The sequence below is a fragment of the Sminthopsis crassicaudata genome, chromosome 2, assembly GCF_048593235.1.
Source record: "Sminthopsis crassicaudata isolate SCR6 chromosome 2, ASM4859323v1, whole genome shotgun sequence".
Classification (NCBI taxonomy): Eukaryota; Metazoa; Chordata; class Mammalia; order Dasyuromorphia; family Dasyuridae; genus Sminthopsis; species Sminthopsis crassicaudata.
The window spans coordinates 28,950,252-29,011,164 of record NC_133618.1 but is presented as its reverse complement, the minus strand read 5'-3'; the positions used below and the strand labels follow the sequence as shown (position 1 = coordinate 29,011,164).

The 60,913-nt window shown below is 39.8% G+C and overlaps 2 protein-coding genes across 3 annotated transcripts; one reads left to right on the top strand and one right to left on the bottom strand.

The window, feature by feature from the left end:
* Positions 1–223: 223 nt before the first annotated feature.
* Positions 224–22,574, top strand: LOC141553150 (C-type lectin domain family 4 member K-like). Of its 2 annotated transcripts, XM_074284988.1 has the most exons (6): positions 224–349; positions 16,962–17,048; positions 19,384–19,452; positions 19,840–19,991; positions 21,333–21,448; positions 21,853–22,574. In XM_074284988.1, exons 1-6 carry the CDS (start codon positions 328–330, stop codon positions 22,013–22,015), a joined length of 609 nt encoding a protein of 202 aa, XP_074141089.1. In that variant the 5' UTR covers positions 224–327; the 3' UTR covers positions 22,016–22,574. The 2 variants fall into 2 exon arrangements, with proteins under 2 accessions (XP_074141089.1, XP_074141090.1); XM_074284989.1 differs by lacking the exon at positions 16,962–17,048.
* A 5,608-nt stretch (positions 22,575–28,182) lies between these two features.
* On the bottom strand, positions 28,183–43,236 carry LOC141554043 (C-type lectin domain family 4 member K-like). The gene is made up of 6 exons (XM_074285569.1): positions 43,032–43,236; positions 39,264–39,350; positions 36,312–36,386; positions 35,811–35,962; positions 30,705–30,820; positions 28,183–29,685 (listed from the first exon to the last, which is right to left on the bottom strand). The coding sequence occupies exons 1-6, from the start codon at positions 43,084–43,086 to the stop codon at positions 29,529–29,531; spliced, it is 642 nt and encodes a 213-aa protein (XP_074141670.1). The 5' UTR covers positions 43,087–43,236; the 3' UTR covers positions 28,183–29,528.
* Positions 43,237–60,913: the final 17,677 nt, after the last annotated feature.

The window sequence follows — 60,913 nt, the reverse complement described above, 5'->3', positions numbered from 1 at the left end:
CTGCCTACCAAGCTGCATCCACTGGCTCCAGACTCTTGTGGTTTCTCAGTTGTGATATATCAGAAAACCTTCTGACTCAGGGAAAGAGGATGGAGAAATATGCTGTCTCTGGGCCTACCCACCCCAGATTTATAAAGTTTCTACAGGAACAATGGGGAGGAAATAAGGGAGGCAGATGTCCAAATCTATCACTTCCTCTTCTATTCCTCTGATGAGGGCAAGGGTTCTGCTCTTCCAACCAAGACCCAGAGTCAGGAAGGTCTCCCACAGACCGGGCTGCTCTTAAGAAGACAAGAGAGACAGAAGGAGAATCTCAGAAAACAAGACATGGCACCTCAGACTGAAAGAGGTGAGGCGTGGGGCATCCCTGGGATGGGTGGAGAAAAGGACAATTCTCTGGAGAACCAGAAGATCTATCTGAGAAGTCACTAAACCCAGTCCTCTCATAGAATGGGTGAGGAAGTTAGGGCCCAGGGTCACACAACGTGTCAATGAGTGAAATTCAAACCCAGATTTTTCTGACTATCAACCCAATCCATTATCCACTGGACCAAGCAGCCTCATTCCCATGAGCCTCATCCTTAGGACTGTACTTTTGAGGCTATTAAGTTTGCTTCTCGAGGAAAAAGAAAGGAAAGCTGAAGTTTGGCCTGTGCCCTCAAATTCCAATAAAGGAGACGAGACAGCCCCCAGTAGCCAGAGAAACTCGGGGCATAAGATGAGCCTAGAGTAATCTATTTGATGTTGGGTCCAGCTCTACTAGGTCCAAGCTGAGTCATCTTTGGGTCTCAGTTTCTTCATTTGTAAAATAGGGAAGTAATGAGTGAGTAATGAACCCCAGGGTCTCTAAGGTATTTTCTCACTCTGATATCCTGTTTCTGGGATGAGAAGATTTCTGGAATTCCTTCTATCTATAACATGGATAGTCCTTCTTGGCCCTTGCCAGAACTATATAAAGTTCTGGACTCCAAAGTTTAAGAAGAAAATTGAACAGTGGGAGATTATTCCAAGGAAGGCAGCCAAGATACTGAAGGACGTTGAGTCTATTTCATATGAGGATTAGGGATTTTTAGCTGATAAAAGACTGGAGGGATGAATGACAGCTGGGTTCAAGTCTTTAAAACCTTAATCTGCTGATGGAATGATACTTATACTATTTGATCCTAAGCTACAGAACCAGGACCAATAGATGTGAATTTCAAAAAATCCAATTCAAGTCTGTTATCAGGAAAAAACCTCCTCCTAATGATGACTGTTGTTCCAGAATGGGCAACTGGGAGACCCATTGACGGTCCTCCCTCCATCACATTTTTCATGCTAAGGATGAATAGCCAATTGTTATATGTGTTTTAGTGGCAATACCTTTTGGATACCTTTCAACTCTTAAATTCTCTGATTCTATGACTCTGACTAGATTGATCCCTCAATGTGTGATACTTATCTTGTTTCAGGCTCTGTGTTAAATCAGAGGAGTCAAGAGAAAAATGAAACAGTTCCTGAAATCAAGAACCTTATATATTGCATGATTGGAAATAATATCCAAATAAGCAGAACTAATGTGGATTCAGGGAGCCCAGATTTTTGAACTGGCTCTATCAATCAAAGTTGTTAAGAATCAGTTCTTCATCAATCTGGGAGAAGTAAAGTGCTCCGAGTCACCACATGTAATTAGATGGTTCTAAAAGGGAATTGTATTCAGATTACTGGAAAAAATTAAACCCACATCTAGACCTATGTGTAAGAGATAAAGGAGTTCTACAAGGAAAAAGTCCAGCTTCCCCCTTTCTTGCAGGGAAAGAATTCCTGTGCCTGATTGTGAACCAGAGAGCATCAAGGGAGTGGGGTGGAGGAAGTGATCTCAAAGGGAATGTCACATTCTCCACCACAACCTTTACATTGACCATGTCACCATAGAGACCATCCCAGATCTGAGAAAGGACAAAATAGCCATATCAAGAAAAGGCATTTTCAGGAATAAGAAGAAAGACGTTTAGCTAAGGATTGTACAAAGGCACAGTGGTTCACAACCTAACATAGAGCATCATCCCAGGAGGATTCATGAGGGTACAATGAGGACCAAAAAGCCCCTAATAAGGAAGAACCATGAGTTACTTTTTAGCCATTTATGTTTGAGCCAACTCCCCCCAGGAAAGTTGTATTGGGGTGGAGAGTGTTTTTGTGCCAATTGTTCTTACTAGGATTCTTATAAAAGCTAATTAAATGTGATTGGCTGGCAACCAAAAGGAAGCATACTGGATGGGGGCTTGTGAACAAAAGTATTAAGAAAAAAACCAACTTCTCAGAATTATTCTTACTACCCGGAGGTAGGAAGTAGCCACCTTCTGACTTTCCAATCTGGGTAATATTGAAGAGAAGTATAAATAAACAAAGAATCACCTAATTATATATAAATAAAGTACAAAATACTTTCAAGTGAAGGTCCCAGCACCTGTGGGCAGCTGGGTAGGAGGTGACACTTGAGCTGAGCTCTGAAATAAACTAGTACAATTGAAAATCAGACATTCTTAGTTGACGGAAGAAGCTCCGAGAAAGGAAATTCCTTGCTTCAAGATACACCAAAGCTAGAGATTTGAGACATTACTCCAGGAACATTTTAAGGAACTGAGGCCCAGAAAAGGAAAGTGTCTTTCTCAGAGCTGATTCACTAAAGAGTTGTCTCTAAGAGGCAGAAGTTTCTCTCTGAGGCAAAGAAAAAGGGAAAGATCCTAGAGCAGTGGTCCCCAAACTTTTTAAATAGGGGGCCAGTTCACTGTCCCTCAGAGTGTTGGAGGGCCGGACTAGAGTAAAAACAAAAGCTTACACTCTTGTCTCCACCTCTCAGCCCATTTGCCATAACCCAGCAGGCTGCATCAACGTCCTCAGCAGGCCGCATCCCACGGCCTGTAGTTTGAGAACCCCTATCCTAGAGTGAGTAAGAGTAAGAGGGTTTGTGAGGGTCAGCCTGAGAGTTTGAGTGACTGCAGGGGAGTTAGTCCCAGTGGCCAGCCAGGAATCTACTGTGTAGAGAGGAAAGGATAGTGATGGACATTAGACCTGACATTCAATGGTATAGGCAACTCCTGGATACAGAAGGTCTAGAAATGAAAATTGGTCCTTTCTCTGTAGCTCAATCTTGGAGAGTTGCCTAGGGAAGTGATATCAAACTCCAGGATCATCAGACCAGATCATGAGGATCCCCAAAGGCTGTATTTTTACATAGAAAACACACATATGAACATTATCTATATTCTCTCTTTTTTTATAATTTTGTTGAATATTCCCCAATTATGTTTTAATCCATTTTAGCTCCTTTTGGGAGAGTATTGTGGACCCCTTGGGCATGCATTTGATCCCCCTGGCCTTGATTATTGGGAGACTAAATGAGTTGTCCAATATTTGCCAGAGGTAGGGCCTGAATCCAAATGTTTGTAATTTCAAGGCTAGTTTCTAATGATTGTACCATGCTGCCCCCTTAAAGGGTAAGGGAGAAAAGAGGGCTGGGTTTAGTGACTTCTTAGATATACTGGGACCCTTGTTTTTGTTCTGTGTCAGAAGTTTTTTGTGTTGGAAAGGAAGCCTTCTGAGCTGGCAAGATCCCTAGCAGTGGAGGCAAAAAGCCTGGGATGGGGTGAGAGGGGCAGGGTGGGGGAGGAGTCCTGGTTCTAATTCTTGCCCTCTATGTCACTGAAGAAAAGTCTCGACTTCTGTTCTTTCCCTGAACATTGAGGGCTGCCCCCTCCAAATTGGCTGACCTCTCCTCTCCTGTTCTGTCTCTGTGATGTTACAATCCCTTGCCCTCAAGGTTCCTGTATTTCTATTTCAGTAATGTTCCATCATTTCATTAGGATCAGGCCCATAATAGCAGTTCCCTATGTCACTTCCTCCAACTTTTGAGCATGAAATTATCATTTAGGGAAGTCATATATCTACCAACTACTTTACTTTGGGTAGAGTCAGAGCACCAGCAAACATTAGGATGCTAGAAGTCCCCAGTCACTAGAATATCATGTATCTGTGCTAGATATGTCATATTTCCCCAGTTCTTCATTTCATTTCTCCTTCAATCCATCTCTTTCTCCCTTCCTCGCTTTTTACTCAAATGTTCTTCCTTTATTGTACTTCTTGCCCTGAGTAACTGTATTTCCTCAAAGGGTCTATTTTCTCAAAGTGTATAATGTATAACAATTATACATTATTATCAGACCATATATCTATTTTGTTTCTTCAGAGACATAATTCAAGTTACAAAAATCATTCCACCAAGCCTCATAGATATTTAGGAAATCAAATTTTCCTTCTTCTCCTAGGATGTTTTGTACTTCTTTTGGAATAGCTAGGTGGCATAAGGGATAGAACATCAGTTTGGGGAGCAAGAAAATCTGGAATCAAATACTTTCTTAGGCATGTATTTGTTGTGCAGCCCTGGAAAAAAATCACTTCATCTCTCTGAACCTCAATTTTCTCATCTGTAAAATTGGGATAATGGTAGTAGCTGTGTTACAGGGTGATTGTACAGAACAAATGAGAGATAAGATGCTTTGCACCTTCAAATACTCAATGAACTATCTCTTCTTATTTCCCCAGATTTATTTTTAGACATCTGAAAACAGAGCGTGTTATTGATGGCCCTCTTCTTGGAGTTTGCTTTCTAATTAATTCATCTACCTTTCTTCTTCCTGTGTTATAATTCCTCCTCTCTAACGTGTCTGAATTATGGGGAAGTGATCTCCCTCCCATTATCTCTGCCTCATCTAAGCTTTAGTCAAAAGCTTTTCATTTTCTCTTTCATGTTAACATTTTATTTAAAGTAAAATCTGCACCATGCTTAGCTAATTTCAAATGACTATACAGTATGAGAGTACATTCTAAAATACCACCTAAAGATTGAATCATTTGGCACCATAGAACAATTGTATGAGACTAATTAAGATACACAAGACTGGAGGTGGAGCCAAGATGGCAGAGAAAAGGCAACTACTCACCTTAGCTCTCCCCCAAACATCTTTTAAAATTCCAGAAAACAATTCCTGGAAAGGTAGAACCCACAAAAAGATGGGGTAAAATAATTTTCCAGCCAAAGACAACTTAGAAAGTTAGCAGGAAAGGTTTGTCACACAGGTGTGAGAGCGGAGTCCAATTCAAGCCAGGTCATGTCAAACAGCTTGACCCCAGCAAACCAGGAGCAGATTCTGGGAGCCACTAAATCAAGAGCAGTAGCAGCTGCTTCCAGACAGAGAAGAAGGCAGTTGAATAACTGGTCAGAAAGAGATTGTAGAGATCTTTTTGTTAGTAGGGAGGCAGGACTCTATTGATTTGCTCTTACTAGATCTGGGTTGCAGATCTGAGCGTCAGTCTTAGGGCTAAAAGGAGCACTATCACACAAGAGCTTGAAGTTATAGTGAAATAGGAATTCTTGTAACAGTTCCAAGAAAAAATTTCTTGTGATCACTCCCAGACCAGCACACAGATCAGGAAAGGCATAAACATACATCTCCTTAGATTATACCACTTTGGGAACTTAAAACTCACAGTTCCCTAGAAATATTTTTGAGAAAACCACTGAAGCTTAGGACAATACATCTTCCACCTTGGAAGCAGGGCCCACTTTTAACAAAGAATTAAAAGAAGCAAACTGGAAAAATAAGCAAACAACAGAAAAATATTCTGACTATGAAAAGTTACTGTGGTGAAAAGGAATATTAAAACACACACACAATACAGAAGATAACAAAGTCAAAGCTTCAAAATCCAAAACTTCCAAGGAAAAATATGAAGACCTCAGGTCTTCCAAGAGTTTCATAAAGATTTTAAAAATCAAATAAGAGAGATAGAAGAAAAATTCAGAAGAAAAATGAGACTGACAAAAAAGAATCAACAAATTGGTAAAGAAAACACAAAAATACTACTACTAATAAATAAATACTTAAAAAGTGAAATTGATTAAAGAAATTCAAATTAACATAACTCTGAGATACCATTTCACATTGCTAAGATTGACTAGGATGACAGGAAAAGATAATGATAAATGTTGAAGGGAAAACTGGGATATTAATACATTATTGATGGAGTTGTGAACTGATCCATCCATTCTGGAGAACAATTTGGAACTATGCCTAAAGGGTTATCAAACTTTGATCCAGAAGTGTCTCTATTGGGCCTGTATCCCAAAGAAATTATACAAAAGGAAAAGGACCCACATATGCAAAAATGTTTGTAGCAGCCCTTTTTGTATTGGCAAAGAACTGGAAATTGAGTAGATGCCCATCAGTTGGGAAGTGGCTGAATAAGTTGTGGCACATGAATGCAATGAGATATTATTGTTCTATAAGAAATGATCAATGGGGTATTTCAGAAAAGCCTGGAGAGACCTACAGGAACTGATGCTGAATGAAGTGAGTAGAACCAAGAGAACATTGTATATACAGCATCAACAAGATTATTTGATTGATGATCAACTCTAATAGATGTAGTTCTTTTCAACATGAGGTGGTTCAGACCCATTCCAATAGATTTGTGATGAAGAGAGCCATTTGCATCTTGAGAGAAAACTATGGGGACTGAATGTGAATCACAACATAGTATTTTCACCTTTTTTCTTGTTGTTGTTTGCTTACTTGATTTTTTTCTTTCTCATTTTTCCCCTTTTGATCTGATTTTTCTTGTGCAGAATGATAAATGTGGAAATATGAAAAGAAAAACTGCACATGTTTAACCTATATTGGATTACTTACTATCTAGGGGAGGGGAGAAGGGGGAAGAAAAAATTGGAGTACAGAGTTTTGCAAAGGTGGATGTTAAAAATTATCTTTGCATGTATTCTGAAAAATAAAAGGCTATTATTTATTTTTTTAATCTTAAAAATCCAAATGGTAAAAGAATAAAAAGCCAATTGGGAGAAGAATTTCTTAAAAAGCAGAATTGACTAAATGAAAAAAGGCATAAGAATTCACTAAAGAAAAAAACACTCCTTGAAAAGTAAAATTAGCCAAAAGGAAAAGCTCACTTAAGAAAATCATTCCTTAAAATTAGAATTGAGCAAATGGAAGCTAATAACTTTATGAGAAATAAAGAAACACTATAAAAAACTAAAAGAATGAAAAAATAGAAGACAATGAGAAATATCTCATTGGAAAAACAACCGAGCTGAAAAATAAATGTAGGAGAAGTAAGCTAAAAACTATTAGACTCTCTGGAAGACATGATAAAAAAAAAGAACATAGACATCATCTTTCAAGAAATTATGAAGAAACTTCCCTGATATTCTAGAACCAGAGGGTAAAATGGCAAATGAAAGACTCTTCTGATAACTTCCTGAAAGTGATCCCCAAATGAAAACTCCCTGGAGTTTTCTAGAGCCTCCAGATGAAGGAGAGAATATGTGGAGCCACAATCCTGATAATATATTAAAGAATCAAAGGGCTTGGAATACAATATTCTTGAGGACAAAAAACCAGGATAACAACCAAGAAATCACCTACCCAGCAAACTGAGTATAGTTCTTTGGAGGAAAAATTAATATTCAACAAAAAAAAGAGGACTTTCAAGCATTTTTCCCATTTTAAATTTAAAACTAAATATAAAATAATAAAAAATATAAAAAGAAAAAAGGCAAAAAAAAGAAAAAGCAAGACAACACATTGTCATGTGTCCAGCAGAACAATAGGGGGGATTTAAAATAAAATACAATACATTTACATTTCAAGAGACCATACATAATAACAGAAGACATTATATTCATGACCTTCCATTTTCTTTTTATTTCCTTAAAGGATATTCTTTTATTCTCTGCTGTGTGCTTTTTAGTTTATTCTTTTTTTCCACTTTCATTCTTCCCATCTCCCTGAAGCAAGCTACAATCAAGCATACACACAAACACACACATATACACCTTGAATACATATAAAAATGCATATATCTATATGCGCACAAACATATATCTACATGCACACACATACATATACATATGTATTTATGTATACATAACACAGACACACATACACAGACATATATAGTTAATATGACTGATGTGTCAATTTCTCTTTTGATTGAATATTTAAATTTCACTTTATTTGAGATAATGATAACTAGCCCTATTTTCCCCCTAATAAAATCTATGACTAATTCTTGTTACTACTTTAGTTCTATTCTGTAACTTCTCAAGGCAAGTATTACTTAACCTCCCCCCTCCCTTATATCTCCCTTTACCCCTCCCTCTTTATCCTATTCCCATTAAGCTATAGATGTTGTCCCACTACCATAGATCTACACACTCCACTATAATCCACCTTTAGCTCATTTCTTATGTGAGTAGGTTTTCAGAATTACCAAGCCTTTTGTCCCATCCACAACCTCTATGTTGTTTCTTCCTCTGCATCTCATTCATGTTGCGTAATTACTATTTTTGCCTTTTTCTAGTCAGTTTTGCTTTTTAGAATCAGATTATACTCAGCTCTGTTTCAATCTTTCTTTAGAGCTATCCAATTACTGATGTCAATTTTAGACATATGGTTTACATTTCCACATATAAAACATAAACAGTTTGTTCTTGTTGAGTCCCTTGAAATTAATCTCTGATGTTGGCTCTTATATGCTAAATTTTCTACTGAATTCAGATTTGTTGAGACAAAATCCTGAAAATCCTTGAGTTCATTGGATTTCCTTTTTTTTTCATTCAATATTATGTTTAATTTTGCTGGATAGATTTTTGGTAGCAGGGACTAGTTCTTTAACGATAATAATATTCCAAAACATGCAGTCTTTTATTGTAACTGATGATAAATTCTGTACAATTCTAATTGTATCTCCAGAACATTTGAGATTTTTTTTTCTTGTAAACTTTTCTCTTTAATCTGGGAGTTTTGAAATTTAGCAATAGCATTTCTATGTGTTTTCCTTGTAAGATCTCTTTGAGGTGATGATCAGTGGATTATTTTCTATTTCTTCTTTCCCCTCTTATTCTATCATTTCAAAATAATTTTCTCTGATTATTTCTTGTTTTATTGTGTCAAGATTCTTTTTTTGGTCACAGCTTTCAGGTAGCCCAGTTATTCTTGTTTTCTTTTCTTAATCTGTTCTTCAGATCTGTTGTTTTTCTTATGTTTCACATTCTCTTCTAGTTTTTCATTCTTTAAATTTTGTTTTATTATTTCTTAGTCCCTCATAATTTCGTTGGCTTCCCCTTGCCCAATTCTAATTTTCAAAGAATTATTTTCCTCTTTAAGTCTCTGTATCTTCTTTTTCTAGTTGGCTGACTTTCTTTTCATTTTTTTTTTTTTTTTGGATTTTTTTTTTAGTTTTTCCTCAAGCTTTCTCACTTGATTTTTAAAGTCTTCTATAAATTCTTTTATGGGCAGGTATCCATTTAAGCTTTTTTTTTACTTTAATGTCCTCTTCTGAATGTGAATAGCAGCTTTCACCTCTCAAACAGCATGAGGAGTCCAGAGTCTCAAGTCTGGGAGGACTAAGGGAAACTCAGTTGATTCAGAATCAGGTCTAGCTATGCTGCTGAGACTCAACCCTGGGCAAGAAGGAACTAGCATACATTATGGGAGTGAAGACACATTGGGGTAGGGGTGTTGCTGACTGCAGGCACTTGCAGGAGTGTGGAGTTCTTGGTTTGGGGTTCCAGGTCAGAGAAGAGAGAAGAATTAAACCCAGAGACACAATCTCCCACCACCCCAGGATCAGAGATGCTTACATTATTAAGCTTTTATTTTAAAAATGAGCATGAAAAGGAGAAAGAATCCAATCATAGAAACCTGATATGGAAATAGAGAAGACAGGTTTTTCACCTTCACATTTAATGCATTGTTGATGGAGTTATGAACTAATTCAACCATTCTTTAAAGCATTTTGGAACTATGCCTAAAGATGTATAAAACCATACATATCCTTTGACCTAGCAATACCACTATTGTCTGTATCCAAAAAAGATTTTTTTAAAGGAAAAGAATTTTATATCAAAAAATCATTACAGCAGCTCCTTTCTGGTGACCAAGAATTGGAAATTGAGGCATGCCCATCAGTTGGGGAATGGCTGAACAAATTGTGCTATGTTGTTGTGATGAAATATTATTGTGTTATATAAAATAACGAGCAAGATGCTCTCAGAAAAGCCTGGAAAGACATGAACTGATGCAAAGTGAAACACACTGTGCATAAAGTAACAGCAATATTGTAAGATGATCAACTATGAATGACTTAGCTAGTCTTAGCAATACAATGATCCAAGATAACTCTGAAGGATTTATGTTGAAAAATATTATCCATCTCTAGACAAAGAATTGATAGTGTCTAAATACAAATTGAAGCATTTTTTTACTTTATTTTTTGACATTTTTTTGTTTTGGTCTATGTTTTCTTTCATAACATGACAATATGTAAATATGGTTTGCATGAGTATATATGTGTAATCTATATATTAAATTGTTTGCCTTCTCTGTTTCTAGAATATTGGGGAAGTTTTCTTTAATGAGCTCTTGTGGAATGCTATCCAGGCTCTTTTTTTTCTTGGCCTTCGGGTAGGCTAATAATTTTTAAATTGTCTCTTTGGAATCTATTTTCCAGGTCAGCTATTTTCCCAAGGTGGTATTTCATATTTTCTTCCATTTTTTTTATTTCTTTTTAGTTTGATTGATTGTTGCTGTCTCACAGAGTTATTTGTTTCCATTTGTCCTATTCTAGCTTTTAATATGTGATTTCCTTCAGTTAGCTTTTGCATCTCTTTTTCCTTTTGGTTAATTCTACTTTTTTAAGGATTTATTTTCTTCAGATAATTGTATTCCTTCCTTTTCCAAGCTGCTGACTCTCTCTTGCATACTTCTCATTTCCTTTCTCATTTTTTCTTCTGTCTCTCTTATTTGCATTTTAAAGGTTTTATGAGCATTTCCAAGAAGCCTCTTTGGGTATGAGACAAATTCATATCACTCTTTGAGATTTTTCTCTATGGAATTTTGTCCTTGTCTAAATTGGTCTTCCCAATCACCATTGTAACTTTCTATGGTAGAGTTTCTTTTCTGTCTCTTACTCATTTTCTTTCCTTTTCTTTTGGTATTTCCTTGTTTTTTACTTTCGTGATTGAGCTCTGCTCTTGGAATATAGGGAGAGTTGTCCCAAGATTCCTTGCAGCTTTGAGCCTTGGCTCAGGGGCTAGCTTTGACTGCTCTTTTCAGGAAGCAGCCTGGTTTCCCAGAATTTGCTTTCTGAGCTGGGACTGAGGCTACCCTATTGATTTGCTCCTTATCAAACCATGACTGAGGGTCTTAGCTGCTGATTTTCTGTGATCAAGACCCTCTCACCAGCTTTCCCAGAGTCTGTCTGAGCTAGGCTCAGCACCGTTTTTCACCCCCATGAGACTGACCTTTCTTGAAGTTTTTCCAGGCTATCTTGAGCTGGAGAGAGGTTTCATTCTGCCAGACTGTTCAAAGGCTCGGTTTCATGTGGTTTTTGAGGAAAACTGGGAGCACTCGAGCAGCTTCCTGGCATCACTCTGCCATCTTGGCTTCACACCCAGAAGTGGCAATTGTTTGCCTTCTCAGTGGAGAAAGAAGTGTGAGGAGGGAGAAAGGGAGAAAAATTGGAACTCAAAATTTTTAAAAACAAATTCTAAAAACTGTTTTTACAAGTAACTTAAGAAAAATAAAATACTAAATGCAATTTTAAAAAAGACACACAGAGCTGAAAATGAATGTTTCATTCTCATCATAGAAACTCACATTTTCCAATGTACTTAATTCATTCCTTTAAAGCCTAGTATAGCATTATCTAGTCACTTTGATGGATAGAAAGGTATTCCTAGAATTAATCAACATTTCTGCTTTTTAAGTAGATTCAACTTGGGATTCATTCCTTATGACAAGTGAGGAGAAAAAACTATTTAAATTTCTTCTGAAATGCAAAATAAGATTTTTCCAGAGATACTTGAGATATACTTTCCAAAAATGTTTGCCCTTTGTAATCTGGCTCCTTCCTATATTTCTCAGTGTTCTCACAACTTAATCTTCTCTAATTAGATCACAATGATATGAGCCTTGTTGTTGCTCACACAAGAGCCTCCTAACATATTTTCAGTTTTCTAGAATCTTTGTGACCCCATTTGCATTTTCTTAGCAAAGATACTAGAGTGGTTAGCCATTTCCTTCTATAGCTCATTTTACATATAGGGAAACTGAGGCAAGCAGAGTGAAGTCCCTTGTCTAGAGACTAGACCTTGTAGAGGCTCACATAGCTAGTGAGTGTCTGAGACCACATTTGAACTCAGGAAAATGAGTCTTCCTAACTCCAGGCCCAGTTCTCTATTAATACACTAGGCCATCTAGCTGTCCATATGTCCTATTATATAACTTTTTTATAATCCATGACTGAAATGTTCTCTCTCTCATTATCTCCACTCCTGGCTACCTTCAAACCTTAGCTGGTATCCCCTGTTTTACAGGAAGTCTTTCCTGATCTTCCTTATATTAGTGTTTTCCATCTGTGATTATATATTTGCATATATCCTGCTATATGTAGTTTTTTGGATTGTGTTCACTGTGAGACTGTGAGCTCCTTGAGGACAGACCTTGATTGCCACCTTTTTTGTAACCTCAGAACTTAGCACTTTGCCTGACAAGCACTTGATAAATGTTTAATTTGACTTGATTCTTACATTGTCATCAAAATCTAAGGCAGTGCTGATCCTGGAACTAGGAAGACCTGAATTCAAATCTGGCCTCTGGGAAAATCCTTAGATCTCTGTTTGCCTCAGTTTTATTATCTGTAAAATAAGAATAAAAAATCCCCTGCCTCTCAGAGTTAGTGTGAGAATCAAATGTGATATTTGTAAAGTGCTTTGCCCATCTTCAACTACTCCCTAAATGCTAGCAATCAGGGTTATCTAGAGAACCCAAAGTAAAAAACTACAGGACTGAAGGGGTACTGACAATACAAGGCACTTTCTCTTTCTGCCAAATCACAGCATTGAAACTCTCATGAAAATAAACAAAATCTCACAGCCATTTTTATGGCTTGATGGTTTATAGCATCATGCTCCTAATCTAATTGTATTTATAGGAACAACTTTAAAAACAAACACCACCAGAATCCAACCTTCTTCATGAATTTTTAAATAGCCTGACTTGATCAGAAATCCCCTAAACCAAAGATTTTACTTAAAAGTTCAGACCCGAGTCAGACTTTTAGGGCAATGTTTGGCTCCTGAAAATAGGCATTTAAATTGATGGAAGAGAAATGTCTTGAGATCTTCTGCTGCAAAGGCTACTAATATTCAGCATGGCAATATCTTACTTAAACATAAGAGGAAGCTTCAGTATTTTTCCCTAGAATTTAATATTCTTTTTTGTTTGTTTCTTTTCTTTTCTTTTCTTTTCTTTTTAGAATTTCATATTCTTAACAATATCTTCCAAGTTTTTTTTTTTTCTGGTGGTATCATGAATTTATTTGTCCCTACACAGAACACTGGAAGTATGTAGTAATTATGACATTTGACAGGTCTCCAAAAGTTCTCCTTCATGACCCAGATATTTGTCATGAAAAGAAAAGAATCTCTTTTGTTTATATGAGGAAAAAATATATCTGTTAGAATGGAAATATTAACCACCTGCTTCATGTCTTCTCCTGTTGACCCTTACTACTCACTTGAAATCATCATCACTTTAAACCAGGGGTTCTCAAACTATGGCCCGCCAGCCAAATGCGGCCCACTGAGGACGTTTATGGGGCCCTCCGGGTTATGGCAAATGGGCTGAGGGGCCGAGACAGAGTGTGAGTTTTTGTTTTTACTATAGTCTGGCCCTCCAACAATCTGAGAGACAGTGAACTGGCCCCCTATTTAGAAAGTTTGAGGATCACGCTCTAAATCATCACGAAGCTTCTTTCTCCAGAAACAGCTCAATTCCCCTCTCCAGAAAAAGCCTTAAATCTATCAGATCCAGAAGGTGAGAATTATTTCTTCTTCCCTTCCTTCCCAGTGTGTCATTCCTTTACCCTCCCATCCCGTGGCATAGGTGAGAATTTCTTTGTGCCTTCTCACCTCCTTTTTTTCCTAGGGTTTTTCCTCAAAGCATTTTTAATATCCTTTCAAGGAACACTTCATTTTTCCTGACAACCTGGAAAGCAAACATCTGTTTCTCCAGCCCTTTCACTTCTACCATCACACATCCTTTTTAGGTCACAGCAAAATCCTCTTTGCCCCTTATATATGTTTGAAGTAAGGTCCATGTTTTGGGGTCTTTCCCTTTACTTGTCCTGATGGCTGACTGGTGTAGCAGTTTGCCACATATATCTTCTGCATGATTGCTCCATCCTGGAAGGCTCATGACCAAAATGTTTCATAGCTGACCCTTTCCTTTTCCAAAAATAGACTGCTGCGATCTGTTGAGCCTTTATTTGGATATTAAGATATTGTCATGACAACACAAATAAAAGCAAAACTCAATCAATAAGCAAACACATTTATTTAATTAGATCTGTCCATGTTTTCCTCCTGCAAGGTACCTGTATTTGCCTAGCCCTTATATGGTCTATCATTGTAATGCAGTTAGGGGAAGGCAGGAGAGAGTTTGGCTAAATTTATTTAGCAGTAAATACAAGATGGAAGCACACAATACAGATGGAATCATTTAGCTATTTGGGGACTCAGTTTCTTTAGCTGTACACAAAGAGAAAGATGACATCCAAGCCCCTCCCATGCCCTAACTTTGGAACTCTGGATGTTCATCATTTCCCCATTTCTGAAATTCTGGAGTTGGACCAGAATCGGGACAAACTAGAACAACCAGAAACAAATAGCAAATCAGATTACTTAATTAGAGCAATCTGCTTGCTTTATCTTGCTCTCCTTGGGGAAGAGTGGACACAAGGAGACCCCAGATCATTTTAACACCTCACACTTCCTTTCTCTACAGATTCTGGCTACTTTCTTCCTATAAAATAGAACTGAAACTTCCTATGCAAGCTTTATGGGCCCTATAATTCATGGCTCCAACTTAGCTGCCACTGGCCCTCATCAGGAACCTTCCCTGGCCAAAGAAGGCTCTTTCTCATCATCCTTAGAACATACCACGGTCCTTTTCTTGTTCTAGCCATTGCAACCACTCCACCAGTCAGATCCGGATCCAGCATGCTCACTCTCTCACTGATGAATGAGTGACTTGTCCAGTAGAGGGCAATTCTTCCCCAGCTCTTAGTTCCCACTATGCTTCAAGTTGGGATTAGCAACCTCTAGAGTCTTATATGATGATACATGAGTATTTCTTCTCTCCTATACCCTTGAGATGAGGTGCTCCTTGAGAGCAACAACACTGCCTTCTATTTAGGATCAAGATCTGAAACTGGAAAGGATCTCAGAAGCCAAAAGGTTCCATATTTTTCTAAGGGAGGTTCAGAACTTTTACGGATAAAGTTCCGTACTTTTACAGATGAGGAAAATGAGACACAAAGGTGAAGTGACTTAAATAAGATCGCACAACTAGTAAGGCACCCAAGGTGGGTTTTGAACCCAAGACTCCCAACTCCAGAATCAAAATTCTTTCCACTATGTCATTATATGATTTCCCTTCTTCTCTGTCTCTACAGTACCCAGTACTCTGTCTTTCTGTCTGTCTCTGTCACATCATGGGATACTTGTGTATTCCTGGGCAGGTTGATTAGCTTTCTCAAAAAAATTGACATGAAGACCTAAGTGGGTAATATCAGGGAAAGAGATGGGACAGTAATTATAGTAGTCTCAATTCTATTCAACAAATATTTGGAGGGTGAGACACTTTTCAATGACCCTAATGATATACAGTTGTCTGTGTTTGTGTATTATCCCACTTTTTAAAGATGAGAATTAGGTCTTCTCCAAACTTCCTTCTTCCCCCGGGGCCCTGGCATGGAGCCCTGCACACTGAAGGTGCTTACTAATTGCTCTGACTACAAGAAATACTTCATTAAAAGATTTGCTGCATGAATGAAGGCACTTCTTGTGTGCAGAACAATGGACTAGGCAGTTTGGAGATCCAAAAGTCATGGTAAGACATGACCCTTGTAGAGTTCTGAGTCTAGTGAGGGATCAAACACCAATTATGAGAAGCTCTACTGTACTATAATCCAGAACCAAAGCATCCTAGAGGTGCACAATGAAGGATCATGGGATTGCAGAGGCAAAAATGGCTGTCAGCAACAGGGGAGATCGGAGGAGGCTTCTAGGAGAAGGAAGTTTGAGTTGACTTCTCAAGGATGGCTAGGACTTCAATGAGAAATGAAAAGGGCGGTGGTCTCAAGGATAAGGAGAACACAACAAAAGGCACTGAGCCAGGAGGTTGCTGTATTTACTCAGGCAGGGAGTTGGGCCGGTAGCAAAGAGTGGTCCAGGTTAGTTGGAGCATAAACTCTACTGAGGGGGCGGGGGATAATTTGGGCTAAGATTTGAGAATGAGAATGATGTACAAGGTAACAGACAGAGAGCCATTGACATTTTTGAGAAGAGGAAAAATAGAGAAAGACTGAAGGATAGCAGGTAACTGTGTCATCCCATACATGAATCAGATACAAATATAAAGAGGAAACAAAATATAACGATAGTAGTTACATTTATTTTGCATTTAAGTTTTGCCCAGTGCTGTTAAGTATGTTATCTGGATAGATACATAATTTCTGACAAAAACCTGGGCCTTGGTCTATCTTAGAGATATTGTGAATTAGTGGAAAGAACTTTATATTTGGATTCAAGGGACCTGGATCCAAATTCCATTTACTATTCAAACCTCACCTATGTTACTTATTATTTCTGTGACTTTGGGCAAGATTCTTCACATCAGTCAAATGAAGGTGGAATCAGCTTAGTTTACCCCTTCCAGGCCTAAAATTCTGACCTTATAGTCCAGATATGGAATTAGTGGAAATGCTGGGTGGATTCTGTCCTTGGAGGTCATGGCCCCCAGACCCTGCTAATGATCCTTTTCTTTCTTTCTCTTGTCCAGACTTCAAGAAGCTAAGGATCATCCAAACTGTCCTGTCACTCTTGGTTCTTGCCTTGGCTACTGCTCTTAAAGTTATGGTTATTCTCTGTAAGTTCTCATCTTACCAGCATGTCCCATACTTCTTTCTCTCATCATTATGGGGCAAAACACCAGAGAAAATGGTGGGAGGGAACAAAGTCTAGGCTGACATAGGAGTAGAGAATGATCCGGGCTCCATAGACACACCCCTTCTGCTCATTCTTATAGATTAAAAAAAGTCAAAGGCACATGGAATTCTAATAGATCAATCACTTATTAAACCCCTATTGTATGTCAGGCATTCTGCATGCAAAATTAAAAACTGAGAATCCTTGCCCTCAAGGAGCTGATATTTTATCAGTATAAACAACAAATACCTCTTAATGTAAACCAAACACACAAAGTAATTTGGGGTTGTGTGTGTGGAGGGAAGTCCCGAGTATGTGGAGGAGGGATCAGGAAAGATCTGTAGGATATGGCATTGAGTTGAGCCTTGAAAGAAGTGAAGACTATGGGCAGCTGGATGGTACCATAGTGCACAGAGCACCAGCCTGGAGTCAAGAAGACTTGAGTTCAAATACAGCCTCAGAAGCTATCTAGCTGTGTGACCCTGGGAAAGTCACTTCACCCTGTTTGCCTCAGTTACCTCATCTGTAAAATGAGCCAGAGGGGAAAAAATGGCAAACCTCTCTGGTATTTTTGCTAAAAACAACAACATGAAAAACCAAATGGAGTCATGAAGAGGCAGATATGGCTGGAAAATGACTGAACAACAATGAAAGGATTCTAAGAGGAGAGGGTGTGTACCAGGCATGGGAGATGAGCCCTAGGAAGGCTCTGAAACCGGAGTCATGTGAGAGAAATGACAAGGAGGTTGGTTTGGCCAAATAGGACCCGGAAACTGACCAACGATCCAGGATCTTATAGGACGGCAGCAATCCTAGTCTGGAGAGGCAGATCTTTCCGTCTTTCTTCACCACCATGTTGTCTCTCTTATCTGTTTAACATGGTGTTTCTCCCAATAGAATGTTAAGCTGAGGGTTATAGGTCGTAATTTGATAGGCATAATTTATCAGGCTGATAATCATTATTGCCCTCTCCTTTTTATTACTTTGTCTCTACATTTTTAATAATCAGCCAACTGTTTCAATAATTCTCTGTCTCTGCCTCTGTGTCTCTGTCTTTCTCTTTCTCTATCATTCTGTCTCTCTGTCTGTCTCTATCTCTGTATTTCCCTCCTCCCTCTCTCTCTTTCTGTCTCTTTGTATCTCTATCTCTGTGTATCTCTCTCTGTCTCTATCTTTCTCTGTTTCTTTGTGTCTCTCATTCTCTGTCTCTCTTTCTCTATTTCTCTCCCTCCCTCCCTCCTCTCCTCCCTCTGTGTCTCTCTCTCCCTCCCTCTCTGCCTCTTCCTCTTCTTTTTCTTCTTCTACTTCTTCTATCTCTCTGTCACTCTCATGCTTTCTCTCTCTCTCTCCTTCTTTCCATCTGTTTCTCTGTGTCTCTGTCTATCTCTCTCTGTGTTTCTGTTTCCATCTCTCTGTTTCTGTCTCTCTCTCATTCTCTATCTCTCTGTTTTTCTCTGTTTCTGTATCTACTTTTTTCTCTTTCCTCCCTCTCTCCCTGTCTCTGTCCCTATCTCCTTTCTTTTCTTTGTCTCTCTGTCTCTGTCTCCCTCTTCCTCCTCCTCTCCCCCCTCCTAAAAATCTAGAGATAATGTAATGAGATCCCTCTTCTGATGCTTTATGGAGTTTAAATTGAATAAAGAGTTAGGAATATAATCACAATAAATAGGAGCTTCCAGTTTGAAAATAGCTAATAGTGTCTCAGCCTTAATTTAAATGAATGCTTAAGTCTAGTTAATGACCCGCCTCTATTACTAAAATCCTAGATGTAAAAAACGAGTGGAGCATATTCCAGGCACCCAGAAGGGAAGTTGGTAGAAGAATAGAGCTTTTCTAGATGCTTCCTTAGTCCTTGCAATAGTCAGTACAGTAAGCAGCTTCATCCCCAGTTTCTGATCCAAGACGCCTCAATGGCCCTCCTTGATGTCTCCCTGCTAGGCCCCAGCTAAACCCTATTTTTTCCTTGCTTTCATACCTTATCCCTCTGACACCATTTCTTGGTGGTTCCATACCTGAGCTCCTTCTTCCCCTCAATTAGATTGTGTGTGCCTCTTTAAGAACTAAGGAACCGGATTCAATCCACCATTCCAGTCAAAAATCTAGATGGCTTCAGATCATTCTTAAGACCCAAGTGGAAAGTTCATCCTTTTCAGCTGCAAAGTCTAGGATGGCAGTTGGTTCCCAATTCTCTGCTCCAGGGCCTTCTCTGCTACTGAGCTATTGACTAACCCCCTCTTGTAAGCTTCCATCGCTCTAAAGCCATGTCCCTGTGATTCTAGATCTTCAAGGGAAAAATGACCAAATTGAGAGGGCCAAGGTCTCCAACGCAGCTCTACAACTGCAAAACCGTGAGTGTCCTCCCCTTCCCCACACCCTCTGCACTGACTTCCAAGCCCCTGCCCGGTCCCTTCATCACTCAAGCTGAGTCTCACTTGGAAATGTATCTGAGATGCAGACCACCTGTTCTTCCTCTGCTAGCTTCCTCACTTTACTGGCTACTTCAGAAAAATGGAAGGAGTGAAAAGTACTTCATCCCTAACCCAACAAAAGCCCCCCAACATACTTGGACCCCAAAAGACCTCTACTCAAACAGTGATAGTCTAATTCTGACTTGTACTGACCAAGCTTGGATCAGTGGTTTGTACCCTGCCTTCTTCAGGGCTAAGAGGTAGGGCCAGACCCTGCTCAGATCTGCTCTTTCTCTCTCCTCATTCTTGCTTCTCTTTCTCCCCAAGAGATCCTTATTCAGAGAATCTCAGAGCGTGACATTATTCATGGTGGAAATCTCTACTACTTTTCCTGTGGCAAACTGTCTTGGAATGATGCTGAGCAGTACTGTATGTCAAGGGGCTCCCACCTGACCTCAGTGACCTCAGTGGAAGAGCAGGTCAGTGCCGTCCTTGCTGGTCCTGGAAGTGGGAGGCAGAGAGGTCAGTGAATTGGGCATCGGTGGGCAGCTCACTCTACCTTTCTGCCAGGCTATGAGGGACCCAGACATAGTCTCACATTTACTTATGGCTTATTGAAAACACATGGAGACGTGTAGGCCAGGGGTTCTCAAACTACAGCCCACGGACCAGATGTGGCCTACTGAGGATGTTTATGCACCCGCCGGGTTATGGCAAATGGGCTGAGGGGCGGAGACAGAGTGTGAGTTTTTGTTTTCACTATAGTCCGACCCTCCCACAGTGTGAGGGACAGTGAACTGGCTCCCTATTTAAAAAGTTTGAGGACCACTGGCATAGGCTATATGTATGAACCTGGGCAAGTCATTTACCTTTTTTCTCAGTTTCCTCATCTATAAAATAGGAATAATAATAGTATCTACCTCCCACACTCTTGTGAAGATCAAATGAAATAATAATTGTAAAGTACTTAGCATAGTGGCTGGCACACATTAGGTGCTATGTATCTTTATATCATTCTTATTGCCCAAAGTCCCATAGTCAGTATTTGGAAAAGGCAGGAGTAACTGGGTAACTTGCTACATGTGCAAGATAAATATAAATATTTACAAAATAAGTATAGGCTGGCTTTCAGGGTGGGGTGGGAGAACCCAAACACCCAAGAAGGGAGGACAAATCCAATCGAGGAGATGGTATCTGAGCTGAAGTGAGAAGGAAACTAGGGATTCTAAGGGATGGAGAGAACGAGGAAGTTCATTCCATTTATGAGGAACAGTCAATACAAAGACAGGAGATGGGAAATGTGTCACCTGCAAAGAACGATAGAAAGGCTGATTTGATTGGACCTTAAGATTGGTGAATAACACAATTATTGTTTGTATAGTTCCTATGCTGTGTTAAGTGCTTTAAAAATCCTCACAACTTTTAATGCTATTATAATCCCCATTTTGCAGTTGAGGAAACCAAGGCAGATAAGGATGAATTGACTTACCCAAGATCACAGAGCTAGTAATTGAGTCTGGATTTGAACTCAAGTTTTCCTGGCTTCAGGTCTAGTGTGCTAGTCTCTGCCCTATTGAATAAATGGTCATTCTGGAAAGATAGATCAGAAACAGGGGAGGTAGAGATGCAGAAACAGGGTGTGCTTGAGGAACACACATGCCTACACACACATCCACATATATGTACATATACAAACACATATACACATGTACACACAGACACTGGAACACACATAATAGTGCACAATCCATACATGAGTGCAGACTTCCACATAAAAAAACACACAAATTGACCCTTAAAATACTCTTTTCACTCCATAGAATTTTCTGTATAAAAAAGCCAATGGTACCTACTACTGGATTGGACTGAGCAACCAAAATGATTCAGGCTGGCAGTGGACTGATGGGACCCCATATGATAAAGCTAAAAGCAAAGAGTGAGTCCAGTCCCCCTGATTTCTCCCTTGCCCCTTTCTGCTCCAGAGAGACTGTTGGAGATGTGTGTGTGTGTGTGTGTGTGTGTGTGTGTGTGTGTGTGTGTGACCCCAGGAACAGCAAAGGTTAGGATGGTAGATGGAACAATCCTCTGGGTAATCCTCAGAAGAGATTAGAAACTGTGTCCCTAGAAGCTCATCTCCTGTGCCCCAGTCTTTCTAAGTTCTGGCTGTGGGCAGGATAGGGGGGCACTATTGAGACCCCAAGCTGCAACAACATTGGAGTCCGGGCCTCCCTAAGACTGCTTCACTCCAAGGAGAGGGAATTTTTTTTATTATTCCCTGGTGACCCACTGGGAACTTGAAGGATTAAGCCTTCTCATTTCAATGATCTCCTCTCTTTGCAGGTTCTGGGCCATTGGGAAACCAAGCAGTGACAATGACGATCACAATTGTGCCCATTTCTGGGCAAACACACAAAAATCGTGGAATAATTTCTTTTGCATATTTTCCTTCCAGTTTATCTGTAAGTGGAGCTGTGAGTCATCTGGGATGTGCCAAAACATATAAAATGCCACTGACCCCTAACTTGGAGCAGTGGGGCAAACGGCAAACACTGGTCCACCAGCTGGGCATACAATGGAGTTTATGAGCGCCATTTTCCTTTCCAATTTCAAGCTCTCCCAAAGGAACCTAGAAGACTCTGTAATGGTCTGATCATTTGTGCCAGATGATGTCCTCACAACTTCAGGCTTCTCTCCTCATCCTTCAGGAATTGAAGAATAAGATTGAGGAGAGGGGCTTACTACTTACTACTTACTTACCACTGGTTCTGTTACCCTAAGAAGAACAAATCCCAAGATTCCTAGACATTGATGGACATCATAGGCTGCCAGGTCTCCTTAGCTCTGAAATACCCCCAACAAGGCCAGTTTGTCCCCTTTTTTGTGAGGGCAAAGCTTGGCTAATTTTGTTTCCTATTGGAGATCTAGGAAGAGGAAGACACTCCGTTAGACTGAAATGTTCATAACAATCAGAACTCTACTGAACAAGGAGAAGTTAGAAAGTATAGGAAGGGTGGTGTTATATAATAGAGATAGGTAAATGTATGTGTGTATGTATATATATATATATATATATATATATATATATATATATATATGTACACAAAGTACAAAAAAAGATTTTATACACATACATACACATATAGATAGATTAGATAAAGATAAAGGCTTTGCAAACATTAAATGCTATATAAATAAAGATCTTTGCTAAGATCTCATTTACATTTTTAATACATTTGGATAGAAAAGATCCTGAGCAGGAGAGTGAAGAACTGATTGTTAAATTTTCAGTGTAAGCATTTATACCTTGGAAATCAATAATAGCTCCAAATCAGGATTTGATTTATTGTCTTGTTGATTATCTAGGATTTATAAAATATTAATAACACAGATTAAACTTAAATGTGTGTCATGAGGACTTTTTTTTTCAAGAGTCAGGTTATTAATCATTTATAAACATATTCCTGGTTCTGGAATAAGTCACCAAAGACAGCGCTAAGTTACTAAAAACAAGTCAATATTCTGCTTTGTCTTAAAAAAAATAAAAATAAAAATTTAATGTTCTATGTACTATTATCCAGGTGGCTAAAATAACTGTTTTCTGTAAATAAAATAATAAAGAATTAATAAAAGAATACAGATATAAAATGTATCTCTATTTTTGTCTGTGTATCCCTAGTGCCTAGGAGTATTCTGAGCACATAGTAGGTAGTTTTTTTTTTCAATGATTGTGAATGATTAGTTTGTAACTTCCTGACCTTTTCATGGACCACCTTTAACTGATCCAGATCCTCAAAGTACAATGAAATTCCATGAGTCTGCATAACTTCTTCCAGGGTCCCAAACCTGACCTCCAACAAGAGCTTGAGATCTGGACCCCATGAGACACTAGTAAAAATAGTACATGTTGTCTTGGTGATGGAGGACACTCTGTTCCCTTCCCTTGAACCAACCTAGGTATATTGAAGATATGTTGTTATTGTTTTTGTGACTACTACTTCTCAAGGTTGTTGTCAGAATCAAACGAGACAACATTTTTAAAGAGTTTAGCACAATGTCTCCTACACTGTAGGCACTATGAAATGCTTCTTTCCTTTGTTTTTTATAATAAAACATACTTGCAATTTCCTACTATGGTTATAGATTGTTGTTTTTGTTGTTGTTGCTGTTTTTGTTCTTAACAAAGAAAAAGACAGAAGAAATGCTGGAAAACAGCCAATTTCTATCTCTTTCCCTCCACCACAAGACTCACTTTCTCCTTCATAGCCATCTGAGTTCAGTGGCAAGATAGGTCAGGATGACTGAAGATGATCCCAAATGGGAGACCTTTGCATTTTTAAGCTAAGGTCTTTCCCAGGTCTCACTTTGTCAGAGACAACATCTATTCAGTGATTTGAGACTAGGTAAAAAAAAAAATGAAGTAAAAAATGGTCTAGTTTGTCTACTCCAAAAAAAAAAAAAAATCAAACTTCCAAGTTTCTGCCTAACATAGAAACAATGGGGCTAGGAAGAGAAAGTCAAGATGAATCATCCTAACCCAGCCAGGAATGAAAGCTATGTATTTCTGCTTGAGATGGAGAAAACTGTGTAAAGAAGAATAAAATTCTCTAGCAAAGAGAAATAAAACATCTTGTAACATTAATTCACTAGCTATCTTATTTTAACCTATGTGATATAGGTGTGTATGTGTAGGTGTGTGTGAGCATCTATGTATAGCTATAGATAAACATACATTCGATGGCCCATAAAGTTAAAGTGATTCTCTTTTCTTTATATTTAGGAAATTTATTTTATACACAAATGATAAGTTCAATTGCAAGGTTTCTGAGCCATCAATTAGGAAAAATTCCTAATATTTAGACAGAGGTTGAATTTTCTATTTAACTTGACATTTTTATCTCTAATAAAGTTCTGAATTTTAATGCAAAACTCAATTTACTGGAAATATTTGTTTATTATACTATGCTACATTTGCAGATAAACAGAAACTGAAAAGGGAAATTGGTATAAGAGCCCATTTTTTCTTGGGACTTCCTCTAAGATGCCTAGAGAGCTAATGACCCTCATGAATAACTCCCTCTTTTCTCTCACAGCTTCAATCTACCTTTGCAACTCTGAAATATACTGGAATGCCATAATTTTGCCAATTTCTCTACTTCAGGAGCCTCAGGATCTCTCTCTGGTGGAGAGAAAGCACCTTCCTTTTTTATGAATTCCTGGACTAATGACCAAATCTTTTACAAAAGGGTTTATTGACTCAAAGAAATATTCAGACTGATTCACACTCAGTTATGACTTATTGACTCAATCAAAAATTGTTCTTACATAACTTTTGAGTGTGGTAGAGTCCTTCTTTTATATAAAAACAAGGACAAAAAACTGTGAGGATTATGAAAAAAAAATAGAAGAGATGAAAAGATAAAAAAATGGAAAGGAAGAGAAAGATTCAATTAATATTATCTCATTGAAACTTTCTTTGATACTTGTCAAACAAACAAAGAATGTAAAAAAATCTAGTCAAACAACAGAGAATATTTTTTTAAAATCTGATAACAACTCTTTGGCACTTGGCCAAGACTAGCCTTAAAAAGAGGCAGAAGACTGTTTCCTCTCAGTGGAAGTCTTCAAGAAGAGGCTAAAATGAATATGTTGTACTAGCGATTATTTCCCCCAAGTATGACTTCCTATCCAACTTTCTATTAATTTCCAGGCCCACAATGATACAGATGGAACTGAACGTTGATTTTTAAAATGTGGTTTGGAGTGAAATTTTTGCACAAAATTAATAGTCATTCTTCTCTAATACTCTTTTGTTTCTCCTTCTGGGATGTTTTCCTGACTTTATTCTGTGGAAAATCTATCTTTTCTCTCTCACTCTTGACCCCAATTTTTCACTCTGATCTAGTATTTTGAACTCCCTTAATAACTTGGATCAGTCAAAAGGCAACATGGAATCATAGAAATATGGCTCTATATGGTGTCAAAAGACCTGGGTTCGCAAGCAGACTCTAGCATTAAGTAATTGTGTAATCTTGGGCAAGTGCTATATCAGGGGGATTGGGAGGAGAATAACCTGGCAACCTCCAGACCCTTTGGTCTGATTTCTTAATTATGGATCCAACTAGAATTAAGAAAAGAAATTTCTTATTTTTTTCAAAAAAAAAAAAAACTTTCACTTTCTCCATTTTCTGAAATTGAGTTTGGTTTATGAGGTAAGAGAAGAAAAAAGAGGAACTTTACTCCCACATGTAACATTCAACAAGTCATAAACTTCCCATTTCCAAGTCAGCAGTTGGGCTGGCATGTATATATCATGAAGTATGAAGGTAAATTCTCATTATTATGCTGGAGATACCACCAGGGCTGCTCATTTTTACTTCTAGAATACTCTTCTTCTGTAACAGCAAAAACAATAATTACCATGATAATATTTCTTCTACTAGTAATAATCAACTCATAAATTTAGAGTTGAGAGGGATTTTACAGGTCATCTAGTTCAATTCCTTCATTTTACAGCTCAAAAAATTGAGGTATTTTACAGTTTGGTGGGGGCAGAGCCAAGATGGTATAGAGGTAGCAACCCAGATGAACTCTCTTAACATCCCCCTCCAAACAACTTGAAAATAATGAATGCCTCAAATTCAATTGTGAAGTGGTACAGCCAACAGAAGATCCGGTGGAGACTTTTTTTTTTCAGTCCAATAGCTCTCAGTAGACATTGACATTGGAATAGGAGATGGCCATGAATCCAAAGATAGCTGTCACCGTGGTGGCAGAAAAAATGAAACTCATTCTCTCTCTCTCTCTCTCTCTCTCTCTCTCTCTCTCTCTCTCTCTCTCATATATAACAATATATGTATGTATATAACACACATGTATGATACATATATGATGCATTTATCTATCTATCACATATGTATATATACATGTATATGTATGTATACATATATGTATGTATGTATATGTATATGTATATATATATGTATATATATATACACAAAAGAATTCTATCTCCTTGAAGGTCTTCTGGCAGAGGTTGGGTAACCACCTTTCCAGGGTCTTATATTGGAGTTCCTTTGGTGAATGGACTGAACTGGTTGGAGGCCAAGGTTTCTTTCAAATTTCAAATTCTTTATTCTGTGTGAATCTCGGTGCTTACTAAGGATTCTTTGGCCCAGACATTGTAAAGCATGCATTGTGTAATAGAGGGATGGGTTTACAGTATTTGGAATACACGTGAACTTGAGGTGACCTAGTTTGACTCTCTAATTTTAAAAACTAGAGTGCACTTAGCTCTTTCTAAGCAAAGTTTTAACACTGTGATTAGTAACAGTAAAGAAAAGAAAACTGAATTAAAAAAAAAAAAACAAAGAAAAGAAGGAACTAATGCCCACAGAGAGGAAATCACTTGGCCAAAACTTCATGGAATGATGTTAGCACAGCTGAGACCAGCCTTCAGTCTCCTGATTCTCAAGTCTGATCTCTCAAAGCCTGAGCTTGAAAAGAATAGACATGGACTTTAGGACATTCTAGCCGACCTTGGGCACCAGCTAGGAAAAAATCAATGGGTTGGATGGGAAGGCTATTTTAGGTCCCTTCCCACTCTCAAATTCTGATGTTGTGATATCACTTCCCATCTCTAGACCTCAGTTTACCCATCTGTAAAAAAAAAAAAAAAGCAGATGTCAATAATAATACATGACATATCCACTTTATAAGGGATGAGCTGAGTATGACACCCATCTTGGCAACCCCTTGACCAGCACATCAGGAAAAGGCACTTGAATAAACCCTAGCTCTCAACAGAGTCTATTTTGGTTTCTCCTCTCTTGTGTCCCCTCACTTGTCTTTACTGATTGAAAGTTTCACTTTGATTCCAGGGTTTACTTAAAAATCAAGTTGTGGAAATTTTCACTGTATCAGTTGTCTTCAGAGGTTACCCCCAATTATGTCATCCCTGTTTGAGTTTATTTGACTCATTTCATTTCATTGATTCTCCATTCCTTAAATGAGGGTTTCAGATGGGTTAGCCCCCAAGGTCTCTTCCAGCACCAGCTGTATGATAATCTAATCTCTGTTATTTCATATCAGTGGCTATTCTTAACCCTTTCCTGTTCCTACCTTCCCTCATCTCACCTGCTACCTTATTGTTTTCATTTCAATTTTCTTTTGAATTTTAAAAATGAGCCCTTTGCTATTGACAGTGAGAGTGCTGAAGTTTTGCCAAGAAAGGATTGGATGCTCTCCAGCTTGTAAATGCTACACAGATCGGTGCTTACAAATGCAGTTCTGGCCTTAGTGTTACCTTAGTGTAGTATGTTAAAGAACAAATTATGTCAGGCCGTGTTTTGGGTGGACTTTGTGATGAGAACATAAAGACTCAGAATGATGGGATCTTAATGTTCAGTGAACACGGGTCATCACAAATGGTTCTCTGGGATGCCCCATTGTAAGGTCACCATATCTGCACATGTGCCATTTCCAAGAACCCAGCCCCCAGAGTACACAGGGATGGCCTGGAAGCTCTCTTCTGGATAACGAGGGACTAGACTTCTCCGAAGTCCGGATTCTGGGACCTCCCTGTCTCCTCTGTGTTCATTCCCTTTCTATCAGAAGAGGAAGCTGCTAATGGGCTTCATACTGTGAGCAGTCAAAAGAATAGAAACAAAGAGCTTGAAACCAACCTTTAGATGATCTTTAATTCCCCTGGAGAGAGCTGAGAATTGTCCATTGGAATCAAAACAGATATTTGCACCATGCTGCGGGTGGCAGATATTACTACAGGTGTGATTATTCCCATTTGACAGATGGGCAAACAGGCTAAGATAGGATTTGCTCAGGGTCCCCCATTACCAAATTTCAAATGTCAAAGACTCAGGTCCTTTAGCATATTATCCACCATATGACACTGCCTCCAATAAAACCAGAGACTATCAAATCAGCCTCCAGCCAGATTCCCAAATCATGGACAGCTGCTCTGATGAAGTCTGGTATCTAAGGTTGTCACTGGGTAGGTTCCTGGAAATGTTCTTAAAATGTGGCAGAGAAGCCAAATGATTCCAAAAATGACATCACTGAGTCAATTGATGAAGCTGACTCAAAGCCCAGTTTTCTCCAGCCAAGACTGGGATTGTGCCTGACTTACCATACTCCCTCTTCTGGGACCAGTGACTGCTCTCTCCTGATTCCCAATGTTATCTCCACTAGCTTCTTAAATCCTCAGAGATCTCATCAGCTCCCAGGGATTATTATCTTTACATAGAAGCATTCTGATCCCTCAACCCACCTTGCTTTTATCTACATGGTAGAAAATTATATTTCATTTCATAATTATGCACTGTGTATTTGGACATGTTTTGCTGCATCTCCTCTTAAGATGTAACAGGTCTGAATCCTTCCGTCTTTGCATCCCCACTGATAAGCACAGATCCTGGAGTTGGATAGAAACTTAATCAATATATGATTAACAGGAAGAAGGTTGACCTTGAGAGCTAAATATTTCAGGGGTGGCTGGAGCTAGGACCTTGTAATTTCCAGAAGTAATCATCTACCCAGAGAACAAAGACATTTTATGAGTTCCACATCAGATCATGTCTCTGAATTTCCTTCCCAGCTCAAGAAGTAGAGATGGGAAGCCTGGAATGAACAAGAAGCTATAAGTTTGTGTGTCTGTCTTTCTGTCTGAAAGTTTCCATCTGTACTTATATGTATATGTGTATATCTATATTTAGACATACAGAGAGACAGCCACACACTGTGTATGAAGGTCCCATGGAGGTATGAATGGGGGGGGGGGGTATGGCTGCAGCAATGATGATGTGAAAAGAAGGGTCTGTGGTTGCCTGGTGGATTGGGAGCATCCCTTGGTCCAGCTGATCAGGCTGAGAATCCTCAGCCTTAAGTGAGAAATAACAATGGAACCCACAGAATAGGTGTGGAATGATGGATGGAAGAATGCTCGTATCTGGACCCATTCTTCAAGGCTGGTAGTCAGCAGAGCTCAGAGACTGCCTCCACATTCAAGGACACAGCCCAGATGACTTGCAGTCCCATTTACAGATAAACAGCATGGGTAAGAGACAGTCGTTATCATTCCATGATTGAAGTTTGTTTTTTGAAAAATGAACACAGCGTTCATTATCCATTTTGTTGTTTGGCTCATTTTGTGCCCAAAACCTAGAGAAGGAAAAAGGAGAGAGAGAGAGAGAGAGAGAGAGAGAGAGAGAGAGAGAGAGAGAGAGAGAGAGAGAGAGAGAATTTTTGAGATAAGAGGGATTCACCCTTCCTTCCATTTCCATTTGCACAGCAAAGTTTGATAAGAAGCTTCCTTCCTTTTGTTTGGGCCTGGCTCTGTGGAAAAGTCTAGCTTAGATTCTGCTCCAATTTGGCTATTTTAAAAACTCTTAAATGATTAAGTAACTTCCAGCCATGAAGACAGGAGACCTCAAAAGTACAGTTTATTAATGTTTTTGACTGTCTAATAAAGCCAATGGACTTCTTAAAATATCATTTCTAAATGCACAAAATAAAATTCATAGAATTACAAAGGAAACCAAATATATTAAAAGATTTTTTATAGAATAATCTCATCGAGCCCAGGTTAAAAATTTCTGCTCTGGAATAATTCAAGCTCTATTCCTTCCAGATAGCCCCATAATTGCCCCTAAATCTCTGCCTGAAATATCCCACCCAAAGTGGGGTCTATGCTGTCTCCTCACTTCTGGGCATTTGGGGCTACACACTCTCACACACTCCACACACATGTACTCTATACATGTGTGCACATCACACAATACATATACCACACATGTACGCTGTGAACAGTCTACTTTCCACCCACATGTGTGCCCTACCACACACATGCACATATCACATGCACAAATTAACATATATGCATCATACATCAAACACATGCACACCATCATATGCCCACATTTGCACATACTGTGCATAAATCCACAAGACACAATACACATGCCCAATCAGTGTATGCACACAGCACACAGAAATGCATATGCATGTATGTACACTACATACATGCTCACAGAGGGAAGGGACCCACACAAGGAATGGAAGATGCATGTCCTTTTTTATTCACTTTGGGTTTTCCCTGGCAGAAAGCTCTCAGTGCCTCTATGGGCATTTGGAAAGAAAGAAGGACCAAAGGAGGGAGGACAGGGGTGTATGGGACTCACTCTTTGCTCTTGGTCCCATTATAAGAGGTCCCATCAGTCCATCTCCACTCTGAGTTCCATAGTTTATTCAATCCAATCCAATAGTTGCTACCATCAGCTTTTTTAGCAATAAATTCCTATGGAGTGAGAAGAAAGTGCTTTTTAGGGAGGTACAGGTCCATATCAATGTATAAATGTGCATTTTGTGGGGAGAAGTTGAATACATTCCCAGTAAAATCAGGGTGAAACAAAGAGCCCATTATCACAGCTATTATTCAGAAGTATTGGCTTACACGATAAGCAAAGAAAAAGAAATTAAAGGAATTAGAATAGTCACTGAAGAGATAAAACTATCACTCTTTGCAGATAAATGATGGTATACTTAGAGAATCCTAGAGAATCATCCAAAAACTTACTTGAAATAATTCACCGCTTTAGCAAAGTTGCGAAGTATAAACTAAACCTACATAAATCATCAGCATTTCTATATGTTACTAATGAAGCTCAGAGGCAAGAGATAGAAAGAGAAATTCCATTTAAAAGAACTAGACAAAATAAAATATCTGGGAGTTTATCAGCCAAGACAAATCCAGGGAACTACATGAACACAATTGCAAAACACTTCACACCAAGTCAGATCTAAACAATTGGAAAAATATCAATTGCTCATGAGGTCAAGCTAATTTAATAAAAATGATCATTCTACCTAAATTGGTCTACTTGTTCAGTGCCATACAGATCAAACTGCCAAAACATTATTTTGTAGAGCTAGAAAAATAATAACAAAATTCATCTGGAAGAACAAAAGGTGAAGAATATCAAGGGAATTAATGAAAAAAATACTAAAAATACTAAGCTGTACCAGACTTAAAACTCTATCATAAAGCAGCAGTCATCAAAACCATCTGGTACTGGCTAAGAAATAAAGTAGTGGATCAGTGAAATAGATTAGATCCACACCACCCAATAATCAAGGGCTATAGTAATCTATTTGATAAACCCCCAAACTCCAGGTTCTAGGATAAGAACTCACTATTTCACAAAAATTTCTGAAAAAAATGAAAAATAATTTGTCAGAAACTTGGCATAGACCGACATCTTGCACAACATACCAAAATAAAGTCAAAATGGGTAGATGAGTTGGGTGTAAAGGGTGTTACCATAAGCAAATTAGGAGGGCAAGAGAGAGTTTACCTATCAAATCTTGGAGAAGGGAGGAATTTATTACCAAAAAAGAGCCAAAGAACATTATAAAAGGTAAAATGGACAACTTTGATTACATTAAATTAAAAAGGGTTTGCATAAACAAAACCAACAGTCAAGATTAGAAGAGAAATGCAAAACTGGGAAAAAGCTTTTACAGCCTGTGTTTCTGATAAAGGCATCATTTCTAAAATATATAAAGAACTGGGTCAAATTTATAACAATACAAATCATTCTCCAGTTGATGATGGTCAAAGGATATGAACAGACAATTTTCAGATGAAGAAATTGAAACTATTTCTAGCCATATAAAAAGATGCTTCTAATCGTTATTGATCAGAGAAATGCAAATTAAGACAACTCTAAAATGCCACTACACACCTCTCAGATTGCCTGAGGGAAAAATAATGATAAATGTTGGAGGAGATGTGGGGAAATTGGGATACTAATACATTGTTGGTGGAGTTGTGAACTGATCTAATCATTCTGGAGAGCAATTTGGAACTATGCCCAAAGGGCTATCAAACTGTGCATACCCATTGATCCAGTAGTGTTTTTCCTACTGGGCCTGTATCCCAAAGAGATCCTAAAGGAGGAAAAGGGACCCACATGTTTGTGGCAGCCCTTTTTGTCATGTCAAAGAACTGGAAACTGATTCCCCATCAGTTGGGAAATGGCTAAATAAGTTTTGGAATATGAATGTTACGGAATATTATTGTTCTATAAGAAACAATCACCAGGATGATTTCAGAGAGACCTGGAGAGACTTCTAAGAATTGATACTGAGTGAAGTGAGTAGAACCAAGAGAACATTATATACAGTAACAACAAGATTGATTGTACGATGATCAATTCTGATGGACGTGGTTCTTTTCAACAGCAAGGAGATTCAGGCCAATTCCAATAGACTTGTGGAAAAGAACCATCTGCATTCAGAGAGATAATTATGGGGACTAAATATGGATCACAACATTGTTTTTTCACCTCTTTTACTATTGTTTGCTTGCTTTTTGTTTTCTTTTCCTTCTGTTCTTTTCTCTTGCGGTTGTTCCCTTTTGTTCTGATTTTTCTCTTCCAACATGATTCATAAGGAAATATGCAAAAAAAAATAATAAATGTTCGTGTATGACCAAAAAAAAGTTGTTTTTAAATTTTTTAATATGTGTACTTGTATATGTATATATTTGAATGTAAGTGCATATATATGTGTGTATCTCTTATGGCCCTGTGAGCTTCAATCAAGTCACTTCATCTTTGAGAATATCAGACAACTCTTAATATTCCTAACACCATAATTTGCAAAATAGGTTAATAGATGTGTGTATCATAAATACATATATGCCGGATGGATAAATAGATTTATTTGAGTTTCCACTAATGTAAACTACTTCCAGGGTGGAAGCTCCTTCTACAAATGCAGATTGGCATCTGCTCTGAAATTTCTATGCTTAGAGATTTTCATGAGGGCACTAACAAAAAGTGACATGTCCAAGGTCTATCAAAAGCAGAATTTGAACCTAGGTTGCATTCCTATCTGCCACAAATACTGTTGGTGTACATGCACATTTACATATATGTATATTGATACGTGTGTGTGGTGTGTAATTATATCTCTCTATCTATAGGATCTAACTATCTTTAGGATAGATAGATGGTGGATAGATAAATTGTAGGTAGTAGATAGGATAGGTTGCTAGTAGATAGGATAGATAGATAGAGGATAGATAGTATATATAGGATAGATAGGGAGAGAGAGAGAGAGAGAGAGAGAGAGAGAGAGAGAGAGAGAGAGAGAGAGAGAGAGAGAGAGAGAGAGAGAGAGAGAGAGATGGATGTTTGGATGGATAGATGGATAGGTAGGTAGATAAGATAGATAGATAGATAGATAGATAGATAGATAGATAGATAGATAGATAGATAGATAGATAGATAGATAGATAGTTTCCTCAAATAGGATGTAAGTTCCATGTTCCTTAAGGTCAAAGATAGCAAAGACTGGGACCTGAAACTGTACAGTGGAACAGGAAGCAACAATAGAGGTAAGCTGGTGGCTGTGTCATATTGATCCATGAGCAGGATTTATAATTCATTCTATAGATCAGTATTGGTGTCTGTAGCTGATTAACCAGATTATAGAATGTGGATCAGAAATGAACTTTCTGTTCTGTTGTGGTTAGCAACAGGGTCTTCTAGCTCATTGATTTGGTCTGGGATCATCTGAAGCTCTCACCAGAGTAAAGGCTACAGTTGTGTCACCCAGACCTGACTTGGAATCAGAATTCTGCAAAGCTCAGACAGGGAGGACAACAATTGGGATAATCCATAGAATAGGGCATGATGAAAATTAGTGCTCCAAGTCTGAACCTAATACAAAGTCCCAATCCAGAAAGCAAAAATGGAGTAATGAGGTTTGTTTAAAACACACACACACACACACACATATACATATATATATATATGTATGTGTATATATATAATAACAATTATAGAGTCAGAAACATCAATTCATAAAGTCAGAAGGAGAAAATATCTTCATGATATCTAAAAATAAAGCATCAAGTAAAACACCACTTGGTTGCAAAGTCAACTACACTGCCTAGAAGAAGTGAAGCAGGAGTTTAAAACTTGTTATGTAAATCAAATGACAATTTTAGAGAAAAGAAATAGAAACAAATGAAGCCCTAAAGGAAAGACTTGGGAGCAGAATTAACAATTGAGTTAAAAAGAGCAAAAACCTAAGAAAGGTTCTTTGAAAATTAGAATAGACCAAATAAAAGTTAATGACTTCATGTGACAACAAGAAATATTAAAGACAAAAACAAAAAAAGGAAAAAATAAAAGAAAATGAAAAATATCTCATATAGAAAAAATTGACCTGGGAAACAGTCCTAGGAGAAAATAATATAATGATATAACATAGAATTCCTTATCAAAAAAAAGGAGCCTGAATACCATATTTCAAGAAGTAGTAGGGGCAGCTAGGTGGCCCAGTGGTTAGAGCACCAGCCTTGAATTTAGGAGGACCCGAGTTCAAATCTGGTCTCAGACACTTAACACTTCCTAGCTGTGTAACCCTGGGCAAGTCACTTAACACCAGCCTCAGAAAAAAAAAAAAAAAAGGAAGAAGTAGTTCATCAAAACTAGCCAGGCTTATTAGAGTCAGAAGGCAAAGTAAAAGTAGAAAGAAAGCAATGATCACTGCATGGAAAAAACTCCAAAATGAAAACTCACAAGAACCTAATAATCAGAATCTAGAGTTTTCAGTCCAAAGGAAAAAACCATTGCAAACATCTAGAAAGAAAAAGTCCAAACGATGAGAAACCACTCAGTAACACAGGATTTGACAGCTACCATTTCAAGAGAGGAGAACTAGGAATATGACATTGCAAAAGACAAGAAATGAAAGACTTAAAACTAAGACTACTTTGCCAGAAGACTAAAAGATTGTTCTACAGAGATTATGAACTCATTTTATAGATATGGAAACTGAAGCCCAAGGAGATTTAATGACTTTTGCTCATGGGTAATAGCTGTGACTTCCTGACTTCCTTGAGGATTTTTTTGGTATATTTTCTCTGTTTCTGGAGAAAGATTCTGCATGGACTTAGAAGCATTCATCAAGCAGATATTCTCCAGGTTCTTTATTCACTTTCTAAATTGAGATTTAGAATCAAAATTCCTAAATTGAGAACCAAACCAATACTCCATGAATGGTTTGCTCATGGCCAAGGACAGAGGAAACATAACACTTCTCTAGTCCTGGATCCTTTGCTTCTCTGAGGGGATTTTTGTCCTTGGAATGGGAAGCTCTGCCTCTGTCCCTTGAAACCTAAGGCCAGACTAGGAGAGAAGGGAAGTGATGTGCCCATGGAAACCGTGACATTTCTGTCTCCCACCTCCAAGGGTCCCAGGGCTAGCACTGACCTGCTCTCCCACTGAGGTTACTGAGGTCAGGTGGGAGCCAAGTGATGCACAGGACCTCTCAGCCTCTTCCCAGGACTTGTCCTTACAGGAAAAGTAGTAGAGACTTCCATTGTGAACAACCCAAGCCTCTGGTACCTTGTGAATGAGGTTTTCTTGAGAAGAAAGAGGATCAGGAATGAGGAAAGAAGTGACCAGAGCTGATCCAGGTCCAGCTCTGCCCTTCTGGTTCTCAAGAACTTGAAAAATGGGCAATGGCCAGAGCTCGGTCAGTGTGAGTGCTTACTGCTATTTGAGCAGAAGCCCCTTGAGGTCCTGGAGTTTCAGACGAGAAGACTCTTGGGGGCTTAGAAAAGAAGGTTTTTCTCTTCCTTTTTCTGAAGTGGCCAAGATGAGGGGCAATGAAGAAGTCAGCAAAGGAGCCCTCCCTCCCATGTAGGATGCTGAAGTTTGAGTGATGGAGGGACTAGCCTGGGTCAGGGAGAACTGGAGGACTGAACTTACTGTTTTCCACTTTCAGATGTTCATTGGAGGCATTGACTTTCGCAAGTTGATCATTTTCCCCTCGAAGATCTAGGACTATAGGGTCATGGAGGTGAAAAGGAGAAAAGGGCAGGGATCAGTCTGGCAAAGGGTTAATTTAGTAAACCTCAATTAGGTCTCTGCTGTGCCATGAGACCTTGGGCAAAAATTATGTACAGCTGGAATTCAGACACGGCTCCTCCAACCCCAGATGCTGCGCTTCCTCCTATACCGTCCCACCGCCAACCTTATCTGTGTCCTGTTTTACTCTCCAGTAGGATGCAAGCACTTTGAGGGCAGAGATCATTTATTTTTGTCTTTATTATCTCAAATACCTGTCACAACATCTCACACATAGCCATGTAACCAGTCTGAATCTCAGTTTCTCATCTGTAAAATGAGATGGTTGGACTATTTGACCCTCAAAGACCTTCTAAGCTCTTAATCTAATTAATCATAATTAAATGCAAAAAAATAAAAGAATATAAAGAAATTTAGGGAATGCTCCTCTTGTTATAGATAGTACTCCATCAGAGTCTCAGGTCTCAGGAAACAATGCAGGCAAAGAGGAAGATATATACATATATGAATATGTATTATGTATATGGGGGGGGGAGAGACAGAGAGACAGAGAGAGAGAGAGAGAGAGAGAGAGAGAGAGAGAGGAGGATGAGGAGAAAGAGAAGGAGGAGGAGGAGGAGGAGGAAAAGAGAAGAAGAAGAAGAAGAAGAAGAAGAAGAAGAAGAAGAAGAAGAAGAAGAAGAAGAAGAAGAAGAAGAAGAAGAAGAAGGAGGAGGAGGAGGAGGAGGAGGAGGAGGAGGAGGAGGAGGAGGAGGAGGAGGAGGAGGAGGAGGAGGAGGAGGAGGAGGAGGAGGAGGAGGAGGAGGAGGAGGAGGAGGAGGAGGAGGAGGAGGAGGAGGAGGAGGAGGAGGAGGAGGAGGAGGAGGAGGAGGAGGAGGAGGAGGAGGAGGAGGAGGAGGAGGAGGAGGAGGAGGAGGAGGAGAAGAAGAAGAAGAAGAAGAAGAAGAAGAAGAAGAAGAAGAAGAAGAAGAAGAAGAAGAAGAAGAAGAAGAAGAAGAAGAAGAAGAAGAAGAAGAAGGAGGAGGAGGAGGAGGAAGAGGAGGAGGAGGAGGAGGAGGAGGAGGAGGAGGAGGAGGAGGAGGAGGAGGAGGAGGAGGAGGAGGAGGAGGAGGAGGAAGTGGTGGAGAAAGAGGAGGAAGAAGAGGAGAAGGAGGAAGGAAGATAGAGGGAGAGAAGGAAAATAGAAGGAAGGAGAGAGAGAGAGAGGAAGATGGAAAGTGGAAGAGAAGAAGGGAGAGAGAAAAGGAGGGGGAAGGAGGAAGGGAGGGAGAGCTAATAAATAGGGAATTTGAATTCAAGTTTTTCTGACCTCAGTCTCTATCCACTGTGCCACGCAGTTGCCTCAGAATGAATATATTTTGAGTTAAAAGGGCATGGCCCTTTGGAGAAATCTCCCATGAAGCATGGGTGTGGCCACTACTGCCTTGCCAAAAGAATACTCAGCTTTAGGGATGGGTGTTGGGGCTTAGGAGGCAGGTGGACACCTGCTAGGTGAGTGGCCACTTTCTGTGGCTGATAGAAGTGAGTTCACTGATGTGAGTGCAAGTCCCATCCCTGACACGTGGCAGCTTTGTGACTGGGTAAGTCACTTGACTTCATTTCACTTGGTCTAGGAAGGGACAGTCAAAGACCACAAGTCTCAGACTAAAATGAACCCAGAGACCAGTGAGTTCATCCTCCTCATCTTAGGTACCAGAGTCATTACCAAGGAGCTTTCCTAGAGTTTCCTCTTGGAGATCTCTCCACATGGCTGAGATTATAGATCTGAACCAAAAGAAAAAAATACAGAACAAAAAACCTATGACCAATAACAATACATGTATATATATATATGTATATTATATATCCGTACATCAAAGTGTGTTAGAGTAGAAACAATAGCAATAGCAGCAGCAGCAACAATAACTAATATTTATACGGAGTTTGCTGCAAGCCAGTCACTGTGCTAAGTGCTTTATAATTATTATCCCATTTCATCTTCACGACATCCCTAGAAAATACTATCCCCAATTTGCAGATGAGGAAACTGAGGCAGGAACAGAGGCAGAGATGAAATGAATTACCCAGAGTCACTCAGTCAATAAGTCTTTGAGGTTGGGTGTGATCTCAGGTGTTACTGAATGGATGTTTAGCAGCTCTGATGAAGCCATTTTCCATCTGGGAACCCACCCAACTTTCTTAACTTTGAAAATGAAAGAGATAGACATAATAATGATAATGTCTAGCATTAATTAGCATTTAAGGTTTACAACCCACTTTATATCCCATTTGGTTCTCACAATAACCTAGTTATCTATCATTATTCTCATTTTACAGATGGGGAAACTGAGGCTGAAAGCATTAAGTGACTTTCCCAGGGTCACACAGCCAATAAGTGCCCAAGGTAAGATTTGAAAAGAGGTCTCCATGACCTGAAGCCCAGCATTTTATCCACTGGAGTCTATCTGCTCAGATAGTCAAATCATAAGATAAAGAATGGGAGCAGACCTTTCATGATCTCCATGACCCTCAGATTCACTGCTGATATTTGATGGTTTCTGTGACATTATTTTATTTGAACTCTATGACCCTGTTATCCCCCTTAATACAGATAAGAAAGGGAAATATTGGTTTGGTCTGGTTCTTTGGGCCCACGGCCACATAGCTAGGAAGCCTCAGAGACAAGACCCAAGCCCAGTTCTTTCTGAAGCTCTTCAAGCCTGTTCCCCCCTCACCACGTCCCACTCCTTCCCCTCCCAAACCTATTACATGATTCAGCCTAAAGACCGCAGATTCTTCTTGTTTTGGTCTTTTCTCTCCAACCAATCAGAGAAAGGAGTTTGCCTCCTGGAGCCCTTCATATGAAAAACTTACACAGAAGAACCATCACCGTCAGAGCCGCAGCCAGGGCCAGAACCAGGAGAGCCAGGGCAGTGTGGATGGCCTTGAGGATCCTGTAGACTGGACAGGGGGAGAAAGGAAAGAGCCTCTTGTCCGTCACTGGCCACACTCTCAGTACAGGAGTATAGGACACAGATTCAGGACTCAGAAATCATCTAGTCTAAAATCCAATTTTACAGATGAAGAAACTGAGGTCCAGAAAGGTTGAATGGCTTATGAAGCTAATCCGTGTGCAAGGGAGGATGCAAACTCAGGTCTTGCTGACTTCCGGTTTTACACTCTGTCCTGGAATTGGAACACAAACTAGTCTTTCTAATGTACCATGAGATCCACAGAATAGAACTCAGATCAAGGAAAAGGGCTATGATTAAACAGCTACTGTATACTAGGAACTGCAGTAAGCACCTTACAAATCTTATCCCATTTGATGCTCACAACCCTGGGAAACAGGTGCTGTTATTATCCCCATTTTGCAGATGGCAAGGAGCAATTAATTGATTTGCCCAGGGTCATGCAGTTAGTGTCTGAAGCCATATTTGAACTAAGATCTTCTTGAAATCACCTGTGGAATCAGTGTCTTGCTATTTCAAACAACCATTCCTCCAGGAAGCCTGTTCTGATCCATCCAGTCGTGAGGATCATTTCTCCTTCAGAGCCTACTTTGTTTCTGGCCTCCAGAATACTTTTATCCTATAACAGGGAGCAATATGGTGGCTTTTCTTTCCACCTTTTCCCTTTACTAGACTGTGAGTTCCATGCAGACAGGGAATCCTATCTTTTGTGCATCAGACAGTGCCTAGTACAGGGTTCTCTGCTCCTAAGGACCTTCCACTAAATAATGTATTCACTTGATGGAAAGTATTAAGGGTTTCTTATTTCCAGAGCACCTTGGAACACTGAGGAAGGCCCATCAGTCCTGTTCCCAGGGGGATGAGAAATGCAAATACAAGTTACTGGGGATCACAGTATCCCAAGCTGCTTATTGGTCAGTCATCTGGTAAAAAGTTGAATTCAGGGACCGGATCAGAATATGGTTCAAATTTCTTCCCCCACCTAGAAGTCCCATCTGGGTTTCCTAGGAAGGACACCAGAAGAAGATCCAGAAACAGAGACTGAACCAAGGTTGGACAGGGAAGGAGAACCAGGACAGTGTAGCATCAAAGAGTATCAAGAGGAGGGATCAACAGTGTCAGGGGATGTGAAGAAGAAAAAAAGAATGAGGACTGAGAAAGGCCCCTGGTAACTTGGGAGAGCTCCATCTTGGTGGAATGATGAGCCAGACTACAGAGAGTTAACAAATTGCAAGAGATGGAGGAAGTCACAAAGGGAATTGAGACTGGCTCTGAGCCTGGAAAACATGGAGGGACTGGCGGATGAAACAGAAATTATAGGAATCTTGAGGACAAGAAGAAGGCAGCCAGTGTTTAAGGTAGAGGAGGAGAGGAGAGTGAGGAAGTGGAATGGACATCCTAGTTGTGAAGAGGGAAGGTTTCCTTGTTCCGAGGTAGGACAGTTAAGTACAGGGAGGTTGAGGCTTGTCTCGAGTGACTCGGCTAACAAGCGTTGGAGCTTGCTCAATAACCCCCTAACCCCCACAAGAGCTCTGCCTTCACTTCTGGGTTCTTGTGCCCATCTCCCCTGCTTTCCCTTTTAAACAAGGATCCTTACTACAGGATACAAGCAAACCCCAAGGGAGTTGGGTCTAAGCTGTAGTGGGACCTCCTCCAATCTGTTGCCATTTAGTTAATGATTCTTCCCACCTTGGGAAGGCAGCATGGTGAGAGCTAGTTTCAGTCTTGGTTCTGGGTCTGAAGAGATCAAGACCAAGTCTAACACATCCTCCCATGAGGCATCCTTTCAAACTTTTCATTAAGCATGGCCATCCTCCTTCTTTCCCCAAGCCTTCTCTTTCTTTACCAGAATAAATACACCCAGTTTCTTCAACTGATTCTCCTAAACTCAAGGCTCTTCCTCATTCCGATTCCCCTCCTCTGGACATTCTGCAATTTATCAATGTCTTTCTTAAACCTTGGACTTAAAAAAAACTAAGTATAATATAATATCCTAGGTATGACATGGAATAGTGGATAGAGCCTTGGACTCAGAGTCAAGAAGATCTGAATTCAAATCCAGCCTCCGACATTCACTATGTGATCTTGAGTAAACCCCTTATCAGCTGTCTGCCTCAATTTCCTTGTCTGTAAAATAAAAATAAGAGTACCTTCCTCCCAGAGCTGTTGTGAGGATCAAACAAGATAATATTTGCAAACCTTAAAGAGTTATATAAATACTAGTTATTAGTGTTATGTGGGCTGACAAGAGTCAGATGCAAGAGATCTCTTACTGCCTAAGTCATGCAACATTAGAAGGGACCCAGAAATCTTCTAGTTGTAGAGCCTTGGCTATTCTAGTGAGAAGGAACCTTAGAGTCCCTCCGGGCCATTTCTCATTTCCAGGTAAGTGACTGACATAAGGTCACACAGCTTAGAAATAGTAGACCCATGAATTAAAGCCAAGTCTCCTTCTCAGCTCAAGATTCTCTCCATCATATCCCAAGACTTCTCAGGCTGATGGTTCTATGTCTCGCCTCCTCTCTTAGAATGTCTACTGCTAAAAACCTGGAAAGATTTACATAAACAGATGCTGACTGAAGTGAGCAGAACCGGGAGAACATTGTACACAGCAGCAACAAGATGGAGTGATGATCAACTATGGAAGACTTAGCTCTTCTCAGCAATGCAGCGATCCAAGACAATTCCAAAAGCCTGATGATGGAAAATGGCATTTGCGTTAAGAGAAAAAGCTATGGAGACTAAAAGCATATCGAAGCCTACCATTTTCACTTTGGGAGGGGGTTAGGTTTTCTGCTTTCTTATGGTTTTTCCCTTTTGTTCTGAATCTCCTTTCACAAATGCGGAAATATGTTTAACATGATGGTATATGTATAGCCTATATTAAATCACTTGCTATCTTGGGAGGGGAGAAGGAAGGGTAGGAGAAAGAAAATTTGGGAAGCTCAAAATCTTATAAAGATGAATGTTAAAAACTATCTTCACATGTAACTGGAAAATAAACTAATAAAGGAAAAAATAAAACAAGGAATATGTGCTGCTTCAATTTACAATTCAATTCAATTTAAAATCTCTCTATGGGTCTGTCTTTGTGTCTCTGAATCTGTTTCTCTGTCTCTGTCTGTTTGTCTGTGCATGTGAGTATGTCTGTCTGTCTTTCTCTCTGTGTGGAGGGGAGAAAGCTCTACATGACTATAGAATGAGAACTATGAAGGGAAGAAGGGATAGTTTTTCCTCTGCCTCAAGTCCCTGGCTTATGACCTAAGATGTATCTTGGGCAGAATGAGGTGAGCAGAAGGAAAATGACTTTCTACAACAGATTAGCAAAATTTGATCCCCCTTTCTCCCAAGCTTTATTCCCCACCCCCAGTTCTCCAAACAACCTTCATTTACCACAAGAGAATTATACCATGAATGAGTCAACCTTGTGAAGAATAAGTTTGAATTACAGTCTGGACCATCTGAACTGGAAATCTACCTCAGTCACTTATAAAGTGTATGATCCTGATCATGCAGCCTAAGTTAACCTTTCTGGGACTCAATTTACTCATCTTTTAAATGAGTTGGTTGAACTTGATGAATTCTAAGGTTCATTAGCCCTGGAATGATAATCCTGCTTTTCTGGAGATTTGTCTTCTCCACCTATCTCAGGGACTCCCCAACACCTTACCTTTTTCATTCTGATGTGATTCATTTTCCTGGGCCATATTTTCAAGTTTTTCCATCAGTCCATGCAGTTCTCCTCAAGAGCAGCCTGGCCGGTGGGATCCTTTCCAGTTCCGGGTCCTAACTGAGAGAGCAGTGCCCTTCTCATGATCAGAGCAATACAAGAGGAAGTAACAGATTCAAATGTTTGGCTCCATTACTTCCTCCCCATTGTTCCTCCATGATGGGGATCCAATGATAGGCAGTGCCAGAGATTGGTTAATCTCCCCTGTTCCCCTTCCTCTTTTCCTTATTGAAGAGCTGTACCTTCTTTCTGATATGACTCTCCTCCATTCCTCTCCCCTCCTTCCTCCTACTCTTCCTTTCTTCCTAATAAGGAAAAGAGGGAAATGGTAGGGGAATGGTAAGTACTGTGATATGCTAGAAAGAGCACTGAGAGTCAGGAGATATGGAGTGAAATTCTGGCATTTTTATGTGCGTCCCTAAAACCATGGGGAAATCACCTGGAGTCCTTGTTGATGTTCTCCCTTATGAGGGAAACACCTTAGAAACCTTAAAAGTGCCATAGAAATGTGATATTATTGTAATGGCGGAGAAACTGAGTCAAGATAGAGATTAGAGATTTTTTAATATTTTATTAATTGGAGAGTTTAATTGACTGGGCAGGACTCTTGTCTCAAAGTATCCAGTGATGAATGGGAGACTCCCAAATCCTTTTATACCTTTCAAACAAAGAAAAAAAAAGAGCACGGAAGATTTTACAGAACCATTTGGTTCTGTCAGAATGGGGGGAGGCGATAAATTCTTACTAAAAGCCAGAGTCAAGATGTTTGAATAAACAGAAGTAAAGATGTCAATGAGGTATCCGAGATGTCTTATCTCTTGGAATATTTTAGAGGGGCAGTGTCATAAATTCTTGAGGGCAGAAGGAGTTAGGAGCCAGGAAGTCTGATCTGCCCCTCATCTTGAGCCTCCCATTGACAATTTACCACCTTAGAGCAAATGGTCCTCAGTCTTAATGAACCAGAGAAGGGTTTTACAACTAGAAGATTGAGGCAGAACAGTAAAGGAAACTGAGGTAGAACAATTCAGGGAAACTCAGGACAATAAGAGAAATGGAAGCAGAACCAATTAGGGAAACTGAGTCAGGACAATTAAAGAGAATTGGGGCACAACATTATGATGATCCCAAATCACCTAAGAAAGAAGTCTCTAGATGGGCTGTAAAGGATCTACTTTGGGGAGATCCCTTTTGCCACACAGTTGGAAGCACCTTCTTTCCATTGGCTGCATCTTTAAAAACTACTAGTCTCTGGTACTGTCTCTCTGAGCATTTCTCTCTGTGGGTCTCTCTGTCTCTATTTGTATATGAGTGTGTCTGTCTCTCTGTCTCTCTCTGCCGAGGGGAGAAGGTTCTACTTGCCTGCAGGATGAGAACTATGAAGGGAAGAAGGGATAGCTTTTCCTCTACATTTAGGTCCTTCAACCCCAAGAAATAGGATTGAAATTTCCATCTGTTTATTTGTTCTTTTCACTTCCGGGAGCAGATGATAGAGTCTCCAGACCCAGGAGCTCAAGCTACAGCAACTTGGGAGCCCTATCAGGCCAGATGTTTCTGCTAAGCTGAGAAACTTGGGTTTGGGGACACAAACCAAGGAGGTCTTTGGGTCTGGCACTTGGTGGGACCATGCTACATAGGAACTAAATTGAACAATGAACCTAATCCTTCTTCTCTCCCCAGAGACAGTGATGGTATAAGGTGGGGAAATTATTCCCCTCATATAGAAGGGAATATTTGGACGTAAGTTCTTGCTACATATTTGAAGCAAATACTCTTTTGTTAAAGTTAATCTTTAGATTTAGAAGGCTAGAAACTAGGGGACCCCTAAAATTGAGAGAATATATTTAGGGAAAGGGGAACTTTATTCAATGGCAGAGAAAAGAGATTCCTCCCAAACCCTTAGAGTACCCAAGAATCTAGAGGATTCTTGGGATGAAAAGTAACACAGAGCCATGTTTAGCTCTCAGGCAGTGGGGCAATGAGTGCCATTAACCATTCAAAAATACCCATATGACTATATTGATTCTTTAACGGTCTAAGTGACACCCTTTGTTTTCCATATAACTCTTCTCTTTGTGCATCCTGAAACTGTGGCTGTCGTGTTATAATTCATTTTATATTTATTATATAATTCATCATAATATATTTTTATTAGGAGTCCATTTAAACTTCCATGTCTTTCTCACATGGGTTAACGTGTAGTCATGTTATCTTCTAGTTTGTTGGTGGTACTGTTTCCCAAATCCCACATCCCAAATGGAAGACTTTGTTTTCCCTGTTGAGTTGATTCTGACTTTTCCCCCAGATAGCATAGCACAATGCAAAGACAATTGGATTTTGAATGAAAGGATTCTCGTTCTACCACATTTTTCCCATCTGGCCTTGGGGAAGCCTCACTGTCCCCATGGGTCTCAGTTTCCTTCTCTGTAAAAAAAAAAAAAAAAAAAAAAAAAGGAGTTTGGACTAGATGAACTATAAGTTCCTTTACAACTCTGATGGAATGAGCTTATGAAGTCCTGCCCTTGGCATTTGGCACAGAAAAGTCGTGAGCTAAAAGACAAGAGAAATTTCTGTTCTGACCAGAATCAGTATCTAGCCCTAGAAATAGCACTAGATTAGGGTTCACTAATTAGCTCCGTGGTTCCTAGAAAGTCCCAGAAATCGAAGCTGTTTCCTTATTCTGAGAAATGGGGGTGGGGTGGGGGAATACCCAGATCACAAGCTTCTGTAGCAGGAAGAAGAGATCATCATGTTGCAATAGGAAGGATCTTAAAAACATCTCATGAAATCTCATTTCCCAGGTGAGGAAACTTCCCACTCCCTCAGAAGGGAAATAACTTACCCCAGACTCCACATATAAATCTAGCTCTTTTCCCCTGGTCAAATGACCAGATTCAGTTCAATTCTGACCATCAAAAATACATTAAGTGCTTTTAGGCATTAAGCTTTAGGGATTTGGAGATGAAGTTTCAATGGCTCTTGCCTTCCAGAAGAAGACATTTTTTCCTGTAAGAGAATAGAGAGTAATTTAAGCACAGAGAGAGAACTAACATTCAAAAAAGATCAGAGAAGCTCCAGGAAAGAGGTGAGCCTTGAAGCTGAACTGAGCCTTGAAGCAAGAAAAAGAATCTGAGGGATTCTGGGTTGGGAAGAAGGGATGTGCAAAAACTTAAAGGTGGAAGATGGACCATTAAGTCTGGAGAATGACTGATGTGGCTGAAACACAAAGTGAATAAAAGAGACCAAAATGAAATAGACTGGAATAGGAGATTGGAGCCAGGCTTTGGAGGATTTAAGTCAGATTATAGGAAGAGGAGGAGGAAGTGACTGAAGGGTTTTGATCAAGAGCATAGTGGGCTTAGTCTAATGCCCCAATATAATAATTCTGCCATCCATGTGAAGGCAGCAGTATCTCAGGGCAAAGAATGATGAATTCACAAATAAAACAGCCACTTTGAAATTCCAATTCAATATACCACTATGGGTCTCACTTATCTATAAAATGGGAGGTTGGACTAGATGAATTCTTAGGGATTTCTAGATCTAAATTTAAAATCCTGTGCCTTGGAAAGGATATGTTGGAGAGGGGAAAGAGATAGGTCAGAGATAGGAAAACCAACAAAAAAACTATTGTACTATGTATAAGACTCCTTGCCATCTAGAGGAGGGGGTAGAGGGAGGGAAGGGAAAAGTCGGAACAGAAGTGAGTGCAAGGGATAATGTAAAAAATTACCCAGGCATATGTTCTGTCAATAAAAATCCATAATAAAAAAATGAAAAAAGAAAAAAGAAAGCATAAATAAATAAATAAATAAAATATCATATTACTTGAATGAAAAATAAAAATAAAAACTATTGTAATAGTCCAAGATAAGTTGCTGAGACACTGATCCAAGGTGGGAACCAAGTGAATGGTGAGAAGGTGATGGATATGAAAGCAATAGCATTGAGAAGACTTCCCAAATGCTTGGGGAAAAGGAGTGAGGAAAAAGGAAATATGGATAATGACTAGAATTAGATCCTAGATCACTGAAAAATGATTGCCCTAACACTACCTGAATCTCTCTTCCTTCCCTCACTCAGAAATCTCTCCTCTTTTAAATTTCATCTCATAATAATTTTTAACCATCATAGATCATGGTGACCGTTATTTATTTGTCTGCAGCTCATCATTCCTTCTTTCTCCTGGAAGGCAGCACCTGGCTTACCAGTTTCCTCTTCTCTCCAACACCTGGTCTCACACTATGGACCTTTACCAATCAAGTTGATATGCACTCAAGCCCCAAAGCTTCCATTTCTTCAATCTACTCAAACATTATCAGCTTCTTCATTGTCCTATGTAAGATACAGATCACAACCTAGAGGTCACCTCTGTTGACAAATATTTTAATTCCTTAATCAGAAACTTCAATATGAGCATTTTGTCCTTTTATCCCATATCTCTCTGGACCTCGGCCCTCTGGAATTATTCTTTTCCTCTGTCTAGACTTAAGGAGATGAGATCAAGGGCTGAATAAATAGAAAGATTTGCTTTGATTTTAAAAAAAAGGCTCCCTCTTTTCAGAGACTTGAGCAAAGAAGGAAAGAATGGGTGAAGATGTAGTGTTTGCAGAGAGGGAAAGCTCAGAAGAGATGACTTTAGGGCTAATTCATTTAAGCATTGGCTCTATCCCAGACACTGTACACAAAGTAAAAGCAGTTACTGCCCTCAGGGAACTTCTATTCCAGTGCTCTCAATAAAGTAGCAAGGGAGATGATCTGCTGGGGGAAGTTTTTGAAGGAAGACCATGGAGCTTAAGGAAAGAGAAGAGGGTTTGGAATAGCTAATGCAGGGACCACGGTAGAAACCATAGGGCCATACATGTAGGACTGGAAGATTCAGAAGCCGTTTAGTCTGATTCCCTGGCCAGGTTCCTTAATCAAAATCTGATGATTCGATCAGAGTTGATCTTAGAGAAGGAAGCTCCTGCTATAGTGAGGGTCTCATGAAATTAGACATTTTGGCTTTATTGTGAGCCCAGGAATCACAGTCCAACTTTGAACCAATGACGCTAAGTGAGGAGACATGACAGAAGTTGGCCAGAATGGGCTGGAAGCTGGATCTCCCCAGCTGGAACAGATGTCTCCCTGATATGTTGGCAAAAAAGACCAATTAAGCAGAGAGAATTGCTCTGTAATACCCACTATTTACATTCATTCTTTCAGTGTTCGAAAGCTTACAGCTTAGAGCACCTCTTTGAGGTAGCCATGCTATATATTTTATGTCCATTTGACAGATAAGGAAACTGAGTCCTGGAGGAGGAAAGTGACTCCACTGAATCATAGATTTTGAGAGTTGGAAGGGAGCTCCATGGGCTTCCAGTCCAAAAAAAAGGAACTTTTACTAGCTTTTGCCCATGGTCATATAGCTAGGAAGTATTACAGCTGGCAATTCAAGCCATCAAGTTTCTTGATTTCAAACCCAAGCACTTTTTCAACACTAATCTACCACCACAATGAGAATAACTGGATGGAAAATATCCTGGCTTGGAAATCAGGAGACTCGAGGGCTACTCCCAGATCTGTCATCATATTTCTGTGTGACATCAGCTGATTTCCCACCACCACCAACTCCCACTTTGCTGCTTTAGTTTTCTCTTCAGTAAAATGAGGAAGCTAAACTAGTTTGCTTTTAACCCTGTGACACCATCCCTCATTACACAAACCCTAAGCCAAACAAGCTTTTTCCTAACATCGAGCCTAAATTTCTTCCTTTTCACCTTTATCCCATTGCTTCTAGTTCAGTCTTCATAGGTTCAGATAAATACATGTAATTCTTCCATTAAATGACGGTCCTTCAGGTACATGTAAATAGCAATCATGTCCTCTTGGAGACTTTTCCAGGCTAACTGTGGCCATTTCATTTAACTAATCCTCATACATTATGGCTCCAAGACCCTTCACAACCTGGGTCTCTTTCCTTTGGACAATCTTTTACTCACCAATGTTCTTCACAAGAGTGGGGACCCAGAACTATGCATAATTCTCTGGGTGAGAGTGGATAAGGGAAGAATACAGTGGTATTCCTGGAAGCTCTGCCCCAACTTAAGCCAATCAATTCACATATAAATCAAGATATCAACCTTGGGATGTCATTGGTGCTCTTCAAGAATGAAGGATGAACAACAAGGCAAACAATGATGCAATGATCCCCTTGTGGTACTTGACAACCACATTACACAGGTGATTCATACTGAGCTTGGAGAATATTTTAAAAATCATTTTTATAACAACTGTTATATAACCACTTATTCTCTATCTTATTGTTATAATTTTTTATTCCCAAGTGCAAAACTCCAAGTTTATCTTTTTTGAATTCTATCTCATTAGATTGAATCCAGTATCTACTTTGTCTAGATCATTTTGGATCCCAACTCCATCATCCACAGAGCTATCCAACTTTTTGCCACTTGCCATTACTATATACTTGCTATACCTTTAAGTCATTCATATAAATATTTATTAATATTTATTAAGTGCTCATTAGCACTTAGTAAGAACCTAACATCTCCCCCTTTCTTTTGATTTAGAACATAGGGTGATCATGACCTTGAAACATAAATCCATCAATATGGGAGGCATTACACATAATTACATAGATTACATAAACACATAGTAAATAGTAACATAATACATGCTAGAAGTATGTAACAAATAACATGATCAAATAGTCATAAATTGAGAATTTATAAATGTCCATAAGTCCATTGTCCATTAGTCTCATCTTGTGTTAGGAAATCCAATGATTCCTGCTGGTTTTAAAGTTCTTTAACAGTCTTCTTATTAGCCATGCTCTTTTCAGGAAAATAAATAAATAAATAAATAGATCAATAGATAGATAGAAAGATAGATAAATGAATGAATGAATGAATAAATAATATAAATAAATATATTAATATTTAACACAATTTGCTGAGGTCCTGATCCCTGGAGTACTCTACTAAAGACCTTTTGCCATATTGACATTGAATGACTATTAACAACTCCACATTGATTCTAGTCATCCAACCACTTTATTGAAATGTCTTTTCCTAATTTATCTATTTACCAAGGACAGGTCCCACAGGATCAAGAAAAGGTCATCACTGCATTTGAAGAATAATTAAATTTTCAGCCTCATTCAATTTTTGGAAAATTATACTAAATGATAAGGAAAGGTTAAGGGAATTAGTAGAAGAAGGAACCACATAGATGAAGTCACAAATCTTTAAAGTACTGGGTAATCCAATAGGATAGAACCTAGGACTTGGAGTCTGACACACTCCAGTTAGAATCCTTCCTCTGATACTTGTCAGCCATATAACTTTTAACAAGTCACTTTAGGGGCAGCTAGATAGTACAGTGGATAGAGCCCCAGTCCTGGAGTCAGAAGGACCTGAGTTCAAATTTGGTCACAGACACTTAACATTACAAGCTGTGAGACCCTGCCAAATCACTTAACCAAAACAAAACAAACAACAAAATCACTCCAGTTTCCATTAAATTTTAAAATTAGGGAATCAGACCAGATGACTTCTAAGGTCACTTCTAGCTCCAAATCTTTGATCTCATGGTCACTATTAGTAGGAAGAATATTATCAATATAATTTTTATTAGGAAGAGAATTCTAAAATCACAGATTTCCCTCAAATATACCCAAGAGACCACAAGTGTGCACCCATAAAACTCACAGCAAGCACAAGCCAGTTTAGATGGACATTTGAAAATGGGAAATTTACAATGAGGTTGGGCATGAGAGTGAAATTCCCATTTGTTCCCTCTTCCCTCTTTTACCTCATAGGTCAAATTCATTCTCAAACCAGAGGAAAAAGTGAAACACTGTTGTTGTTTTTTTAAATCCCAGGAGAAATTTAACTTCCTCTTAGCTCTTCTTGAGCCCACCATGAGGAAGCCACATGAAGGAGGGGATTTTCTGGAGATTTGGAAACCAAGACTAGATGTCATGTGATCTTCCTCCCCGTTGCTTTCCAGAGGAATCTCAGGAACAGAGAGGTAAGGATTTGGGGATGAGGAAACTGAGAATATCTGGAGGTTATTCCTCTTTTCCTTTGAAAATTGGACCCTTTAAGATATCAGTCATACTCACCCAGATTGTCAATATGGTTGACTCTGTTTCTTGTCGTTGAGCCTCTATAGGTAAAGGAAAAGATAGGAGAACAGAGAGGAGGGATGGGGGAAGAGAAGAGAGAGGAGGAACTACATGTGAAATATTTAACTACAAGTACATTTACTTGTACAGAGTATGGGGACTTTCTGGCCAAGCACTCATATGATCTAGCAAGTGGTGACTTGTCACCTGGTATAGAACTCTCTAGGGAACATACTTATTATTACAAAAGTCTCCCAATTAATGTCCCTGCCTCCAGCCTCCAATTTATCCACACAGCTGCCAGGTTGGTGTTACTAAAACAAGTCTGATGGTGTCCCCTCTTTGGTCAAGTAGCTTTTCTAGCTCCCCATTGTCTTTAGGGGTATTAACTCAGAGCCTTTCACAGTTCAACTCATAACATTTATATGTTATCCTGATAAGACAGAATGAAGACCAGTTTAGAAAATCACACAAGATTGTAGGCAATGGGATGCAAAGAAGGCCCTCATACAACTGAGAAAGTGGAGGCTGGAAATGTTAAAGGACTTTTGAATACGTGATGAGTGACAGAACCATTACTTGGACGCAGGTTTTCGGACTGCAGATTCATTCAGGTTTTCTATTCTGTCAAGCTGTTCGATGCTCCATGCCCCAGCAAAGCGGCTGCTTCTTCTGCCCTCTATACAGAATTTCATTCCCTGCCCTTTCTGCCTTTTGGACGCTCCCTTTCCATATCTCTGCTTCTTGGATACTCTAGACCTCCCTGAACTTTAACCTCAAAGCTGTCTTCCTTCCAGATGACTTTCCTGATTTCTCTAGTGATTGATTTCTCTCCCTTCCCCATCCTGGTATATTTGTGTGCCTGTCCACCCTGTTTTTACTTCTCTGTGTACCTTTTGTCACCCTAAATGAATAAAAAGCTCCTTCAGGCAAGGTCTGGCTCACTTATCTCATCACAGGCGCAGTACTAGCATGTAGTAAGCACTTCACAAATGTACTTATAGTTAAATATTTCACAAGTAGTTCCTCCTCTTTCTTCTCTTCCCCCACCCCTCCTCTCTATTCTCTCTTTCCTTTTCCTATAAGGACTCAATGACAAGAAACAGAAAGTCAACCATACTGACAATCTGGGTGAGTATGACTGATATCTCATAGGGCCCAATTCTCAAGCTCTTGCTGGGCTTTAGATCAGGAGGTACTTCTACTACGAGAATGACATGACCCCCTTGATATGGGACCAAGACAAGAACCAGCTTTGCTTTTGGTCAATGAATGCATGAAAGATCGGAGAGTTCCAATTCATGCATTCAGCTTTAAGAATCATCTACTCTGTGCTCAGCATAGTGCTAGGTCCTGGACAATATAAAGGCAAAATGCAAATGAGCTTACATCCAAATTCTTTTATTGAATTATAAAAAGCAGGAACATATTTTTTTTATTTCTGCAACAGCATACAAAACATGAATTATAAAAGAAGAGGATATTAATTTGTATTTATTGTCTTGTACTAGAACCATGTATAAATATAATTTCTATACTACAGAGATATAAATATATTTATATCTCTGTAGTATAGAAATTAGATTTATGTTTATAATCTATATTATATATACAAATATATATTTATATATTGTGTATACATATGATCTTGAGAAATTCATAATTTTATGCAGGAGACAACATGCAAGTAGCTATGCATAAATAGGACATATACAATCTACATTGGGGTAAATCTCAGAGGGAAGGCATGAAGGTTAAGGAAGAGTAGAGAAGACTTGGGCCTTTAGTGGAACCTGGAAGAGATCCAGGGAAGCCAGGCCATAGAGAAGCGGGGGAAAGAGGCATGGGAACAACCAGCTATTGAAAATTCCTGAAGTCAAGAGATGGAGTTTCCTGATGGAGGTCTGAGCCATTGTTCCAGTGAATGGGGAACATCACATCCTGTTATTGGCTACTGTGTGTAGCTCTAGTATGTGGAGATAATTTGGAGAGGATGCTCTATGGCTGCCTGATGGGATAGCCCATCACTCGGCTCAGCCCATCAGGCCTCTATGACTTGTTCTAAGCTCCTTTGGGGAAACTCTAAGTTGGAAAGAATGAAGTCCAAAAGCTGGTGCGGGTGGGGGGTAGGAGGAGGTTTGGCTGGTACTTAGCATGAGGGACTTAATAAGTTCTGGAAGATTTGCTGACTGGTTTATTGCATGTTCTAGATGAGTCACATTTTCTCTTACAAATGAATTTGAAATGCTGCTGGCAATTATTAGCATACCATGACTTGTGATTAACTGTCCAGAACACTACACAATGCTCATTGTTTCCTCTGTTATTTGGCTGCCCTGATGCCCAAAACCTGGAGGGAGAAAGAATAATACAAATGATTGCATTCCCAAGTGTATACCAAGGATTGAAAGGAAACTCCTTCCCCCGTGTCTGGGCCTTCCAAACAGGCTTCAGAAGGACTTCCTTCTAAGGTTGCCCCATTCTGGTCCAACCCATAGCCAGAGTCCAAGGGAAAAGATAGGCACAAATGGTCTATTGCTCAAACCAAAAATGTCACACATCCCAGCAACTCTCCAGAGAATGGCCAGAACCAGATTAAAACATAAAGAGGGGATACATCTGGGTGGCACAGTGGATAGAGCACCAACCCTGAAGTCAGGAGGACCTGAGTTCAAATGTGACCTCAGACACTTAACCCTTCCTAGCTGTGTGACCCTGGGCAAGTCACTTAACCCCAATTGCCTCAGGGGGAAAAAACAAACATAAAGGGGAATCATTAACAGAATAAATAAAAACACAATAAAATATAGATATTGTTAATTTGTGTTTTTCAAAGTCAAAAGCCTGCCTGGGGAATCCATTATATTTCGAGGTTGACACTGATGTTCTAAATCCTTCTAGACATAATCCAAAGCACTCCTAATCCCATACCCACCTACAAGGCCCTTCAGATCCCCTAAAATGTTCTATTAAACATAGGGTCCAGACTTTACCTCACCAGTGGGCTTTCTGAGATCATGGATTACACACAGAGCACTTGCATATATAGGTATAGACACTAAAAAAGTGCTCACACAAGGCAGAAATATTTGTATAACTGCCTTTCTCTGACTTGGCTATGAGCTTGGTCTTCCTCTGGTGGGAGGTCCCAGAGTCTCCCAGAGGCTGTTTGCCCAAGGAGGACCGAGAAGCTGGAGAACATTCTACATCCACTCACTTCTTGGTTTGAGTCTCATTGAATCGGCTGCCATCCGTCCACGTCCAATTGGAGCTCTTCAGGTTATTTAGTCCAATCCAGAATGCGGCGCCGGCCCCTTTTTTACAAATAAATTCCTATAGAATGAAAGCAGGTGATTTAAGGAGGCATATGTCTAAATACGTGCACGTATGAGTACCCCATGTGTATGTTCACAAGTAACCCATTGGTGGGTATAGATAAACCTAAAGCACATAACTGAATGAAAGAAGGCTCTAACCTCATTAGAAAAGAAACCCTCCAATCCCTGAGGTTACCTACAGAACCCTGAGGGGGAAATATAGCCAGCCTTACTCTGAAAGAAGGATGCTAGGGGGTACTTGCTATATACATATGCTTATGTTTTACGTGCATGTCTATGTGCATGTGTGGGCATAAGCTTATTAATAAATTAAATAATATGCATTAATATCAGGCTCCTGCCATATCCCAGACACTGTGCTAGAAAGTGGACAAACACAAAGAGAACAGAGAATAAGGACTGGAACTGCGAATTTATCGGTATAGAGCAGGGCTTTTTAAACTTTTTTCACTCACAACCCCTTTTCACCCAAGAAATTTTTATGTAATCCTGGTTATATAATATATAAAATAGGTATGCAAATCAAACATTTACTGATTATAAAACATAATTTCACAACCTCCTTATTCAGTTTTGAGACCCCATATAGGGACATGAACTACAATTGAAGATGCTGGGGTACAAAAAACTTGAGAAAAAAGATCTCCACAAAAGTAGGTTACTACCCCCTTTGGAACTTACATTGTTGGAGGGTTTCCTGGATTACTGAGAAGTTAAGTGATTTACTGAGAGTCTTGAACCTTCCTAGTTCTATTTTCCTAACTAGCTTTCTACCTCCCAAGCCATCTCACCTTTCATTATGCCACATTAGAATATTATAATATAGGGACAGCTAGGTTGTTCAGTGGGTAGAGCACGAGCCTCAAAACAGGAGGATCTGAGTTCAAATTTTGTCTCTGACACTAAACACTTCCTAGCTCGTGACCCTGGGCCAGTCACTTAACCCCAACTGCCTCAGGGGAAAAAAGAATAGTCTAAGATAATTCAGACTTCTTTTAAAATAAGGATTATTTTTTTCATCTTGGTAGACTTCAAACACCTCCCCACCCTGGTACCTAGCACAGTGTTTGTCAAGGTAATAGGCTATTAATAAATATTTATTCAAAAACCAAATATTTATCCATGCAAGTTTGTATAAATAGATGGGCCAGGAAATATGGGTACATATGCTTACTTTATTGAGGTGATTGAGAAAAGGAGGGAGGGAGGGAGAGACAGAGAGACAGAGACAGAAAAAGACATGCAGAGTGAAAGAGAGGAAAGAGGGACCCAAGGAGAAGAGAGAGAGAGAGAGAGAGAGAGAGAGAGAGAGAGAGAGAGAGAGAGAGAGAGAATGATAACTTAGCTGTCACTCCATCTCTTAGAGACAGAGAAATGAGACTTAACTCTAGGGTTGCATCAGTTTGCAAAGGGGGGGGTTCATTTAAAAATGCTCAGATGTCTATGAAAGGACAGAGGTACTAGGCAGTCCATGGAGCTGTCCTAGTACCTTCAGAGCCCAGGACTGAGGGGCGGATCACAGTGGGTGGCAGATCCATGGAATTCTGACCACAAAATTCTGAGCTCTCCTCTCTCTCACACTCTATCCCTGAGACAGAGGGTAAAAATCATATTTCCCTTATAAATAAGATCCCCAGAGATTAAGGACTGAGACCCACTGCTCTCTCCAAAGGAAAGAAGGGGGGGAAGGGAGTGGGAGCTAGATCATTTGATGGACTCTCACTCATTCCACACTCTCAGCCTGGGGAAGGACAGCTAGATGGTGCACTGGAGGGAGTATCAGGCTTGGAGTCTGGGAGACTCATCTTCCTGAGTTCAAATCTAACCTCACACACTTACTACTTGAATGACCCCAGACAAATCACTTAACATTGTTTGCCTCAGTTTTTTCATCTGTCAAATGAACTAGAGAAGAAAATGGCAAACCAATCCAGTATATTTACCAAGAAAATCACAAATGGGGTCTCAAAGATTTGGACCTGAATAAAAAATTACTGACCAAAAGCCTGGGAAATGGAGACTTAGGAAGGGAGATTAACCTGGTCTTCAGAACATGGGCTCAGGGGCAGTTATATGGTGCAATGGATAGAGCACCAGCCCTGAATTCAGGAGGACCCCAGTTCAAATCTGGTCTCAGACACTTAACACTTCCTAACTATGTGACCCTGGGCAAGTCACTTAACCTCAGCCTCAAAAAAAAAAAAAAAAAAAAAAAAAAGAACATGGGCTCAGAGAGAGCATATCTGGAAAACTTTGTGGAATAAGTGATAGCTAACAATTATTGAGCACATTAAGGTCTACAAAGCACTTTATAGACATAATATCATTAGTATATTAAATCAAGTCTATAGATGGATATGCAAAAATTATGATTATATTATATTTGGAGATATTATTATATTGTAAAAATGAATTAATTATACCATAGAGCAGGGGTTCTCAAACAACGGCCCATGGGCCAGACGCGCCCGCTGAGGACGTTTATGTGGCCCTCCGAGTTATGGCAAATGGGCTGAGGGGCAGAGACAGAGTGTGAGTTTTTGTTTTTAACTACAGTCTGGCCCTCCCACAGTCTGAGGGACAGGGAACTGGCCCCTATTTAAAAAGTTTGAGGACCACTGCTTTAGAGCAATGAAATGCCTTGTCCATGACTGACCTGATTAGCATTGTATCCAGCATTTGAATCCAAGCCCCTCTGAAACCAAGCCTAATAGTCTACCCACTGTACCATCCTACCCTTGATTCTTATGCTGATTCTACTACCTTTACTACCAAGAGAAAGACACTTCCCCTCTCTGGACCTCACTTTCTCATCTGCAAGACAAGATGATCTCTATGGCTACTATCAGTCTGAAGGACCGTAATTTCCCGGCCCTTGTGCAATGTCACAATGAATGTGAGTCCGTTGTGTGATCAGATTGGGCAGAAGCTGCTGCAAGCGTGGTCTAGTAATATCTGATACAGGTTCCTCAGCATATAAAGGAAGTGTGAATGTGAAATAAAGTCCCATCTGGAGCAGGAGGGCCTGTCCAAATTTCCTTAATTCCCTCACAAAGATTCTAAGCTGCCATATGCCCATGCACTGGAGATCTCTATTGGGACAGAGGAGGGGCCCTCTCATTCTGTGAGATTCTCATCCATGTCAACACAAGCCCTGTGGAGAGCTGACCCCTTCCCGTTGGAGGCCCTGCTATGGGTGACGGCGCAGCCTTTGGACAATCCATCAGCTATCCTTGACTAGTTAAAAGAGGTAGTATGGCACAGTGGAAAGAACACTACTCTTAGAGTCAGAGGCCATGGGTTCAGAACCCATCTCTGATGCTGTGTGACTGTTAGAGGCTGCATTTGACCTCAGTTATGGCTGACCCCACGCCTGATGGTCTACGCCATCTCTCTGCCCTGTGCACAAAAAAATGGTTTACCTTGGTACATAGTAGGACTACTACTTCAAGTGAGAAAGCAAATCGGTTAAGAGAGAATGAGAAGATTCCCTTGGTACAACAAAGAGTCAATTGACATTAAGTATTATAAACACAGGGGACCCAGACAGCAACATTTAATTACTTTCTCTAACACTATTCAACAGCTTCTCTGTAAGAGTTGACGATGTGAAAGATGGAGGTAATCCATTCCTAGGGAGTGGGAGAGGGCAAGGGATTCTCCAGTAGCAAGATGTAAAATTTTACTCAATATGTTTTTGAAATCATAGGATATTCTGAATCCAATTCTTCCCGTGCAACAAGAGAACGGTACAGATCTGCACACATATATTGTATCTAGGATATACTTTAACATGTTTAACATGTATGGGACTGCCTGCCATCTAGGGGAGGGGGTGGAGGGAGAGAAGGGAAAAGTTGGAACAGAAGTGAGAACGTTGTAAAAAATTATCCATGCATATGTTCTGTCAATAAAAGGCTATAATTTTTAAAAAAAGAAATCATAAGATAAAGTTAGGGGAAAATCCTATAAAGCAAGCAGTGATTATAAATTCATGAAATCATAGATCTTAAGTTTAAAAGAAGTTAAGAGATTTTTCAGGCCAATACTCTCATTCTATAAATGAAAAGACATATACAAAATTGAGGAAACAGAGGCACTGGGAAGAAAGTTCTAAGGATGATGAAAAATAGGATCAAGAAGACTAAAGCACAAGAATGGAATGATGGGAGGTGATTGTTGGATAGACATTTCAGAGTTCCTGGCTGTGGAAGAGAACACTTCAGTGTGAGCATGAGCTGACTGTGGTGACTAATTATGTAAGTTCTTTCCTCGCTCTTGGTCTCAGTTTCCCCTATGTGTCAAATGAACAGATTAAATGAAGTGTTTTGTGCAGCCTTTTGCAACTCTAAAGTGAATCTTCCCATGTCCTTTTCTAATCACCTGCACAATCTCTTTTCTGCCATTTCCAATGCACATCATCGGGGCAATATGATGCAGTCTGCACATTACTAGCTTTAGCTTTTGGTCAGTCATAATTCTCATTTCTGGTAGAGACAGTGGCCCCTGTCTCACAGTTATAGAATATCTTTTGCAGAATATGGCACCCCAGATGTGGCTAAGTAAGCAGTCAATAATCCATCTTTCTACTACACGATGAGCAAAGAAGTCCCAGTTACAGAATGGCAGTACATGCCCCAAATTGCTGATTTTAGTCCTTCAGTTATATACCATTTTACACTTTTGGGTGTGCGTGCGCACGTACACACACACACACACACACACACACACACACACACACACACACACAGCTTCTTCAATGGTGGCCAGTAGCATGCATTTCCATGCTCTGAAGATAGCACTCCCATTGTCAAGGATCTCATTGCAGGGCTTGTGGCGACTGTTCAACACTTCCTACTGATTCCCTCATTTAGTACCCAGCAGAATCAGGGAAATCCCTCTTCCCTTGACATCCCTTTAACTACTGGCATGAAGTCTACACGTTCCCTGGGCCTTCTCTTCTATAATTCAAACATCCCCATTTTCTATAGCCAGTGCTTTGGGGGGCATGGGCTCCAGGGGTCCCTCACCTTGCTGGTCCTGTCCCAGCTTGCCAATGCCTTTTCAGTACTCAGAAATGAACCCCAAACTACACCACTAGTTTGACCATGACAGGGGAAAGGGGGACAGTATCACCTCCCTGGCCATGGATGCTTTACTTCTCTGTGTGGTATTAATAAGCCTTAACTGTGTGAGAGAATGTGTGGATCCTCTGGACACTATCATAGAGGCAAAGCAAGCCACCCACGGACGCCCATCTTAGTGACCTCTCTGCCTCCCACTTCCAGAACATCACTGACCTGTTCTCCCTCTGAGGTCACTGAAGTCAGATGGGAGCCCCTTGATACACAGTACTGCTCAGCATCATTCCAAGACATGTTGCCACAGGAAAAGTAGTAGAGATGTGCGCCATGGACAATATTACTCTTGGAGAACCTCTGAGCTAGGATTTCTTGAGAGAGAAGCAAGAACGAGGAGAGAAAGAGACCACAGCTGAGCAGGGTTCAGCTCTACCTCTTGGCCAATGGGCAGTGTACAGAGCAGTGACCAGAGCTTGGCCCTGTGAGCCAGAGTTAGATTATCATTGTCTCATCAGAAACCTCTTGGGATTATATGTGGGGGTCATTTGTTGGGTTAGAGATGAGGTCATTTTCACTCTCTCCTTTTTTTAAGTAGTCAGGAAGAGGGACGGAAGGAGGAACAGGTGCCTTAGACACTCTTCAAGTGAGACAAGCTTGAGTGATGAAGGGGGTGGGCAGGAGCTTGGGAGTCAGTGCAAAGGATGTGCGGGAGGGGAAGAGACTCACGATTTTGCCGTTTCAGAGCTTCATTGAAGACCTTGGCCCTCTCAAGCTGGTCATTTTTCCTTTGAAAATCTAGAATTACAGAGTTGTGACATTAGAGAGAAGCTATAAGGAAAGGGTTAGTCCAACTCAATAAGCAGAGGAGAGATTTGGGGACCATCAACATCCTAGACCTTGCAGCTAAAACGGGTGAACTTTCCACTTGGGTTCTAAGAATGATCTGAAGCCATCTAGATATTTGGCTGGAATGGGGGATTGAGTCTGTTCCTGAGTTCTTGAAGAGACAGTCTTCAAGAGACAGACTAGAGGAAGAAGCAGCTCAGGAATGGAGCTACCAAAAGTGCTGTCGGAGGGAAAAGGTGGGAAAAGAAAAAGAAAAAAATAGGTTTAAGCTGGGGCCCAGTAAGGAGACAGGTAAGGAGGGCCATTGAGGCGTCTTGGATCATCAGAAGGCTCCAGCTAAAAGTATTTCTCGTACTAACTTTTACAAGAACTAAGAGAGGTTCCCTTCCTTAATTCTCCTCTCAGTGCCTGGCCATTAACAGGCCCTGGAAC

Excerpts from the sequence above, each read along its gene's own strand:
- LOC141553150 (XM_074284988.1), top strand. The coding sequence starts at position 328 with ATGGCACCTCAGACTGAAAGAG. Across the intron at positions 19,992-21,332 it reads TGACCTCAGTGGAAGAGCAG|AATTTTCTGTATAAAAAAGC; the intron begins GTCAGTGCCGTC and ends TTCACTCCATAG. Across the intron at positions 21,449-21,852 it reads GATAAAGCTAAAAGCAAAGA|GTTCTGGGCCATTGGGAAAC; the intron begins GTGAGTCCAGTC and ends CTCTCTTTGCAG.
- LOC141554043 (XM_074285569.1), bottom strand. The coding sequence starts at position 43,086 with ATGGAAAAACTTGAAAATATGGCCCAGGAAAATGAATCACATCAGAAT. Across the intron at positions 39,351-43,031 it reads ATCACATCAGAATGAAAAAG|TCTACAGGATCCTCAAGGCC; the intron begins GTAAGGTGTTGG and ends CCCCCTGTCCAG. Across the intron at positions 29,686-30,704 it reads AATGGGACCAAGAGCAAAGA|GTTTTGGGCACAAAATGAGC; the intron begins GTGAGTCCCATA and ends TTCCTTCTCTAG.